The following is a 58570-nucleotide window of genomic DNA, read 5'->3' as shown; positions in this document are numbered from 1 at the left end:
ATGAGACAATGTCCTGTTAGGGCCCCGACTAAGGTCCTGATTTGAAGTCTACTCAGTTTTATAATACTCTTGGACAGACGTAAGTTTAGTCTTGGCGATGTTTGCCTAGCAATTTCACAGGTGTTAACGCTAATCCATCTTCGATTTGCAGAACTGATTAGTGTGTCCTTAATGAGAAGCTTACAAGTTGCGAGAGGTATCTCCATAAAATACTTATGTCTGGCATACAGGTACCTTCTCTTGCAAGTTGGTCTACCCTACAGTTCCCTGGTATACCTCTGTGGCCTAGGACCCAGCATAAGATTATACGATATTGCTTGGCCATCTCATTTAGAGATTGACGGCAACGTAAGACACGCCTCGATGTTGTTTGGAATGCATCCAGGGCTCGTAGGGCAGCTAGGCTGTCCGATAGAATGCAGATATCCATTGATGATATTCTGTTTATCTTCAACCATTATAAGGCTTCATGAATAACGTTTATTTCCGCTTGAAAAACACTACAGTAATCCGATAGTTTAAAAGATTCACTAATAGAAAGCTCTTCTCAAAATAACCCTGATCCTACACCGGTGTCCATTTTAGATCCGTCCGTGTAGATCTTAACGGGTGTGTTGGGTGTTGATCTTCTTCAAGCCATTCCAGTCTAGAAGGGATTTTCATTAAGAAATTCCTTTCGAAGCAAAGAATGGGAGGGTGATAATCACAGTCACTGGGTATATCCGTGTAGGAGTCTAAGATAGTTGAATGTCCCTGTGTGACAGTCTTCCATTGTGAGCTCGCTTTGAGCCTTACAGCGGAGCAGGCCGCTAAGTATTTGCAGAAAAGATCTAGGTGTGGCAGATGTAACATGATGTCCAAAGCCATGAATGGCGTGGTTTTCATGACGCCACATATTGCTAATTCCGCTGATCTCTGCACCTTTTTCAATAAATTAGAATAGGTTTTTTTCTGCATAGCACACCACCAGACAACATTCCCCTATAGAATAAAGGGGTGTGATGACAGCAGTGTAAAGCCAATGTGCAACCTTAGGTTTAATTCCCAAGGTCTTACCTAAAGCTCTCTTACAGGCATAAAAAGCTAGGTTAACTTTGCTAACTCTTTCTAAGATGTTTGACTTCTAAGTCAGTTTCCTATCGATGTTTAGTCCCAAATACTTGGTTTCTTCCAAAACTGTTGTTAATCCGCTAAATCTGTTGTTTATTATGCAAATGTCAAATCTTGAATATGAACGAATTATGGATATAATTCATTGGCGTAAATTTTCTTGAAAATTTACGACAATGTCCAAAATACTTGGATTACTTGACATGCCATTGACGTCTTATAAATTATAGGAGGAATCAATAAACTTTTAGAAGTTGATATGCAAAAAAAAAATAAACAGCTTTCAATATGATCGGAAAAAATAGTTCTCCCGGAGTTTAGTTCGCTTCATGTGTGGTGGATATGAAAAATTTTACATATACACAATACACAAAATCTTATTTTTTGAACTGTTTTCTTACAATTTAAAACATAGTTCGAAAAAAAATGTATTTTATTATTTTGTGAAAAGTGTTAAGTTTATACTTAACCAGCAAAAATTACATAAATAGCATTAAAATAGCAATACGTTCGAAATTCCCAGGGCATAATTTTGTGTATGGCTGGTCAACTAAATTATTGGCAGTTAAAAAGTACACAAAATTCAAAGCGCGACTTAAAAGTGTTGGTTCCGTAATTAGCTTCTTAAGTTTTGCAAACAGCCGCGTCACATCACTCCAATACAAATCACTAACGAGTTGAACATTTTCCAATTAATATTACGTCTATCCAAGAAAAATCAGAAAAAATGATTAAAAGGTAAAAACAACACAAACTAAATGGTCAATGTCTATGTGCATAAATCCGTTATGAAAAAATAATCAAACAGCAACACCCACCAAGAGTAAAAAGCAACGCTCTGCATGAAAACCACTTCGAAAAACAAAAAAGTATAATAATAACAATAATGAATTTGAAAAAATGAGATTTCTTGCCCAAATGCTTGCACATGCGCACCGCCAATGCACTCCGCGCCATCGATATACAACTACAAGCGCATCTCAACTCATCTACAATTATATCACTGAAAAGTACTTGTAATAACTTGTAAGTTAATGCAATAAAACGATCGCATTGCCAATTCACATAAATTACTTGTGTGTAGATTATTCAGCGATTGCTGGTGAGCAGAAGAGACGGCGCTGTGAGTGTATATATGTATGTGTATGTAGATGACACTCCAATAGCTGCCACTGCCACTGCCGCCGCATTGCCTCGCCTTGCCATTCATTCGGTTGGTTGGTGGGCTGCAGCCGCTGGCGCTGATAATGCTAATAAAGCTGCTGGTGTACGACCATGCCGCTTCGTCTACTGCGGCAGTTGCTGTGCGATGATGCTTCGGTTGACGTTGGCTGCATGCCACTTGTTCTTGCCAGAGTATCGAACAAGTAGTTTTTATTTTCACAGCGGAACTGCTTCGTTCAGTGCGCGTGCATGTATGTATGTACGTGGGTATGTGCTTGTTTAACAGCACGACTGCATTCTGCATAAAACACACACACAACTGCAACTCACCTGAGAGGTGTGTTGCTATTTTTATTATCATGTTGCTGTTTTGTTTTTCCATATACATACATACATTTCTTATTGATGGGCGCATGCGCAACGCCCATTTGCATTTCCATAATGAAATGTTGCGCATACGACACGCTGCACCAAAGCGATGCCTCCTCGGTCGCCGGTACACCGAACGTAGCGCTGCGCTGCAAACGCAGCCCCACACACAACTAGTCCACAGAATTTACTCTTTCTGCATTCTCTCGCTATTAACAATAACAATGTAACCAGCAGCAACTGTAATAGCGTGGCAGTTTTAGCTTCAATCTGGATGCTGTTTATACCTCTCGTTATTTTTATTATTGCTCGCATCACTATTGCTGTTGCGGATGCTCTTAGCGGCTCTAGCACATTTATGCATTCCGCTGCATTTATCTTTGTAGCTGTTCTGTTTTTTTTTTTCTGCTGAGTGTTTGTTGTGATAGGTTGACTTGCCGCTGTTCATCTCTCACCATTGCCGGTATTGTTTGTATTGTTGTTTCGTTTAGCACAGCGCAGTTTGCTGCAAATGCAATTGACAATTGGCAAGTAGTGTTGCTCCAATCGCACGCTACAACAGTATAAAAGCATATGATTTTATTTGGTTAGTCGCAAAAGTTTTTTGACGAGCCATCAAGCGAAGACGATCTCAAGTTTTAAGCGCGAGTAAGTGACGGATACGGTTTGAAAAGCAAATTTGCTACAGTATAAAATCTTTAGAACGCTCCTTGAAGTAATTCATGTTTATATATTTTAAAATATTTATGTGATTTTTAAATTTACTGTGAATATGCTTTGTGTTGTTTGCTTAGTGAAGCTGTTAATGAGAAAAAAGGATTTGTGTTTCTTGGATTTTTGGTTCATAAAAATGATAAGAAAAAATAGTGTAATGTAATCTAACACAGATTGCTTATTTTGTGTATATGAATCCAAAATTGTAGTTCCAGAAGATTTTTAAAAATTATACATACATACATACATGCATATATACATACATTCCACTGGACTGATTAACTATTGTTTTGCTGAAATTATGTGTGGTTAAAATCGTTCCTATCCTAGGTGGCCACCACAATCGAGTGGTTTTGTGCATGAAACCCATTCGGTAGGGCCCGAGCTTGATACCCCCATTAAGCATGTAACACCAAATGAGCACGCAATGGCAAATCTCCGAGTGCATATCTGTCATGAAAAAGCTTTTCGTAAAAATCCATGTGCCATTCAAGGCGGCATAAATCTGTGGGGAGACGGAGCTCAGCTAAATACCTCACAAAGGATGGGCGCGCCAATTATAACCTTATGAATATACATAACATATATGAGTTCCTTAAAAGGAGATCAAAAAATATAAAAAAATGTGAACCTCTTACTTTTAGAACTGCACCTAGACCACTGAAAATTTGGATCATGCAAACTAACTTCATTTATGCACACAAATTTGTTACTTTTAGATTTTTTTGTTTTTTTACAGTAGTTCTTGTTTTCTCATAAACTTTCAAGTCACTCCCTACTAAGAACATCTTTCACTAAGAACTAAATATTTCACAAATATGTATGTAAGGTTCATATCTATCACCTAATTATCAAAGTTCCCTCATCTGAGATCACCTCATTTGCAACACAGGATGCCACATTTTAAAAACAGTGCGAAAAAACCGCGCTGTAAAACTGTGAAAAGAGCATTAACAGAAAACATAAAAAAATTAATATTCAGTGGCAATAACCTGGCTCATGGTTTGAGTAATTACCATGGCAGTACAACAACAAAAAGTATACATTTGCGATCACAATTTGTGTATGCCATGAGGCTAGTCCATTAGGACTTAACACATAAATGGCTTAATTAAAAAAATGATGGTACTTTTCGTTTTTACAAAATTTCTCAAAAACTGGAGGATAAACTTGAATTAAATATAAGACATAAGATGTCAGGTAACCTGCATGTTGTCGCTAAAATCAAGATGCGTATATAGAAACATCGTTTTGGTCCAGTCTGGTCCATATTCAGAATATTTATTATTTATTATTATTATTTATTGTCCGACTTTTTTTTTTTTAAATACGCATTACATTTCATTTTTAATCATTAACATTAGAACGTACAACAGTGACACTAGGTCGTTTGTAGAAAAAAAAAACAAAATCTTACATTTTACATATCGCACCCTAAATACAAAAGGGTCACAACTCAAAATGTACTTCTGCTCAAATATGAACGAGACGTTATCAATAAAACGGTCCGCGGATGACATATGGCAAAAATAAATTTTTTGTTTTTTGGTAGGACTGTTATAAGCTTACATGGCAAATTTCAGCGTGATATGTCACATAGTTTGTTTTCTGTGCTACTGTAAACAAGTCAAGCTCGAGTGTGGAAAATTTTGAGTTGTGCCCCTTTTGTATTTAAGGTGCGATATGTTACTATGGTACTATGTATTGAATTCGTTTAAAATTAATTTTCTATATTCTATAGCACTAGTGATGAACTTAAATAAGTTATTATATCCAGCAGGGCCAATACCATTTAAAATTTCTATGATTTCATCTCGGTTTAAACTATATTTTTCAAAAAATTTTTGACGAATTCTTTTAAGTATCGGGCATTTTTCTAAGAAATGTGTGATGTCTTCTAATTCATTTAAGTTACATAAAGTGCAATTTAAATCCCTTTGGCTTCCCAAGTATATTAAATCACATCTGGCTTTCATAATCCACATAATTTTATAGATTCTAGTATTATCGTTTAAATAGCTTCTGGTGTTGTTATGGTCGAATTTCTTATATAATCGGATGCTTTGGTGTGCCCTTTCCCATAAAGTTCGAATATTCGAATCATGAAGATTTTCTATTATTGGAATTATATTTCTATTCCACTCTCTTTTATTTGAAGCGCCCCAGTTACTTGCTATATTTAACTTTTGTGCTAGATTACTAATTTCTTCAACCCAAAATATCTGTTTTTCTAAAATCTTTTTTGATAGTAATGAGGCAATCTATTATCATCATATTCAAATAACGTTTTGAATATATATTTTAAGTGAAGCTGCAGTGTATACAAATGAAAACTTGGAACATTTGTCTCCAAGAGAATGCAATAAGATGACGTATTACTCGGGAGATGAAGTACCCTTTTTAAAAAATAAAGTTGAATTTTGTCTACTTCTTCAAACAATTAGTTTCCCCATACCTGAGCAACATAACTCGGGATTGCTCTAGTCACCGCTAAAAACAGTTTCCATTTTGCCGACAACTTAATTTTATTTTTACTAAGAAATATGCGCCAAGTTGCATTAATGCTATTTTTCGCTAGAACATTTCTATTTTCTATATGTTGCTTCAAACTGATTTTTGATGTTAGCTTTACACCCAAGTAATTATATTATTTCGTTATTGGTATAACTTCGCCGTGAAAAAACCACTTTTCTTTTTCTGCTATTCTACCGCCTCTCCGAAAAATCATTATAGCTGACTTAGATAAGTTTACTTACATATTCCACTTTTCGCAGTATTTTTCTAAGTTGCTTATCATTTTTTGAAGAGCACTAACCTCATCTGCGAATATGACGATATCGTCAGCATATAATAGCAAACGGATATTTAACTCATCTATAAAGAGTCCCCCCTCCAAGCAGTCGTGCAGGTCATTCAAGTAAAGAGCAAAGAGCAAAGGTGAAAGCAGGCACCCTTGCTTTACTCCTGACGATATTTTGAATTTTTCACTCATTTCATCTCCTACTTTTACTATCGAACATGTATTTCTGTAATAACTTTCAATAAAGTTTGCCATTTTGGTGGAGATTCCTATTTCACGAAGCTTGTATAGCAATAGTTGTCTAGGGACAGTATCAAAAGCGGCTTTAAAGTCCACAAAGAACGCGTACATTCTTGCCTTCTCCCTAAACTTAATATGGACTATTGCTGCTAGGTTATACATGTTATCTACGGTTGAATGTCGCTTTCTGAAACCTGCTTGAAATTCTGTTATAATATTTTTATTTTCTACCCAGCTCGTGAGTCGCTCATTTAAAATGTCCATCATTATCTTTGCAACACAATTCATGAATGAGATACCTCTATAATTGGAGGGAGATTTCCTATACCTTTTTTAAAGCGCGGATATATTAGACTTGTTTGGAAACATTCAGATACTTGGCCCATATTATATAGCCTATTAAAAACGTTTGCCAACTCAACAAGAAGCCGGTCATCGGCATATTCAGAATATTTAGTGGTTAAATGAAAATGAATGAAGATTAGTGGACCCCAGTGTATGCAAATAAAATTATAGCTAATGTATGATAGTATGACATGCAGACCGAGTTTTGAGCAGCAGTTAGTGATTAATATAATTCAAATAAATAAAGTTTGATCGGAAAATTTAGATTTCATTCATTCACATGTCGTCGTCATTCTATTTTACTTCTAGAACAAAACAAAAAAATCAATTACAACGCAAGTTTTTAATTGTTTATGGCTTCAAATCTCGAATATGAATCTGTATTTGAAAATGACATTCGTAGCTGATGAGTGATTTGGGCAATTACCGTTTACCAAACAAGATTCTGAGGATGTTCGCGAACCAATAAGATATTCATAAATATAACGCCAGTTGTTTCACAAAAGCCCAATAAACTTATTAAAAATAAATGAAAAATCAGTAAGTGTATCGATAAAATTTCAATTCGGTACTCGGTCGGTAAGTCGGTAAACTTCTACCAATATTTTCAATACCAGTGCATTGCCCATTACTCATTGAAGAAAGCGCCACTAAGAAAGGCAATCCAACCTTCAAACTGTGTAAAATATTTATAAAAATTCAGAACAGTTTTGTAAAGTGTTACACATTTGCTCGATAGAAAATAAAATGTCATGCATTCGTTATATGGAAAAAATGCACAACTTCGTCAAAAATTTCGAAAAAATTATCGAAAATCAACGAGAAATTTGAATTCAAACTCAAATTAGAACTGTACATACCGATTTTTTTTTGTATTCTGATTCAAAAGTTGCAAATTTTGATGAAGATTTGACGAATTTGTACAAATATTGTAATATGGTCTTTGTTATATGCAAAAGTATCTAGGGAATACTGGTCAGACATTTTTGGCTTCTTACAATACAAACATCTTTTTATTACTTATATAATACTAATACAGTGCATTCTCTTCTAACGGACTCCTATCTTAAGCGGTTGTCTTGAGCAGACAACCCTCGCTTAACATATTATTAACATTTTTTACAATTTTCTCATAAGCACGAACCTCCCATGAGCTGATAAAGTTTTCAGTCCCGTAGGAGATTTATGCATATTTAGGAACTTAACATAAATACTAAAGGGTTTTTCAATTGGCGCGGGTCGATTTTGGCGCCATGTGGCAGCCATTTTGTTTTGGTGACATCTGTCAAATCTTTTGTTTATTATTCAGTTGTTTATGCCAAATCATCATAGCAAGTTACACGATTTAACAGCTCGTTCAAATGGTAAAACTTTATTATCAAAATGAGTATTCATTAACGCAAACAGTGCACGCATTGCGCCCATCCAATTTCTTATGGCCCATATTGAACGATATGGACTTAGACGACATGTGGTTCCAGCAGGATGGCGCTACGTGCCACACAGAAAACGCCATTTTATTCCATTTCAATATCTACCCGCCCTTATTGAAAAACCCTTTAGAAAATTTATCCATTTTTGCATACCGTACTTTTCTACGACTTACTAAAAATGAGCATTACCTCAGTATTTGGTAATTATTGTATAAATAATGCATTTTCACGCAATAAATATGTTAAATTATTTTCCAAATTGCTGTTCCAAGCACGCTTCAGGCAATCAATATGCCAACACACGCCCACGGCTAAATCACACTACACTCGTTTAACCCTGCTGACAGCCATATCCGCACATACCTGTACATATGTACAAGCGGTTGCGTGGTAAGCAACAACTTGCTATTCGTAGATATCGCAAAAATTCGTGCAAAACCCAAAATGCACGAAAATGCAAAAGAATTCAAAAGCACTATAAATTATTTTAACAGCGTTACCAGTACTTGCAAATAGGCAAATTATAGGCACAAATTAAATAATTTATAGTTTCTATTTGCATATACACTCGTATACACACTTACAGGTATTTTACCCCCTTTTCAGATCATGAAGGCATCATTTCTGTTATTAGCTGCTGCAGTTGTGGCCACGCTCTCTTGCATTGGTGGCGTGGATGCGCAACGTGGCCTGCCGCCTCAAGCGCGCGGTTATGAGGCAAACGCAGTGATATTAAAGCAGGGCTTCGATCTGAATCCAGATGGTTCGTACACATACAAGTAAGTAAGTCATTAAAGAGCTAGTAAATGTGTAATGAAAAAGTCATTAAGTAACTAATGAATACTCGATCAACGTAAAAGTGCTTCGGAATAATTAATTTAAATTTACTATCGAACGTTAGGACATTTCAATTGATATTGTTGCTGCAAATGATTTTCAGCATCTAGAAAAAATACTTTTTTTTCAAAAGCTTTTTTTAATAGATATTTGACTATTCAGCTTGGTATTTATACTTCTTTCTGCATTGCAGCTATGAAACCAGCAATGGCATACGCGCCGATGAAGCGGGCTACTTGAAGAATCCGGGTACACAAGTGGAGGCGCAGGTGAGTTATTGTAGTATTGATTAACTTTTTAATTTGCATAATAAAGCTATAAATTGGTGGCGGATGCGCAGTAAATACTTAAGCAGTGACTTAACTAAATGTAGTGTAGAGATTTTTTTCGGCTTTTAGGCGTGTTACTCCTGGTTATGGAGGTTTGTAGGTGGCGAGAAGATTATGTTGGACGGGGGGTATACATTTAGGCGCACGATGAAATAAGTCTATGGTAGAGTTTATTTTTACAAGAATTATTACTTTCACATATTTTTGACATTTGATGACATAACAAATACATGCCTAGAGAATTCTGCGAAAAATTTGTATGTAAAAGCGACAATAATTTAGCGCTGATCAAACGACTTAGACAAGAGATCTACTTAGGAAATATAAGAATGGGCATTTTTAACAACAACAGTTTGAGCGACATATGGTGAAGAGCAGGACGCTTTTCTTATGATGCGATCGAACCATTTCGCATACTTTCAGGCGGGACCTAGTCACATGCAGCGTTGGATCCAAGGAACCTTTTGGTTTCAGTCACTACTCGCTAGGCGTTAGTGCATCGAAAGTAGTAAAATAGCACTTTTTTAATGACAAAAACTCTTTTAGTCTTTAAGCGATAACTTCTCAGGACATATGCAACAATTGATTTCTATAATAATTCCAGAAATTAGATTTAAATATGAGTTAATTTTAACATTCTTCAACAAAAAAAAACCACAAACAAAAAACGACTGCGCCCAAAATTCTTATGACAACCACGACTTGGTACTATTTCCCTCAAGAACTCTCTTTCTTCAACTTCGTTTTCATTTTCTAGCTTAGTTAGTTAGTAGAAGTCGTTAGCAATTTTTGTAGAAAGAATCGGGTCCGCTTTCTAGTCGGAGTGAACTGTATTTCTGAAAAGCACTCCGCGTTAACCGAAACAAATGAAAATAAGAAGGCGCCAATGCCACAAAACTTCCCAAAATGGAGAAAATGAGGCCGAGCTGTTATGTTGGAAATAAGGTACTCGCTATTAGAAAACAGAAAACATATACATACATACATGTATTTAACTCCTTGAGGCCGTCAATAAACAGAAAAATGAAAACCTAATCCATTAAGTAAATTTTGAACAGACTTCTTTCATAGAAAAAAGACATATTTAGTTCAGAACATCTAATTTTTTTTATCTGGGTCAAAGAGGTAAAAGTGTATAAGTCGATGTATGAGAGAAATAATATTCTCCATTAACGGAGATCATTTTCTGGACTAATTTAACCTCCTATCTTACTTTTTACGAACCAAATTGATCCGCTTTTTCACCGACAGTCAAGCGGCCGTTCGAACATTCAGCTCCTCTTATACCCACTCAGATGTGGTTCGATCCTGTCTCTTATCTCTTAACGAGATAAGTGTTCAGAATTCTGTCCAAGTTATCTGGATACCGGGTCACAGTGGATTCGAAGGTAACTGCAAAGCTGATGAGCTCGCAAGAGCTGGAGCTGCGCAATCAAATGTTAGTAACTTACCCACAATCCACATTCCGCTCTCAACATGTAAAATGCTCATGGATCGAGAAATTCACAGTATTGCTGATTGGAGGTGGCGAGTGGAAACTACTTGCGTTACGACCAGACAAATCTGGCCATTCTAAAATCTGAAACAAACAAAAACCCTTATAAGTCTTTCGAAATACGAACTAAGGCATATAATATCTCTTATCACCGGCCACTTCCTCTTGGGCACTCACGCACGTCGTCTCGGGGTTCCTCAAAACGACCTGTGCAGATACTGCGAGGACGAAGATGAGGAAGTATCGAGTAGACATTTGCTGTGCAGTTGTCCCGGTCTAGCCAGAAGTCGACTCGCTCTTCTAGGCTCTCCAACAATTGACAATCTTTCAGTACTCTCGAACCTGAAAATCGAATCTCTCAGCAAATTCTCGAAACGAATTAATATCTTTGACCAAAATCTACAATAAAAATCTCGGTTAGGTGGGGAAATCATATAACATAATGAGCTCTAGGGCAACACAACGGACCCAACTTGCGGTCTATGTGGCACTCCGATGCGGGGTCACCCTTAAACCAACCAACCAACCAAATTGACCCCTTGTTAATATAAATCAAAAATGAGGACTAAAATGTTCTACGAAAATATTTTTCCAAAAATTTTATTGGGAGTTACCGAAGACACAAAAGCCGTTAATATAAAGAGAAATAAACGAGTTGAGTTAATCAGGTAAGGGGCCGTTTATAAACCTCGTGATGCGCTGGGGGGAGGGGTTTCGGTTATATCACGAATTATCACGTGTCTTTCAGGAGTTGTGTAAAGATTTGTCACAGAGAGTCACAAGGGGGGAGGGGGGCAAATTTTTTCTGAAATTCGGGACACGAGGTTTATGAACGGCCCCTAAACAGAAATCTCATCTTGTTGTCAAAGTTCCCGTTTGTCAATTCAATTATGTATATTTATTTAGCTTTTGACTTTGCACCTGGTACTAGCTAGTTAAGTACTTCCGCAATGAGAAAAACTTGCAAAACCCATCAAGAAATTGGTATTCTTCTTCTTCTTCAAATGCTTCTACATTTTCGAATGCGCTATGGTACAGAGTTATATACACTGTAGAATCTTTACTTTAAAATAAATAATAAATTATTGTCATACCTTTAAAAATACAATAACTTGCTTGTTATGTATTTTATATTGTATCTATGTTTGTAATAAAAAAAAAAAACAAAAAAAAAAAAAAAAAAAAAAAAAAAAAAAACTTGCTTGTGTACGCCAGCAAATTTTTAAAATAACACCATTTTGCTACCTTTTACAAAAAATTAGATTTATTATTTATTATTGCTGGTGCATATATTCATCTACTTGCACTATTTTTTGGTTTTTGTTTTTTAGCAAATCTTCCTCGTATTATTGATTAATTTTTCTCTCATCCACATTAAGAGGTTTCCTGTTGTCTTCCTTTTTCAGGTCATGCAAGGCTCTTACTCTTACACTGGGCCCGATGGTGTTCTCTATACAATCACTTATGTTGCCGATGAAAACGGATATCGTGCCGAAGGCGCTCATATACCAACTCCGCCACCAGCACGCGCTGGAGGACCTGGCAGGTTCTTCAAATAAGATCCAAAATTAGAACCAACTAATAACACCTTTTCATTATTACATACATACGAGTTTCATACAAGTAAAACGTGATCAATGCTAATTAACGTGATATTTTGCAACAACCACAAAACATACAAACTAAAAAAAAACAAAAAACAAAAAACAAGAACAATGATACAACTAACAGCTATTTGCGTATAATTCAAATTAGAAGCAACAACAACACAACGTACATACATATGAAAATCGAAACGGAAATGAGCTACATTCGAGGCTAAACAAACATACTTACATGCATACATATTCATTACATATAATAGGACTTTCAAATGCTAGCCTGCACACTTTCTACTTTTCAACACATACACACACTTATCCAAATGCATCCTCATACATACCTATACCTGTATAGGAATATGTATCAATGCTCACCATGCCATTTTCCATTTTCTTCACTGGTTTATGATTATTACTCTAATGACTAACAGGCGTCTATTTGAGATTACGTCTTCTTGCTTCTACTTTCAAGTTTTTCTATTCTATTCTCTCGAAGTTTTCTTTTCTCAAAACACAAAAAAACACCTTGTCCACATTTCGTCCTTTCGCGCGCTACCAACTTCCGTTGCATCAGCATTGTTGGGGATTTTCCACTTTTCCACTATTTTCTCACTAACAAACATATTCTCCCTCCACTCAAGCAACGGTGCTGTTGCTTCTGTATAGTTAAAAATACATATGTACCTTATTTCTACTTTAATTACAGTTATTTACACCTACATACATAAATATATGATTTGTAATTTAAAATGCTATTTTATACACATTTACATATATATATTTCGTTGTATGTAGTAGCTAAGCAATTTATGTATTTTGAATATTTACGAATATTTGCTAAAATGTGAGTGATTACAAAAGATTTTAGATTTCTTGTAAGTACAGCAATCAGGCAATAAATAATTGCGTAAAAACTCATTAACTTGATCTTTTACTGCCTGCAGCATTTTCTCTGACTATTGACATACACACAATACGTAAACACCTGTCACTCGCATTCCAGCATACCATACACACACACACACAAATGTACACACTCGCGTGGAAACTGTTCGCCAGCTACCCACATGTTTTACAGCTACTTCTTCATTATCACACTTGAGGCAAGTCGGGTGAGGTTACGCGGTATTTGCGTTGGTTGCCGTGGACTGGGCGCTTTAATTTTGGGCGGACTGCTGGAGCGTGAGACACTGCGACGCATTGATAGCCTACTAGAGCTTTTCTTCTTGGTTATAACTGGTAACGCCAGTGGTGGTGCAGTTTTTGTCGGACTTGGTCGGCGTCGCCGTAGCAGATCTTCATAGACAGGATCTTCTTCAAATATCACCATCAAATGTAGTTTGCGCGAATAGTTGTTCGTGAAACGCATCATCTTCGCTATTGTCTCAGTTTTATATTCAGGTTTCACTTTGGAGTTCAACTCTTGCAGACGATACAACCGTCCGGTACAATGTCCCGTGCTGCTCACAAGGCCGTCTATGAAATTCAGCTTTGATGAAACTTTCATGACAAGTGTCGTAGTGCCATCAGGTGAAATCAACTCCTCGGGTTGTATGATATGTTGCACATGCAACCGTTGAAGCTCATACTTGAGCACACGCATATTACGATTCATAAAGGCGGCAGCACACTTCTCGGGCACAAAGGCCGCTGCGAGTGGATCAAGCGATTTCTCCAGTGATTGTTCATATCTACGATAGGCGAATATTGTAGTGACCAATAAGGTGCCTAATGCCATAATCCCCATCAGGGAATAGAGTATTTGCCAGAGTAAAGCATTAGTGGCTGCTTCGGTGGCATAGCGGGGGGCACGCGCCACATAATCGTTAACGATGTCCAGGAAGAGCGCATGGCAATCGCTTACGGATAACCGATTCGGATGTATGCTGATTGGAATCTTTTGGTTAAGTAATGATGTTTGAAGATTGGGAAAGAGGAAATTTTTAAGTGTCGTCCAGAAAGCCGTACCGCGCTTCTTTTGCAAAATCAATTCGGTACAGTGTTCAGTGGCTTGACGAAACCAGCTGACACACGTTGAGCTCAGATCCAAGTCCGGATGTAGTGCTCTGCAAAAGTGTTCCATTAATGAGATTGGCGACAACTGTGGATTCGTGGGGAGGTAAAAGTAGTGTGAAACGTATGAACCAAATATAGTTATTTATCAGTCAGCACCTGACCATCTGTATTTATGTACTTACTTTTTCGTTATGATGATTTATGTTTGTTTTTCTATGCATTGCCCATTTGACAAGTTTTTAAAAAATACAATATTACTGAATGCCACTTTAGACTCAACTTAGAGACAAACGAGTCTTCAGTTGCCACAAAAATTATTTCTCGAATTTAAACAAGTTGTATTTTTTCATCATAAAATATAAAAAGAAATTTATACATGAATGAAATCAGAATTTCATATTAAGTGTGCGTTATTTGAGCGCTATACTAAGCTATTGGATTATTTTGTAAAGGAGACTAATATAAAGGGGTTTTCAATTGGCGCGGATCGATTTTGGCTCCATGTGGCAGCCATTTTGTTTTGATGACATCTGTCAAATCTTTTGTTTATTATTCAGTTGTTTATGCCAAATCATCATGGCAAGATACACGATTGAACAGCACGTTCAAATGATAAAACTTTATTCTCAAAATGAGTGTTCATTAACGCAAACGTTGCGCGCATTGCGCCCATTTTTCGGTAGACGTGGTGGCCCTTCCAATTTCTTATGGCCCTTCCAATTTCTTATGGCCCATATTGAACCATATGGACCTAGACGACATGTGGTTCCAGCAGGACGGCGCTACGTGCCACACAGCAAACGCCATTTTATTCCATTTCAACATCTACCCGCCCTTATTGAAAAACCCTAGGGACCTACAGTTTCAAGCTGATTCCGATCGGCAGATATTTTTATGAGGAGCTTTTTCATGGCAGAAATACACTCGGAGGTTTGCCATTGCCTGCCGAGAGGCGACCGCTATTAGAAAAAACTTTTCCTGCAATTTGGTCTTTCACCGAGATTCGAACCAACGTTCTCTCTCTGAAATCCGAATGGTAGTCACACACCAACTCATTCGGCTACGGCGGCCGCCGTAGACTTAGCCATTTTAATTATATTGGCTTGTGAAAATCTATCTGCGCTGGAATATTTTACTAGAGACAATGCGCTTCTATTCACAATAGTACCAGCTGTATAGCGAACGAAATATCTCACGAAGATGTGAGGTCATAAGGCCGCCGAGATCTTGCGATTTCACACCATTGGACTTCTTTCTCTGGGGCTGAATAACAAAATCAAACGCGTTATAAATAAAATGTAGTCCGAACTTTGCCAAAAAATCATGAAAATTTTGACGTGCGCGTATATTGTGTTTCATACATATCGTCCCCTTAGTATAACAATAGCCTATGTGCTCATAGGCTATTATTTTTTTTTTTGAATTTTTGGATTCTCCATCGTCGATTTTATATGTGGTCAAAATTTTGTCAAATTCTAGTTCCACAAGGTGGGTCAAAACGTCAGTCAAAAAATAATAAATATTTACAGACATAACGAGATTTGAGTGAGAGCTATTTTCGACAAAAAGTTTGAAATTCATTTTCTCAAAACATCAAAAAATTTATATGCTATTTTAATGCTAAGGGGACGAGATGAAAAAAAAAAACAAATGACAAAGTCAGCGGTTTTATCCAATCACCCTGCATTACAAGTAGAAACAAGAGCATAGAGTTCTGGACTAGAGTAAGCCGAAAATACTTCTACACTAGTAGATTACGGCCGTCGTTTTCCCCGATAGTACCGAAATACAGATATAATTTAAGAAAAATGGAAATGGAAAAATGTATATATATCAATGGAGATTTGACAAAAATACTTTGCTTAAAAAATTCTGATTCGGCATTAAATTTTTTTAATTTATTGAACTTTTATTAAGATAATTACTTAAGCTATGGCTGTGAATGATTGATTGACAAAAAATTTCGAGGGAAGTTAGCACTTTAGTACATCGCCGAAAAAGGACTTAGTCGATTTAAGTTGCTTTAGCGCAAACAAAACACATCCATACATTTATGTTGATTAAGTGAGATATTTAGAACTACCTAGAGAAACGCAAGCACTCTCTCTCTATTATTAAAAACTTGGCAATATTTGTTTCTTTATTTAATTTCAGATATTCGAGGAGCAAATATTTTTTATATTATTTTTTAAGTTATTCTACAATATATAAAACTAATATCAGACAGCAACACTATAAATTTCCGTATTAGTATGAACGATTTTCATTGTATTTAAAAAACAAAATTTTAAACTCAAAAAGCAATAGTCTTGCTTTTCAATGTGAACAAATCGCACGCTTATCTTAAATTTTCTTGCAGCTTTAGTCTTCACCGATTCTCATTTACAATATCTTCAAATTCAAATATAAGTAAAATTAAAATTTACAGCATCTCAACCCAACAGCCCCAATAGACTCGCCAGCCCACCCGCACCACCAGCGCCACTGGCTCCGCTAGCGCCACCGCCGGCCGCTAGTAATGGACGTAAACTAGCGCCCAACGCTTGTCCAAGCTGATTGGCGAGTTGCGCTTGACTAGTTGTTGAGGCCGCACCCGCACCGCTGCCTAATGTTGATCCTATTCCGCCTGATGGTGAAGATGGTCTCAAACCATTTAGCCCACCACCATATGAGCCATAAGATGGACGTTGATAACCCGCATAGGGATTGTAGCCACCATAGAGAGGGTAATATGGGGGTGGACGGTAGGCAAATGGACCGTAACCGCCAAAAATGCCTGGATAACCGCCATAAATTGGGGTCCCACCATAACCGCCATAAATACCACCGTAACTGGGGTAGCCACCATCGTAGAGAGGATCTGACTGCAGCGCGCCACTGCCAAGGCTGCCAAGTGGTAGCGGACGTCCACGAACTAAACCACCGATAAGTGGCCTAATTAAACCTAAGGTCCTTCCTTGACCGACATCACTGGCTGCTGTTGTGCGACTTCGGCCTCTATTCGCGATGTTATTCTGGCGTGTCGACTGACACGAGGTGAATGTAAGAAAGGAAGCCACCAGTACGGCTTTGTATAAAATGCGCATTTTATCGTTTCTTATTTAATTTAATTTTAATTTATTTCTCAGTTTGTTGACTTAAGTTCAGAACATCCCAAGAAACTATTGTATTTTAAACTCAATCAGTCTTATTCAATTCTATAGTGTTTCGTTGAAATAAGCTTATAGTTTTTTACTTTTTAAATATCACAATATAAAAAATTTTACAAAAATTTCGTTTAAACGCACATTTTACGGAAATAAATTTATTGGTTCACACAGCGCTGGTTGTTATCAAACTAAAGTTATAAGCGCAGCTGCACAAGTATATTTTAACATAAAACATTTTTAGAGCCTTCAAATAGTGGAGTAGAATAGCATGTAGTTGAAACTATAAATATTTGTTTGCAAATTTAAATTTAGTCGGAAATATGAGAAATTTCCATAATTGCAAGTTGCAGGCCTTCACGCTGTTTGGATAGCATTTTTGACGAGACAAAAGTGATATGGAAGTAGCAGCTAAAGAATGAAAAACAAAATATACTAGCATGCGAAAACCAAATACAAAAAAGCTATTGGAGCCACGTTTAGATGGTCACTACAACCGCAACTGATCGCCATTACGTCATCAACTAGTTTCATCACCGGCAGACAACTCAGTCAACACAGTCACCCAATCTGGCACCCGTACCTTTGAGACGAGTTTATGGTAAAGCCAAATTGTATATACACATATGTACATATGTATGTAACTACACATATTCGTATATAAACACATACATACGTATATACAAAATAAACCCTGCAGGGAAAGCCTGAATTACTGAAATATTTCTGGTATTGCCTGATTTGCTTCGGAAATCGTTGAACGTAATTTAGAACGTATAATGTATACTTCAGAATAATCAACTGTGAAAATATAAAGTGCGCCTCAACGGTGCTGCAGAAATTTTAAAAATCGATTTTAGTTTTTTGGTTTTTCCTTATAAACTGTAATACCGAAAAATGCAAACTTAAAAGATTGCGAGAGGACAACTATTTTACGAGGGGTGCCTTTTATGTGTCGGGATTTGGCAACCCTGGTGTTGCAATCTGGCAACTGACAGCTGTATCGCAAAGTTTGACATTCTATGGCTTTTACGCACTCAGAATGTTTTGAAATACCAGCGCTATTTGTGTTGTTTACAGTAACTTAAGGGGTTATACGCAGTTATGACTTTCAAAAAAATCGATTTTTTTTTATTGCATTTTTGTAACGTACATATATTCAAAAGTATACGCACGAATTTTTAAGTAGATCTAAGCAATACTTTCGGAGTTATACCTAAATATGTAGAGATGCCGCGGCACGTTTTAAGGTAGGTATTGAAACTTTCAACGTGTTTTTTTCAAAACGGCATTTTTCAAGTCGGTGTACACGATATCTCGAAAACGGCTTGTTTGATCGGTCAACCGTTTTAACTCAATCTTTAAAGATACATTTTCTAGTAATTAATCGTTCCTTTTGTAAATCTGATACTTATTTTCTATTTTATAATCAATTTACGGCCAAATTTTAACGTAAAAATCGAAATCATTTCTTTTAATAGCTGCCATTTTGTGAAAATTCACTATTTTGATTAGCCGAACGATTAATTACTAGATAATCTAACATATTAACAAAATTTGTTTGGTTTTTTGATTTCAGATAATCCAATCCTGAGTTACGATGTTCACCGTAAATCGTCTTTTTTTAAAGGAGGTTCCAGAAATCGCCTGCAGCGCGCTCTATAATCAACATTTTCATAAATAAAAAATTTTGTTCCGTTCTTGAAGGATGCTTTTCAAATTAAAATATTCTGAAGTTTCTTCAGGATAAATCCTTGACAACCCGTCTTTTATTTGCTTCATAACGGCGTATAACCCCTTAAAAGATTCATCTCGGTCCAAAAATGGAATTAAATCGTGAACATTTTCGTGCGATTATTTTTTACAACTTTCGACGTGGATTAACTCAGCAACATTGCATGGATGAACTTAATTCATTTTTTGGCGATGAAGCTCCATCAAGGACCAGTGTTTATCGATGGTATGGTGAATTCAATCGTGGTCGTAGTTCACTCCAAGACGAATTTCGTGAAGGTCGTCCAAAATCAGTTGTTATTCCGAAAACCATTGATGCTGTGCGCGAACTGATATTGCAAGATCGTCATGTGACCTATCGTGAGATTGAGACAATCTTAGGCATTAGTGGGACCAGCATAAATTCAATATTGCATAAACATTTGACTGTCAAAAAAATTTGTTCGCGTTGGATCCCACACAATTTGTCAATCGCAGAAAAAAAAGGCTCGTGTCGATTGGTCGAAGGAAATGCTCAAAAAAAACGATCGCGGGGCTTCGAAACACGTCTATGACATCGCGACAGGTGATGAATCATGGATTTGGCATATGAGCCCGAAAGTAAACAGCAGTCGACTGTATGGGTGTTTCAAGATGAGCCAAATCCAACAAAAGTTGTTCGCGCACGAAGCACATCCAAGCAAATGGTCGCCTGTTTTTTCGGAAAAACTGGTCATGTCGCAACCGTACCACTAGAACAATGCAGAATAATAAATTCTAAGTGGTACACAACCATTTGTTTGCCAGTTGTCTTCCAAGAAATTAGGAAAACCAGTCGCCAAAACGGATCACTCTTCACCAGGACAATGCGAATGATTTCTTTTTATTCCCGTACGTAAAACACAAACTGAGAGGTCAACGTTTTTTGACACCTGAAGAAGTGGGTGCGGCATTCAGAATGCATGTTTTGGAGGTACCTCATTCAGAGTGGCAAGTGTTTCGGCAATTCATTCAAACGCATGCAAAAGTGTATAGATCTTCATGAAGAATATTTTGAAAAACAATAAAGTGATTTTCGATGATTAAAATTTGTTTTTGTTCTCTAATCCCGACATATAAAAGGCGCCCTTCGTAATACTTCTATGTTGTACTTATAAATAACTAAACATCCAACTTCGTTTTTGAATAACTGTTTTACTAAATAAAAACGAAATGATTTCGAGTGATGAGAATATTTGTTTTGATGTTTAATCGCTTCATTATTTGCCTGTTTATATAGTTTACAGGTGTCAAATATGACTAATTGTTTCGTTCCAGTGGATATTCCAGCAGGGTACGTACTCGATATTTTCCCATGCACGCTTGCACACTCTTGACGTGACTCTGGTGAGACCAGCGCTTCGTCAGTGCTGTTGCCACTGACATTGACATTGCCATACATAGCAAAACGACATTTAATATACAGTTAGTAGTTGATTTAGAGATTCGCAAAAATCTGTATTAAAGGGTTTTAGTTTTAATCAATATTACAAATTTGTATGGATTTTAATTGCTGTCTACTTCCGCGGTTTGCCAAATTTACCACTCACAATTCGTGGGTGTGGGCCGCGGTTTTCGCGATTTTTTATAAAAATCAAAATGTTTTAATTTTTGTTTTTGCTGTCGCAGTCCATTTCCACGTCGTAGGAGAACATTTGAGTTGATAATTTATTATTTGTTTTTCTGTATTCTTGATTGGGTTATTGACCCTAACTAACACTTACAAAAATATCAAAAAATGTCAGGTGATGGGCTTCGCTTGAACTTATGCTTGAGTGAATATTTTTAATTAACAATTCTAATTTATGGTCATGTCTATTGTTATATACTTAAATACATTGGGCCAAAATAACAAAGATTTTGTTGACAATGTGCTAGACGTGGCCTTCATTGATATTGTGCACATGTTGGTATACACATACATATATTTGTACATCTACATATACATATAAACTTTCCTGCTAACCCGTTGCGGGTATTAGATTACTCACCTTTGTTTATTTCGAAGCAAATAAAGGTGTATGCTAATTATACTTCTTGTTTCTACTTCACTTATATTTTAGCTTAAATTTAATAAACATATTTGTCCGATTACAAAACAATCAAATTTTTAATTCAAATGATCTGATTATTGGTTAAGTAGGTGATCTGACTATTAAAACAGTTATTTCGGAAATACCCTGCATTTTTTATAAAAACTGAAACTCAACAGCAAATAAAACGACAAATCTATGCTTTTATAATCACTAAATTTTAGATATTTTCTCCCGAAAACTCGATACGAAACAGAATTTTTCTTAAAAATAGTTTTCTAAGAAAGTTGATAGATATTTATATTTTTATACCTACTTTATACCGATAACAATGTCATTTCAGTGTCTTGAAATCCTACGTAGAATCTCTCTTGTCAACAAGTGCTACTTTGGACTAATTGAGTAGTAAATTCCTCTCTCGACGAACAAAACTAACACTCTACAAGACTCTCATCATGCCCGTCCTAACGTATGGCGCAGAAGCTTGGACGATGACAACATACGATGAAGCGACACTTGGAGTGTTTGAGAGAAAGATTCTGCTTAAGATTTTTGGACCTCTGCACGTTGCCAACGGCGAATATCGCAGGTGGTGGAACGATGAGCTGTATGAGCTTTACGACGACATAGACATAGCACAGCGAATAAAGATCCAGCGGCTACGTTGGCTGGGTCATGTCGTCCGAATGGATATAAACGCTCCGCTGGTGGTAGCAGAAGAAGAGGAAGGCCTCCTCTGCGTTGGAAAGATCAGGTGGAGATGGACTTGGCTTCACTTGGTGTGTCCAATTTGCGCCGGTTAGCACGAGAAAGAAACGACTGGCGCGCCTTGTTAAACTCGGCCAAAATCGCGTAAGCGGTTATCGCGCCAATTAAGAAGAAGAAGATTTATACCCACTTTTTCTCAAATGTTAGTTCCGGGGTCACATTTTTTTCTGGTTTTAGTTAAAGGGTATGCCAATTAATAAAATCTGAAACAACCCATGACAGTTAAATACGGCCGCTCGATAAAGCTTTTAACGTAGTAACGAGGGTTACTATATGGTGCGAAGGCATTTTTAACCCAACCTCCCTCGAAAAAAAAAAAATTTAATTTTTTTATGGAAACTATTCTGCAAATTATTTAAAAACGTGTAGTTCTTTCAAACAATTTCAGAAGGTATAATATTCTAAGAATAGACGCAAAAGGTAGTCCAACATAAAGAAACCATAGATTACAATGCCCGTTTCGAACCTGGCATAATTTAGACAATATCCAAGAGTTGTGCGAACCAATTTAGATTTCTCATTGAAACAGAACGGTTCTAGGTGAAAGTGACATTTTTTGGGAACAAAGTTGTTATATATAGGGCGTCTTACCAATATTCTTCCGTCAAGTTTCTATAATAGAATTTCACGACGATAAATAAAGAAATATTTATTTCCACGCTAGACAAATAAACATAAATTCTAACTTGAAGTAAATACAGTATTTTTTTTTTTTCCATTATACTATACTCCCGATAGAAAATTATATATGGATATGCTAGTATCAGGTCAGTCCATAAGTTTGCTCGTTTTTTAAAAGTGGTTTTAAAATTAATAAAAAAGATGTTTAAAGTATTTAATAATCAATAATATATTTTCCTTCATTATTTACAATGCCTTCCCAACGTTTAGGCGAATTTTTAATTCCCTGCTCAAAAAATTGTTTGCCCTTGGAGCCAAAATACGCTTCGATATCCCTTTTTATAGCTTCTTTTGAGGAGTAGTTGTTGTTACTCATATGGGATTGAAGTCCACGGAAAAGGTGATAATCACAAGGTGCAATATCCGGAGAGTATGATGGATGCGGCATTAGTTCCCATACGAGCTCGTTCAGTTTGCGTAATGTTTGCCAGTGTAATTATAAATTTCAAATTAATCAGTTTTTGGCAAGTTGCTCACCTTTCGAATGATTTAGCAAAATTAAAGCATACGTTAACCACAACGTTAAAATCCCCAAAAACAAATTCATTGCCTAAATGTTTATATGTAAATGAACATATTTGCTTATATATTAATGCATAGATACATATGTATGTATACGACGGTTTTAAGAAATAATAATAACCCAACAACCAAACGAAGTCAATGCTACATACCACCTCAAAATAGCAATAATAACAAAAGCACAAATCATCGCTACAAATACCGCAAAACAAATTCTCACTGACAAAAAAAAAAAACACCAGTTAAAATAAAATGCAAAACAAAACCGCGAAATATTCTTCACAGTATAAACAAGACGGCTATGTCGAGCCAAGACTCATTTAAGTATAATACCAGAAAAAAAAGGAATTAGCGTACCATACCTACATGGTAAACCTGATCTAGTAACGCTATGCACCAAAATGGTCTCTGCATGGGTTCGGTCAGCCTGTATAACCTAACCTAACTATGCCTACATGTAGTGCATGCACATCTACATACATAGTATATTTTTTTATTAAATTGCATCTCCCCCCCCGCCCAACAAAAAAATATGTTTTCAAATTTAAATATCGAGTTAAACCTCAACCCATTCTAATACATACTTACTAAAATACTAAATACTATCATTTTGCAGGAGCCGTAGCCGAATGTAAAAGTTTATTCTGAGAGAGGTGACCTCTCGCCAGAAAATGACGAGTGTATTTCTGCCATGAAAAAGCTCCTCTTGCCATTCGGGGCGGCATAAAACTGTAGGTCTCGCCATTTGTGGAACAATTTCAAAACCCACCCCACCAAAACAAGAATCAGCTCAACCAAAACAACCATCAATGGATATAAGCGTCAGTTACATATTTAAACATCATTTTGCACTAATTTATTCATTATTATTCATTTATTCTTTGCGGCACAGTTGTATAGTGCGATAATATAGGTTTATTAGAAGATCAAAGTAAATACCTGTAAAGTTTTCACGTCCAGGTCTTTACAATAAACTTTGGTTTTAGCTGAAAATAATCTGTAGTCTTTTTCAGAGAATCGAAGAGTATAAATCTGTAGTCATTTCGAAGAATCAAAGTATATAAGTCGCTTTCAGATGAGAAATAGGAATGAGAGCATTTAACTATTAACCAAACAAAACGCATGTACAAAATAAAAATTTCTAGTATCAGGTCAGTCCATAAATTCGAGCGTATTTTACAAATAATCTACTTCTGTACGATTTTTTCAAACAAAAAATGATTCGTGGAATATAACGGATTATATTTTCTTTGATATATTGTGCATTCAATAAGTGATTTTAATCGCGGATAGAAGGACGTGTTGATAAAAAATAAAATGGAATCTTCGAACGCGTATAAGAGGCATATTTTTTTATAAAAGTGGTAAAAATGCAACAACTACCGCTGCAGAAATAAACAATGTTCACGAAGAGAATACCGTGAGTATAAGGACTGCGCAAAAGTGGTTTTCAAAATTCCGAAGTGGTAACTGCGACGTGGAGGATGCCCCGCGCGCTGGCCGTCCTGAAGTCTCTAACTCCGACGCCTTGCTCGAACTTGTGGAAGCTGAGCCAAATTTGACAATCGATATGGTAGCTCAGAGGTTAAATTCATAGCATGGAACAGTTAACAGGCACCTGGTTGAGTTGGGAAAGATTTCAAAGCTTGGAAAATGGGTTCCGCATAGACTTTCCGTCGCCAACCTTCAGCAGAGAGTGAATGTGTGCTCTCAGCTGCAGCAACGGCTTGAAAATGAAAGTTTTTTGAACCATATCGTTACTGGTAATAAAAAATGGGTCCTTTACAATAATCCTGTTCGGAAACGCCAATGGTTAGATAAAGATTAAGCACCATAATCGACCCCTAGAGGTGGCCTTCCCCCCAAGAAAATTCTTCTGTCTATTTAGTGGGATATGGCCGGTATTGTTTATTATGAACCTCTGGAACCAAACCAGATAATAACTGCTGATTATTATTCCCATCAGCTATCAAACCTGAATGAGGCACTTAAAAAAAATCGGAGCTAATACCGCATCCACCATACTGTCCGGATATTGCACCTTGTGATTACCACCTTTTCCGTGGACTTCAATCCCATATGAGTAACAAGAACTGCTCCTCAAAAGAAGCTATAAAAAGGGATATCGAAGAGCATTTGGGCTCCAAGGACAAACAATTTTTGAGCGGGGAATTATGAATAAGTTCGTGCGGTTTTTTTCGAAATTTGAAACTTTATTGACGTAAAATGGTTACAAATTTAATATTCAAAATATTGTCCATCGCTTACTACTACTTTTTCCCATCTTTCTGGCAATTCACGGATTCCCTTTGTGAAAAATTCGGTCGGTTTTGCCGCAATCCACGAATCGATCCATTTTTTGACTTCATCGTAATTACGGAAGTGCTGGTCAGCCAGGCCATGTTGCATCGATCGGAAGAGATAGTAATCGGATGGCGCAAGGTCTGGACTATACAGCGGGTGGGGTAGGACATCCCATTTGAGCGTTTCTAAGTATGTTTTGACCACTTGTGCAACATGTGGCCGAGCATTGTCATGTTGCAAAATAACTTTGTCGTGTCTATCGGCGTATTGCGGCCGTTTTTCTCGCAGTGCTCGGCTCAAACGCATCAATTGTCGTCGGTAGACATCCCCCGTAATCGTTTCATTCGGTTTCAGTAGCTCATAATACACAACACCCAGCTGGTCCCACCAGATACACAGCATAACCTTCAGGCCATGAATATTCTGCGCCGACGTCGATGTTGAAGCATGGCCAGGGTATCCATACGTTGCCCGACGTTTTGGATTGTCGTAATGGACCCACTTTTCATCGCCAGTCACAATTCGATGCAAAAAACCCTTTCTTTTGTGCCGTTGAAGCAGTTGTTCGCATGCCATAAAACGGCGTTCAACGTCTCTTGGCTTCAATTCATACGGCACCCAATGGCCTACCTTTCGGATCATTCCCATGGCTTTTAAACGTTTGGAAATGGTTGATTGATCAACTCCCAAAGTTTTTGCAACCTCTTCTTGCGTTTGAGCCGGATCTTGATCGAGCAATTCCTCCAATTCGGTATCCATGAACTTTGGCGGCGCACCCTCGCGTTCTTCGTCTTCCAAGCCAAAATCACCACTTTTAAAGCGTGCAAACCACTTCTGGCACGTTCGCTCAGATAGAGCATGCTCACCATAAACTTCCACCAAGATACGATGACTTTCGGCTGCTTTTTTCTTCATATTAAAATAATGAAGAAGAATTCCCCGCAAAAACACATTATTTGGCACGAAATTCGACATTTTCAAGTGTGGTAAAAATATTGTTGTTTACGCTTCAAATAAAAAACTTATACTGACGTTTGTGCCTTACGACAGTAGCTCTCCAATGAATGTTTGGAAATGTGGTTCGATGGAATAATAATCAAGTTACGCCATCTGTTGTAAAACCGAAACGAACTTATTCATAGTCCTATTACAAATTTGCCTAAACGTTGGAAAGACATTGTAAATAATGAAGGAAAATGTATTATTGATTAATAAATACTTTAAACATCTTTTTTATTAATTTTAAAACCACCTTTAAAAAACGCACGAACTTATGGACTGACCTGATATTTTGGATTCTTTATTATCTACAACGAGAATGAGATTTTTTAAGAGCTTCAAAATTTTGTTACATTTGACCAATACTATCCCAACGCCGCTCCCTTGCTCAGGCTCATATTAAATTTTTTTTAAATATTGTAGAATAGCAAAAATAAAAAAACAAAAATACATTTCATACATTTACTACACTACGTAGTAATGAAACGATTAATAATAATTAAGTGATAATAAAGATGTATATTTAAACAATAAAACCGGATAGTGAAGCAAAACCACTTATTACATGTCGCTTTAACGAACAAGCCCAGAGGCAGCTTACGCTTTGACCCATCATTACTTTTGCTTATTTCGTTAAAAAATTATAGAGGTTCATTGGCAATAAAACTCAAAACAGAGATGTCAAAATGCGCGTAAAAATTAGTAAAAAAAATATCTGAAAATCTCAGTATGAATAACTTGAAATGAAAGTTGAAGAAATTCTATTCAAATTAAATTAGCAAAGCAATGAAATCACGACAATTTTAAATTCGTAATATAAATAATAAGTCGCAGTAATTCGATAACGATTTGCAAGACAATGTCGGTTTATCGAATTTGTTGGGGTATGAATTTCTGCGGTATAGAACTTTTGAAAGGCAATCTCTTGTAATCGGCCAAAATTTGAAAAGAAAGGTTAGAAATGATTTAAAATTAAATATGTCCGTGTGTATGTAATTGGCATTTCAGACTGTAAGTTCGGATTACTGGGATTCCACTGTTATTGCTAGTTGAAATTACGGCGGCTGCCGCAGCCGAATGGGTTGATGCGTTACTACCATTCGGATAACGTAGGTTAGAATCTACGTGAAACACCAAAATGAAGAAAACGTTCTTTCTAATAGCGGTCGCCCCAGGTTCTCATAAAAATATCTACCCTTCGGAGTAGGGTTAAACCTGTAGGTTTCTTTTTTTGTGGAACAACATCAAGACGCACGCAACAAATAGAAGGAAGAGCTCGGCCAAGCACACAAACAGGGTGTAAGCGCCAATTAAATAAATATATTGGGTTGGAGAATAAGTTCATAGCATTTTTATATTTTCTTTTATTTTATAAAGATTTGTTTGCTGTTTGGCACATAGTGAGCATTCAAATCACTTTTTAGGACAACTGTCATCAAACGAGTTGTAATTTGGCGGAAAAAATTAACTGCGAGCATAAAGGTACCCCACGAGCTCAAAGAAAAACACGAAAATCGCATTCAAGTAGCTTCTCAGCATCCCGCCAGCAAGCATGGTGCAACACGCGGTCATAAACAACGTTTTCTTAACCGAATCGTCACGGAAGATGAGAAATGATGCCTATTCGACTGAAAAGTCCTGGTCGACATGGTCAAACCACATTCCTTCACGACAACGCCAGCCCCCATGTTGCAGAACTCGTCAAAGCCGCACTTCAAGAGCTCGAATGGCAGGTCCTTCAGCCGCCGTATTCTCCGGGCCTTGCACCGACCGATTACCATCTTTTCCGCTCCCTGTCAAACCATATGAAGGGCGTTACCTTCGATAACAAAGAGGTCCTTACAAACTGACTCAACCACTTCTTTAACACCAGGCCAGGCGATTTTTGGCGGAACGGCATCAACAAATTGGTCTAGAGGTGGGAAGAGGATGTAAAAAAACGGCAAATATATAATTGACTAACTTATTGATATAATTATTGTTTTTTGTTTAAATAAAAATCTTCGGTATAAACGCTACGAACTTATTCCCCAACCTAATATATATATTGTATATATACATCATTTGAACAACACATAAAACCAACTATTGAAAACAAGTCATGTTTCCATATTAAATTAAGATTTGTAACATTTCATTATTACACTCCACAGAATTTATTGAGAAAAGTGACTGAAATTTATTTGAAAATCATTGTTGCAGGATTTATATTTACTTCTATTAGCGAATTGAAAGTATAATAATAAAAAATATTCAATCGAGGAAAAAAGAAATCACCGAAAACCTGATTTCATTTATACGGCGAATATAATATTTCTGAAATACAAACACACATATCTATACAAATGTGTATGAAATATAATATGTTAAAAAACTGGCATCGCTAATCCGTATACCAACATACATATGCATATGTGTGTGGAATAAGACTGGCTGTTGTTTGATTTATGCTTTCATACCAGTTACGAGTAAATGTAAATCAGATACATATAAATAAATTAACAATACTGATTACACTTGTCTACAAGGAAAAGTATCCGAAATAATTTAAACTAATATCTGCTTCTCTGTCCATGCAAAATTCCGATTGATAACTAAAATTAATTTATTAGTTTGAGTTTTCGAGATATCCTAACCTAAAAGTGCAAAAACCCCATTTTTGCCCATATTTGAGGTTATGTAGCCTTGCAGATGTTTTCTTTCACCAAAATTAAAGGATGGCATCTTTAAATACAATCCTTCTTTTTTCAAATGGCGTTTTGTTTGCTCAAATATCATTTTTTTTCGACTATATCATGTCTATGTTATCTTAATCGATTTTCAGGTGTAGGAAAATTTCGAAACATGAAAATTTCAAAATGCGATATCTCTGCGAAAAAAAATGATATTTGAGCAAACAAAACGCCATTTCAAAAAAGAAGGATTGTGTTTAAAGATGCCATCCTTTAATTTTGGTGAAAGAAAACATCTGCAAGGCTACATAACCTCAAATATGGGCAAAAATGGGGTTTTTTGCACTTTTAGGTTAGGATATCTCGAAAACTCAAACTAATAGAGCAATTCTGAGGCCAGATTTGGATTCAGCGCATCATAAACCTTCGGAAATATATAGTCTGGTTTCTGGGTCTGAATGTTGGTTAAATTTTGTCGGCCTGTGTTATTAAATAAAGAAAGCAACAAAAGTGGCATGGTATTTGTTTACGAATTTGAGCAAAGCGCAGACAAGTTTAAAAATGCCGGCAAAAATATTTTAAATCGTATATATTTACTGATATACATATTTTATAAAGCATATAAATAAAAATATAACAAAAAATTGTTGCTTTATAGCCAGTCGTCTAGCCATTCCCAGTTGAAGTGAATCCCCTAATCGAAATAGGTACTTGGCATACCACCAAGCGGCATTAAATACTTCCCTGTAAGAAAATCTTTTAGATATGAACTGGTGCGCTTCAAATGAATTTAAAACCATGATTAATTTTTGTTTCTTCTCCCTCAAAATTATAATACCCAAAAATTTGTGGGCTCAAACTGAATGGGGTTTACCCACTTCAGATGGATATTTTTTTAGCACATCTTATTATTCATTCCCAAGCTATCCGAAAATACTTGAGGAGAACAAGAATACAGACTTTTGGTGCTCTACCGCTACATATATATTTTGAGACAAAGTGGAACCAATAGGGAATTTGGTAAAGGATATTTAGTAGGTGGTAACTCCTCATTCTATTTTCGGTAAAGAAATGGGTAATAAATTGCAGTCATATCTGACTTCAAACTTAAATATTCTTATGTCGCATCTGGCAAACTGAAAAGCATTCTGAAATTTAATATATATTTTGTATCTTCAATAAAGCAACTTATTAGCTACTAGTTGCTTGCATTTGAATATAAGCTCAATAATATTTTTACAATAAAAAAGTGCAAACACGGCAAGGCTCCCAACCAGGAATGCAAGGATTGCTTCTTAAATTTTGCGATATTGCAACACCATTGTGAATATATCAAATCTGGCATTATCATTATAAAATATAGAGTGTTTTGTGGAAATCGCATTCAGATATGTTTTTCATGCGAGTGTTATTGGTGTTGTTTTTAGGTGCTTGAAATATTCAATTTAGTCACAAAAAAGAAAACGGAATTAAATCTTGAACATTGTCACGCGATATTTTTCTATGACGAAGAACTAAACCAATAAAAGAGCTTAAACTTTTAGGGATGAAGCACAATTTCAATCTATTACACTGTGCGACAGTGATATTGTACTTTTATGGAGACCTAGTACAACTTGTAGGTATAGTAAAACTAAACAAAATGGTATGGGAGAAATTTCCAATACACCCCCAAAATCTCATTTTATGGCCATAAAACCGTTTTTCAGTAGGTTGAAGTGAACAATCATTCCTAACTTTGCCAATTTCCATCCGATTTCGAATTTGTCTTTTTAGTTCGAAAGAACAAAAACAAGCCTTTTTGATAGTGTGTTGACAATTTTTCTGAAATGACAACTGACGATACTGTAGGCGGAACTATTTGGATTTTTTTTATTTTTTCTCTATTTTTTCAACTTTGACATAATTTTTACGATATTATCCGATATTGAGGATTTTTTTTAGTACACTACTGTTATAGTAAATTTAATTTTGCGTCGAATGAGCTATATTTGACTGTAATTAAATTAAAATTAATAGAGTTATGTGGATTTTAAGAATTTATTTTTTTTTACTAATTTGGTATGTAGGTACAACTTACGCATTTTTTTTAGTTTTTCTATAGCCACAAGTTGTGCTAGGTCTCCATTAAAGTATATTTAATTTTTTTTTTTGTCACACAGTGTTATCTATTGCAGTTCTTCATGAAACCGAATATGAATGAAAGTTTACACCTTCCCCAACCAAATCTCAAAATAATATCTTACGAATATTATTTTTTTGGGGTCGAAGAATTCATTTTTGGGGCCTATTTTTACTTAAAACTTACGCTGTCATATAATTATATGCAAAAAAAATTATTTTTATTGTTTTGAAGGCTAAGAAATCCATTTCTGTTTATATCGTATTATAAAACGTGTGTCAGATGATGGTAAGAAGATCATTTTATTTTGTTTGATGTAAAAAGAAATGGCATTATCATTAGAAAAATTTTTTATGTCACATGTTTTTTGAGAAAAAATATGATTTTTATGAAGAAGACGACTTTTTATTTAAAAACTAAAACTTTTTTTGCGAAATATTTTTTTTAATTATCTAAAAAAAACATGATACTGTGGTATATGGAGTGAAACGCAGAAATTTGTTTCACTATTTCAAAATTTCCCTGCAAGGTATTCTTTTGAATTAGAGCTAATGCCAGAGCTGGCATATAGCCTATCACCAAACTGGCTCTCTAACGTCAATACAGCATTTGCCATTTTCAGAAGCGGGAACGAGCGAGACGTAAATTTATTTAATTATTAGCTAAATGTGCCAGCTGATGAATTGCGACAAAAAACTAAATTCATAGGCATAATGATTGGGTAAACGTACTTTGGTATTGAGAAAGTATTGTAAAAAACCGAAGATGAATTAAAAAATATGTTTTGAAAAAAATCATAAAAGAGTATTTTGTAAAAAACTGATTTGCACAAAATATTTATACCCGCGCACTTGTGCACAAGGTTATTATGATTTTGTTCACATGACGGTTGTATGTAATAGCATGAAGTAATCAAAACAGTTATAGATATACCTTCTGCTCAAATATGAACGAGACTTTATCAATAAAACGGTCCGCGGATGACATATGGCAAAAATAAATTTTTTGTTTTGTGGTAGAACTGTTATAAGCTTACATGGCAAATTTCAGCGTTATATGTCACATAGTTTGTTTTCTGTGCTACTGTAAAAAAGTCAAGCTCGAGTGTGTTCTTCGAATTTAACGATGGAAATTCAAGTTGAACAAAGAATTTGTTTGAAATTTTGTTATTCCAACAAAATTTCGGCTTCAGACGCCTTAAAAATGTTGCAGACAACCTATGGGGACTCTGCTCTATCGCGTGCACGTGTTTCCAGTGGTACAAATCGTTCAAAGAGGGCCGTACATCGGTTGAAAACTTGACTCATGAACGTCGTCCAGCAACATCAGTAAACGACGAAAACATCGGAAAAGTAAAGGAAATTGTGCTTGAAAATCGCCGTGTGACCGCCGATCGGTTAACGCTGAATATTATTTAGACGTTTTAAAGCGTTTGCGCGAGAACATTCGTCTTAAAAGGAAGGAATTGTGGGACAACAAGTCATGGTTCTTGCATTACGATAATGCACCAGCTCACACATCACGTCTTGTTCGCGATTATTTGAACAGAAATAATGTTAATATCGTTCCGCAAGCACCGTATTCGCCTGATATGGCTCCATGTGACTTTTTCCTGTTTCCCAAGCTCAAGTTGCCGCTCCGTGGAAAACATTTTGAGACAATTGAAGTCATAAAAGAGAATTCGAAGAAGGAACTGAAATCCATACCGAAATCGGCCTTCCAGAAATGCTATGAAGATTTGGAAAAAACGTTGGCATATGTGTATCGCCTCCAATGGTGATTACTTTGAAGGAGATAAAATAAAAATGGTACAATAATTAACCGCTTGTGTTTTATTAAATCAGTCTCGTTCATATTTGAGCAGAAGGTATACACATTTAGCACAATGCTCAGGACGTCAGTCCATGAAACACATATCACTTTTTGGTGAAAGTTGGTGTTAAAAGTGGGCTATTGGTCGAAAAAGAGTGAAAAAGAGGCATGTCTATTGGAAATGCAGCAAAATTATTCACTTTATTTATTGGTAAAGTGATAAGCTCAAAAAAGAAATGCGATGAGAGAAAAATTTTAGAAAATATCGCAAACTTAGTATACGTATGTACCCCTTTTCTGTGAATAGGACATAAATTTTATGGAGTGGGGATATAACCACGTCCACTTTACATGTACAAACTGGTAGATCTATAATTGGCGCTTACGCACTTTGTTGGGAGTTTGACCGAGCTCTTCCTCCTGCTGGTTGTCAGACAGTTTTTTATGAAGAGCTTTTTTGTGGCAGAAATGCACTCGGAAGTTTACCATTTCATTACGTGAATTTGTTAGATTCCCAAAGTTAGCAGTCACCCCAATTTTATTTCTACTAAATTGTGCGCGGTTGCCCGGACTGAATTTAGCACTTTCTATAAATTTTTGCAATATGTTGAACATTTAAAAGCGCGTAATTTTGGTAGATTCCTTGTAATAATAAAAATGTTATTTTCAAAAACTACTCAACATCAAACTAATACAAGCTATTTTGGAGCTCTTCTAAAACTTAGCTTTCAAAAAACTGCTGCATTTTTTGCACGGATCTAACAAACTCTGCAAACAGTGTGAATATTTTTCAGATCCCACTGCAGAGCAAATGACAGTGATTGGGTGCAAGAAACACCACGCAAATAAAAACTTCTTCTTGAAAAAAGGGGAAAACATCAGAATTCAATATTCATTGGTACAAATGTCTGCAAGGGTTGCATATGAAGATATTTCTGACTGTAGTACCACAGAAAAGGATAATAAAATTCAATCAACACGATGTAAAAATCCAGGATGTAAGGAAGGATGTATTTTATGTACGGTTGTGAAGAAAAATGTTTCGTGTTTTCATAAAGTATTATATAAACATAGATTTTCTTTAGAAGAATATTTGTAATAAGGAAAGACGACTTTGTCATTTTTGTTATTGTAACAGTACAAATATTCCTCATAAGTATTTGTGGAATGCTGCCGGAGTGATATTCCTTGGTCGGATATAAGCCCGGGTCGTTCCGACAACGTAGAACCGACTGTCATGGGAACGCTAGTAAGTCTTGGTAGACTTGGTACTTACAAGGAAACATTTTTGTCTTTATAAATTTTGATTTTAGCCCGAAATAGTTAACTTGTTCTACTTTAACTACTAATCCAATCCCATTACTGAATTCTTTTTTCTCTGTAATAAAACAATGTTGTGCCGCGCTTCTTCCAATGGCTCTGGTAACGAAAGAGAAAACATATGGTGGCACAAATATTTTTATTGACGAAGATTTCAGTAATAAACTACTGAAATCTAATGACGTCCATGGAAATATAAGAAGTAAGAATTATTAACTTAACTTCATAATACAGGCATATACATACATACATCAAGTTTTGTCTGACCTAGAGTATACATCATTCTTTTATTCATACTGAAGTACATATTACACAAGTCTACAAATTTATTATTTTGTTTTCTGCATTTAATGATTAATCGGGATTTTCGTTATGAAAAGTAACAAACATTTTCTTTCTTTATTTATCACAATCCAGTAAATATTACATATAATTAATTCCAGTTTATGATAAAAACCAGATGATGGTTTTGAGCTAGTGCTGTGATTTTTTCTGATATAATATATTTTGTATATTCCTGTGCTTAAATTAAAACATGATTCTGATTCTGATTCCTTTATTTATAGAGTTTTACTTTATTTTCTTTTCTTGTTGCTTTTTTTGTCTACTTGAATTGACTAACTTTTTAGTTAATTATTTGTCTAAAATAAATTTCCGACTGTAAAGCTGCTATTAAATCTCTGAAATTAAACAATACTTCTTCGTAGGTAACAATAACTAAACTCTTCCTCTTCTACTTCCTTACATTTCTTTTTCTTATCTTTGTTTTCCCCCAATAAATAAGTCAAATTCTATGTAATCAAAAATACTCGAGAGTAGCAATTGAATATGGAACGAGTTAGCCATGATATGCATGTGCCGTTGTTTGGGTTCATGGCTCATGGGCTATATCTGGTAAACTGAGCTGAGGACCAAACATGTTTAAAGACCCTTTGGCAACAAACTTTTGACGAAACCAGGTAAATCAGGCTTATCACTGATATTCTTATCCCTTAAAGTATCTCGAAGTTAAATTCTTGCGATGATTGGAGTAATAACTGAACGAACATTGTCTATAGGGGATACATATAAGGAGAGTGGATTTTGCATAATGATTTTTGATGCTACTATAGAGACGAGACGGAAGTGTGGGCTATAGAACACTACCATTGTCACTGTCCTGCTCTAGGCAAGATGCGACACAGTTGGCTGCACAATTACCTTCTCGAATGCCTAGCGGACTTGAGCTTGGCATTTTTCGCTTCATTACGCCCACTCAGTTGCTCAATTGTATATTAAGGTACAGAGAGAGTCCAATTCGAAGTTAAATGTGAGGAAGGACCCTGCTACATGACTGTGCAAAAAGAAATAAAATGTTATACGAGTATATAGCATCCTGGAGCAAAATTTTCGTTGGCCAGTGTCGGCATTGGCTTGTAATGAGTTTGCTTAATTTTCTATTAAAAATTCAACTATTGTTTTTAATTTTTTAATTCTCAAACATAGCAGTCTGGGTGTTGAACAAAACTTTCGGGGATCTTTTAATATGTACATATGCATGTAGCTCCTCTTCACATCCCCGCAAAATCTGTTGAGCAATTTTTGAAGTATACTTACCATTAATTATAACTCAATTCAATAGCATACACACTCACAAATCAACAAACACATTCACTTACGCTTTTGTATGAGTTAGCAATCTTTTTCGAATGATTAATTGCTCGCCCAGGGGAATCTATGAGCTAAAAGTTCTATGAGCATCATGGAAGAAATTAGTATAAATTCGAAGATGTGCAACTTAGAGGGATCAAAGTAGATTTGTATTTGCTTCGTCTACAACTAAGAAATTTTCGCATATCACCGTTATTGAAATTCATTACCAAGAATGAAGTTGGTTCTAGCAATCCTTTTGGCATTCTTTGCTTTGGCTTATGCCTATCCCAGTCCAGGTGCTGATAAGCCACAGCAAGAAACGTTAGATACGGTGAACGTGCCATCGCTTGCGGATGCGGACTCCGATCATTTACGAGAAGCGCGTGGTTATGGTCCTGGTTGTTGTGGTGGCGGCGGTCGTGGTGGAGGTGGTTACGGAGGTTATAATGGTGGTGGTGGCAACAGAGGCTATAATGGCGGTGGCGGTGGCGGTGGCGGCTATGGCGGTTATTCCAGTGCTAGTGCTAGTGCCAGCGCCCAAGCTTCAGCCAGTTCTGGTGGCTACAACAAATACGGCAAATAAAGTGTATAAAAGTGATGAGCTGCTTTCAAGATATAAGTAATGTTATGTTTTATATTACGACAAAAAAATTATGATGTAACAAGCATGGAATTGATCGGTATGTGTGCATTGGAATGTATAAAAGAAAACTGAATTGTACAAAGTAAATTTATTGAGCGGATTTTAATAATATATTTCAAACGCATTGGGTACAATTTTATTTGTTGTTGACATTTTAATGAGAGAAATTAGTGCTCAGACTACGTTTTTTCTGAAAGCGCCGTTATCTGAACATTTTTTAATTCTGCACTTATTTGCAAATCATATATGCACGAGTGCGTACGGTATTCGAGGACATTTGAGAGTAGTACATCCTTTTTGGGTGTTTGGTCGAGTTCCTTCTCCAATTTGTGGCGTGCGCCTGGATGTTCCTCTACAAATGGAGGAACCTACAGTTTTAAGTCGACTCTGAAAGGAGGATCCTTTTTATGAGGAGCTTTTTCATGGCAGAAACACACTCGGAGGTTTGCCATTGCCTGCCGAGGGCAACCACTATTAGAAAAAGCTTTTTCTTCATTTTGGTGTTTCACGGAGATTCGAACCAACGATCTCCGAATTCCGAATGGTAGTCACGGACCAACCCATTCGGCTACGGCGGCCGCCCGGAGTAGGTTTACCAGCTTTTATTTTGAACTGAATTTAATGAAATTTGAATTTAATGAAAATTCACGAATTTTGTACACAACATTAACTTATTATATATCTATAAAATCATTTAATAAAATATCTACAATACTAGCTGCATTGACGTCCTCGAGCCGTGCCCGAATCAAATTCTCTTAATCATATTATTAATAACGGTATTAATTGAAGCCTTCAGAGAAGAAATGGTATTATGAGGGAGCTTATTGGTTTTACGCTAATTACGTCTCATACGTAGTAATCTATGGGATTAAGGACCGGGGTGTTAGGCGGCCAAAAGTTCGGTAATTTTGTTCGAAGCCGATTTGATATTTTGATCACATAGGTCTCTGTTTGCTCCGACATGAGCTGTCTTCTGCGCACAACGTAGGATTTCAGATCAGAAACATTAAGCTCATTCGCAAGGGCCCTAATTGATTTTGAAGGGTCCGCGTCAATGATCACTTGCACTTGTTGAATAAATTCTGTAGATAGGACAGTGTCAAAGAACGACATAACTACTTATTAATACATTAACAGGGAGGGTTATTATTTACATATTTTACTATTACTTTGTTGGATATTTGGCCGAGCTCATCCTCCGATTTGTGATATGTGTCTTCCATTTTATGAGGAACTTTTCCAAATTAGCCATTGCCTACCCAGTTGCGGACACCATTCTGGTGTTCTATGTACACAATAAGTTTCGGATTTGGACCCAAGCAGTACAAGGTTTGAATTTCTGTACGTTGTCCACGCACCACTACGAAACGACAACACCAAATGACGTAAAAATTTTTATACATTCATATTTTCACCCAATGAAGGTTATAGGCATGTTTTTATGATGGAACTGCCTTCTCACAGCCCCCAGGCCGCACCATCACTCTCATTCGTCACTAATAATCGAATATTTGTTTAAATTTAATCTAAAAAATCTTAGTTTTTCCTATTTCCCACTATTTATAGTACACTCTAGACTTCATAATCCGCATAAGCTATTCAAATAAAGGGTGGTTAAGTTAAGGGGTGGTTAAGTTAAGTGATTTTGAATATAATACAATTTTTTTAGGAAATTATTGTCATTTCTCTTTATTACGCTAATACTGGTATAGCTCAATTATACATGGAACAAAATATCGGCCAAATGGCTGCCGCGGCACACCTCCATCCGATGGTCCAAATTTTCGATGACGCTGAGGCATAATTGAGGTTCTAGCCGTTAATGTGCCGAATTATCTCATCCTTTAGCTCTTGAATTATTTCTGGCTTATCGACGTACACCTTTTCATTCAAATAACCACAAAGAAAGAAGTCCAACGGTGTCAAATCACATGATCTTGGCGGCCAATTGACATCGCCGCGACGTGAGATTATTCGGCCATCAAATTTTTCGCGCATAAGAGCCATTGCTTCGTTAGCTGTGTGACAAGTGGCAGCGTCCTGTTGAAACCACATATCGTCCACATCCGTATCTTCCAATTCGGGCCATAAAAAGTTCGATAGCGATCATCTTACGATAGCGAACACTATTCACAGCAATTGCCTGACCGGCCTCATTTTGGAAAAAATACGGCCCAATGATGCCGCCGGCCCATATACCGCACCAAACAGTCACTCTTTGTGGGTGCATTGGTTTTTCGGCAATCACTCTTGGATTATCATTCGCCCAAATGCGGCAATTCTGCTTATTGACGAATCCACTGAGGTGAAAATGTGCCTCATCACTGAAGATGATTTTCTTCGAAAATTGGTCATTCACTGTTGCCATTTCCTGCCACTATTATGATCATTGACGACGCTTGAAGAGAGGTCAAAAGGCTTTAGTTCTTGAGTCAATTGCACTTTGTAAGCGTGTCAATGCAAGTCTTTGTATAAATGTTCACCAACGACGAGCGTGAGAGGTGCAATTGTTGGGCACGACGCCGAGTTGAGGTGGACGGCTCTTCAACCACCTTATCGCGAACAGTTTGAAAATTATAACTTCTTAGAAACACCTTCTATCTTTTAAAAAGCAAGGCTTCCCAAACAATGTCTACGCGTGATTTTTCTATTCACAAATAATGTATAAGCATTTTATAAATTAAAACCTGCATTGTTCTCTTAATACGTTTGAGTGTTGTGCAATATTTTAAAATCTGTAATGAGTTACGCCATAAAAACAGTGCTACGCATTGACCACATTGAGCTGCTACAAAAAAGTGAAAGCGTAATTATACCAGTTTGAAAAAACAATAGCTTTAATTTAAAATAATTATTTTTTTTTAATTCAAAATTCAATACGAGTAATTAATACAACTTAACATTTCGAATTTTCTGGAATAAATTTTCCCAGGGCTGCAATAAGTATATAATTGACTGTCGGCGCACTTACAGCAGCAGAATTATTTTACAAGTTTTTCACTGCAGAACTTCGTAAACAAGCCGTATTAAGCCAATAATTAACGCAGAGAAGCACTTACAAACTTCATTATTTTATTAGTTGGGAAAAAAACACAACAAACCAAATGAACATCCTGATCTTCGTATTCTTTCTGGCACTCATCGCTTCGATGCAATGCTATCCATATCCAACACTCGAGCACATAGAAGAGATCACTGTGAATCCTTTGCGTTTAATGTCGGAGGACATGGCCGAGCTCCTGCGTCATAAACGTGATTATGGAGCAGGCGCTACTGCATCCGCATCTTCGTTATCTAACGCGTATGCTGGGGACAGAGGAGGTTACCCTCAATATGGATGTCGATATTAAAATCCTGTTTCAAAAACTGATTATGAATTATATAACAAAAGAAAAAATAACTTCACAGAATCACTAACTTTGAAATTTTCTTTGTTCTCAATCTGAGCTAGCAAGGGATGGGGCCGATTCCTCTCGATGGAAAATCCAATAGCAAATCGGTTATGGAACACACTTGCGAAGTAACCAGACAAAATCGAAAACACTACCCCTGAATCTACCTCCTTTAAATTTGAAAATTGATTTTATTATGAAAATATGTGAATATATTTCGAATATACTAGCTTTAGTTTGATCCCAATCCAGTACAGAAGGTAACGACTCCAGTCATAATCATTACAAAGAAAGGTATTATATAAGTTGATTTAGTTTATTGGTTGATTTATCTTTTGATACACTGGGGGCTTCTAACCGATGCTTGCTGCTGGAGTAATTTCACAACTTCAATTGTTGGCTGCTTGAATCTTACAAAATTTTATTCAAATTTTATTCAAATTTTATTTTGACGCTAGCCTTTTCAGATTTGCTTAAAACTAGGAGTACAATAAATGCTTGCTTAATTCTAGGAATACAATATTATTTTCTTAATTCTAGGAACTTAGATGCAGCTGCACTAGCAGCCATAGCTGCTGCTGTCATTGCTTAACTCTAATGTAAAGCAATATAGCGTGGGAGTCAAGTGTTGACTGCATGGGAGTCATGTGTTAACTTATATAGCTCTTATTTGCTGAAAGAATGTCATAATCCAAAAACGACAGTGCCTCCCTAAGTAAAGTAAAGACATGTTTTATTCTAGTGAGTTACTGATAATATGTAGATGTCGCCATGTATTACTTGAAGGACAATGGAGACTCTTATACATTGCGATTAATTGCATTGACAGTGCTGTAAGGGGCGCAATTCTACCAGATTTGCTGTGTGTTTAGCTATTTCTACTTTGTTTCAAGAAATCTTTATGTTTTAAAATTAAAAAATTAAAATGTGTTTCGAGTTTCCTGTCTCACATATTAATTAATACCGGAATACCTATAAAGTCCTATTTTTTTTTTTTTTTTTTTTTGTATTAACGCATCTTAAAGTATTAGCAGAATAACGTTTAGAAATTACAACTAGTACAACGAAATAAAGATACGAGCAATTTTTATTGAACATATATATTAAAAAAGGAAAAAGATCCTCAATACTCATAAATTCATTATGAATGTATAAATATATATGGTACAGCTGCTACTGGGTGCCCACGTGGCACCGCCGCCGACGATGAGTATTTGGCTGAAGCAAAGCCATGCTTCAGCGTTGACATGTGTACTTAAACGTTGTCTGTGAGCCATGACGTACTTTTTCGCCACGTCAGTGATGGGTAAGATCCCAAGATCACGATGGAGGTCGAGATTTCTCACATAGTATAGAGCATTGACGATGTTACGCAACACTTTATTTTGGAATCGTTGGATAATAGTCATGCAAGATTCGCTTGAGCATCCCCATAGCTGAATGCCTTACGTCCAGACCGGTTTGAGTATTTGATTATATAGCAGTAGTTTGTTGTTCGTTGACAGAATAGAGTGTCTGCCAATAAGATAAAGAAGGTTTTTTGTTTTTAAAGTCCTAATGATCACCTACATTTTACCACGCTTATATCGAGTCGTTTTCCTGTTTATCCGAGATTTCCATAGGAACTTTGCAGTCGATTTTTTAGCAACTTACCGATGAGTAAATAAGAAATTAAAACGTTGCGTATAGTTCTAGAATATGGAAAAATAAACTTATATTATGGCGATTCTCTAAGTCTTGCTTAATTGCCGAATATGCACTTATTTTGCAGAATTGTAGTAATCTTAAAATAAACAGCAATAAAAAGTTAGGACAGAGTCGCATTTGACTTCTTGTACGCGTCGTTGCATGGAAAGATATGTAGGTACAGGGGAAGGAATTTTTGAATGTATTGGAATTTTTGTTTTTGAAAACTTTACAATTTTTACACTGTGCAAGGATTATGCAAGAAATTGACAATCTCCCTATGTATTCTAAGGCGTTCGAATTAAATACTTGCCCTTAACCCTTAAAGGGTAACGTTATTTTACATGTCTTGAAATAAAGCCAGTATCATATCTGAATGATATGGGTCCCTTTACGCTTGGAAAACATTACAAACTTATTGAAAAATTGTTGTATTTATATAATTATTTCTGTTTTGTTAAAAAACAAAACTATATACCTCTAAAATCACCCTTTTTATATATCTCTTATTTACAATAAATATATTAATATATAATGAATTAGTCACTTTTTGTAGCAGCGAAAATCCCCTATCGCAAGTATCTTGAATGACATTTTTCACATTTGAATCGTTGCATAGCTACTGTGGTTTTTATCATAAAAAAAAAATTTGATAATTTTTAATTTGAATATGATAATTTCAACCAAAATATATGTATAAACAAATACTTATAATATCTGGAACAATAATAAACGACTGAACAAAAGCCAGTCGTAACAGAGCATATCCAGAAAGATGCTACTCAACCTGTTAAACAGTACATCACATACACACACACACACACACACATCCAAACCCGAATTGTTTTCACGCATCATCAGCCATTCGTACACTTTTCTCGAAATCGCATCTATAAAATATTCAGAAATTTGCAGTGGCTAAGCAGAAATCGAGTAACTTTCTAACAGCAAACAGTCGGCGTGAAAAATACGATCCGAGAATGAAATTCAACACGTTCTGCTTGGTGCTTTCTCTGCTAATGGTTATTTGCTATAGCTTACCTGTTGAACGCGAAACGCTGCTGAGTATTGAGCAGGTTCAACCAGGAGCTGTGTCCTTGGAGCAGCAACCACAGCAACTGAGACGTATGGTGCGCGAATACGGTTTTCCTAACTTTGGTTATGGAGGCTACCCTGGTGGCGGCGGTTATGGTGGACACCCTTCCTATGGTGGTTATGGGGGCTTCCCTAGCTATGGTGGCGGTGGAACTTCGTACGCTAGTAGTAGTGCAGGTGCCAGTGCCGGCTCTTCTTACCCCCAATTTTTTTGAGAGAAAAGTATTAAATGAATAAAGTGTTAATTATTCTATCTTATTTAAGTCAAAATAAAAAATAAATTAAAAGTAAGGAATATTTTTAAGTGTTAATTGAAAGGCTTGAAATATTTTAAACAATATACACGTATGTGTATGACAGATTCAAAATTAAGTACAAAATTGGGGTTTCTTCTTTACTCAAAGATCATAGCTAAAGTTGGGAGTTGTTTATAATACAAAAAAACAAAAATAAAGTAAGTAGATAAAATTTGCTCAAGTCTTTCGTTTAGTCACTGGAAACTTGACTCATTATTCCGAACTGGCATTATTTTTGTTTTCCTTTTATAAAGTAAGAAATTTTGCAAGCACAGAGCCAATATTGCTCATTGAAAGAAAGGGAGAGACGGAAAAATTTATTGCTTCTCCACAAACAAGCAGTTGGTTAAGTGGCTCGTCCATTTTCAATATATCCCAGCTATAAATATATGCTCTATATCTAGCGAAGGCCAGACAGCGGCAATGAAAATATTCTGTGCTATTCTCCTCCTCCATCAAGATGTACACAGAGGACTATCGATGTTATCTATGGTGACCGTATGTCGCCCCATGGTTTGTGCGCCATCATTAATCGTTAGGATTATCGTTAGGGTTCACTTCACTCCTTCCCTGACTGAGAAGAAATTTTGTTGCCATATTGTCAGCTTCCTGAAACACTTCGTTATTCTGCTTGGTTCTAAAATTGTGCACAGTATCCCGTCTAAAGTCGTAGTGTTACTGTCACTGAAGACCTTGAATTTATGTCCTTGCCACTTTTCGCTAATTATCCAGTCTGCAATTATAATGCCCGGTTTCATAAATCCATTTAAAATCTATCAGGCTGTTGAAATTTAGTGTTGAGCAATTTCAATACGATGCTTTACTGTTTTTAAATGTGTGAAGTTACTGCCTAAATGCCATTCCACTTCAACACAATTTTCAGTCTTGGAGCCGTCGGTGTAGAAAATTCTTACGGAGCTCCCCAAAAGGGTATCTGGATCTATCCATTGTTTGCCAACCGTTTCAGCAACTCTCTGTGTCCGGCACATGTATCGGTGCCTCAACCAAAAAAAGTGCAGTCGGCACATCGTTTTCATTGTCTTCTCTCGGATCGCTAAGTCAACTTTCCCAAAGCGTCTGCAATATCTATGCATATCCTCCATTGCCATCCGTTTAACATAAAACTCGTACTTGTTACCATGATTCTATGCCGCCATGCTACCGCAGAATATGTGACAAAGGGCCCAAACCACGATTTAAAAAAAAAAAAGTTTATTCTGGTAACATTTATTTTTCTGTAGTTTTATTTTATTGAATTTTTGTTTTCTTTTCTATTTTTAAGGCGTACTGTCGTACTATTCTCGCTGGGCAATCAAGCTCAGGCATTTTGGCTCTCACTTTTTTCTTACACCTGCGGACAGTTGTACGAAACGGTTAAAACACCGTTTGGTCTCTCTACCCTAACTCAATCATACCTTTTCAGAAGCATTTACTTCATGTCAGCATGATCAAGTCAGGATGGACAAGCCGCTCTTAAAGACAACGTTAAATGTTTCATTCGATCTCGGCATTATTTATCGTGAATATGTTACTGCCGAGCAGACAAGACCCAATTTTAAGCACATTTCGATTGTTTGAGCTCCAATTTCATGAATGGCAACTTCGATTTCGTGTTTTTAAGCATCAATCGTCTCTGGATGGTTCGCATAGCATTTGTCCTTAACGGCTCCCCACAAAAAATAGTCCAACGGGCTTAAATCACAGCTTCAAGGCAGCCAATTGATATCGGAATTCAAAAACGGTAGTTAAAAGTTCGAGTGTAACTTTGGCAGTGTGACAAGTTGCACCGTCCTGTTGAAACCAAATGTCGTCCATATCATCCTCTTCAATTTTTGGAAACAAAAACTCGTTGAGCATGTCACGGTAACGCTCGCCATTTACTGTAACCGCGGAAAAAGAAGAAGACTCACCACTTTGGAAATAGGTTTTCAATATTTCCCAATTTTGTTCAAGAGTATAGCGTCCCATTTCGTAAATGTCAAACCTTTAAGTAAATTATGAACATATTTGAGATGTCATTTGTGTTACCATTCTCAAAAAAATAGGTGGTTCAAAAGCAAACGCTATATGGCCCACCCTGTACTAGACAGTTCCACTTTGATGTTCTAGAGCGATTGGCTTGTGTTTTTTTGAAGGAGCTCTGCCTGACAACGTGGTACCTCAGGCCCCTGCACTTGCTGATTGATGATATCTACGTCGATAACTGATGAGCAAACCAGCCGAAGCTGCCACAATAATTCAAATTAACAACTTTTTTCTCCAACATGTCAAAGTTTTTCTAAACTTAGAATGGATGTTATATTAGTTAGTGTTATTAACAGTATTGAAAACATTACTGGTGTATTCACTGTAAGGTAACATTGCTCAAGTACCCCTTAAATGCAGCAACTCTGATATCAGTAACAAGTGAATATCTTAACGTTATTGACACTATAGCGTTATTCCCTCGCATTGATCAATTCGCAGAAACTCTATAATATATTGTATTTGTGAAAGTCGCCAGTTTTCCGAGAGATTCATTCATTAACAGGCATTAATTCAATAATAACAACTAAAAATTGTGTTGTTGACCTGCACAGTTAGCGATGATGAATTATTCACCAAGCAAACGCATCCGATTTTGTTAACACCCACTCGCACGATTATGCGGTAGAACACGCCTTAATCACCCTCTCGTCATTCATGTGGACGGACAGTGGTTTAAACGTTGTTTCAATTGTTGTTACATGACAAGGCATTCTAGATAGGCACTTGTTGTTCTTCATTTTAAGTAATGCGCGACATATTTATGACTGATTATTTTAATTACGTTACTATCTAACATTACTTACATCTATTGCTTATATATTTACATGCGCACGCCGTTTTGGACTATATAAGCAATGAAACTTCTTCATTCCAATCATATCGTTTGTAACTCTAAACGGGCCACTATCGCTGAAACAAACAAAGCTTCTCCTTCGAAAAGGATAACTATCGAAATGAAATTTCTCACTTTGTGCTTGGTGTTCGTGCTGTTTGTAGCACTTTTCGTTGATACTTATGGTAGTCCTGATGAGTTGGGAAGCATCGCCAATTTAGAAGTGGTTGAGGAGCCTCTATCGTTGTTGGATGTCGTTGAGCAGGGACATGAAAATGAAGGCGATCGTTTGACGCGTGGATATCGAGGTGACTATCGTGGTGGATATCGTGGCGGATACCATGGGGGCTATCATCATGGGCATCGCGGTGGTCATCGTGGTCATTACTATCACTAAATTGCTGAAAGGATTATCTAAAAACGGAGTCTCTAGCTAGTGAAATATCTGTTAATAGCTTCTGATTGAATTGTGAAAATTGTAAGCGAGTGACTTTTATGGAATACTTAAAGATATTAATAAATACACGGAGTGGATTTTAAAACCAAGATTTCAGTTCCTTATTTTAGATTCACCCATTAAAAAGTGCAATAGTTCTCCAGAAATAAAATTTAATTATTGTTCAACACTTGTTTCAGAATCAGTGAATCAGATCTAACATAAATTAAGGTGGCAGACCACGGCGATGGTATCAACATCAGATAGTTATATTATTTATTTATTTATTCGTGACGAAACTATTGGACGTAGGCTTTTTCCACATCAGCTTAAAAAACATAAATCTTACAAAAAACAGAAACTTTTTAAATCGTGGCTCCGTTTCACGGCTCCCAGTGAGGAACTTTTTCTAGGACATGATGGGCGTGATAGGCACCGGAATTTTTTAATGGAATCTGAAACCAGTAAATGAATTAAAATCATCTGCAAACTGACGAAGCCGAAGCCGAATGGGTTGGTGTGTGACTACCATTCGGAAGTGTGCAAGTTTGAATCTCCGGGCATGAAACACCAAACAATAAAAAAAGTTTCTTCTAATAGTTGTCGGCCCTCAGTTGACAAAAACGTTCCTCTGAGTGTAATTCTTCCACGAGAAAGCTTCTCATGCAAAAGAAAAATCATCTGCCATCCAAAGTTAGCTTAAAACTGTAGATCCTTTCATCGAGACGCGCACCACAAATTGGTAGAGGAACTCACCCGAGCTCAACAATTATATAAGTATGTTTATATAATTATATAAATATAAATATAAAAATTACGCTGATAAATAAATAGAAAAATTACGCTAAAGGAGCACTTTAATGTTTCTTTTCAACAAGAGTTAGTTAAAAAAATTTTAAACATTTTAAAAATTAACCAATTAAAAAATCTTACATCAGCCTGTGTAAATTACATTTAAGAAGATGTGTACCACTCAATTGGCTCAAAAATATTAAAGTTATCGTGCCCACCATTTTGAAGCATGTGGTTTCGAGCAAAAAGTAAGGGAAGATAAAAGAAGTTCTCTGCGATCTCCTGCACCAATGCTTTCGAGTAATCATAACTTCCCTAATTAATTAGATTTCATGTCGTTAAATGCTAATAGGCTCATCGCTGTAACTGTGCCACCTATTTTTTTTTATTCAAGCGCACATCGGTTAATTAAGTATTACATTTGTATGGAACTAAATGCACACTTATGAATTTCCTTTACTTAAACTAAATTTATTCAATTTTTATTCGTGGAAAAGTATTGTAGTTTAGGGCTAATAAGCAAGGATTGGTTCATGTTGCATGTACAATAGTAAACAAGGGTTTGGATATCGCTTGGGTAACATACATATATATATAAAATTCAGGTTTGTAATTGAAAAAGGAAAAATAAAACTATATATACAATAAGAAGAACATTGCATCGAAAATGGTGACAGTGAAGCGTTTACCTCCTTTTTTCTTTTCATCAGCCTCCATTTAATTTTTTTCATTCAAAATAGAGAACTTTAATTAATGCAGAAGATGCAAGAACGACTGACCGTATGAGCTCTTAAATGCTATCAAATGCTATCGGCTAAGAAATTTTCCCGACTCTAACATAACTGAAAAAAGTTAACATTTCTAAGCACAGTGAAGAGATATTAAAGATGGCGTATGCTAAGTTTCTAATGAATGTCTGTAAACGATTGTTTGTGAAAAATGATACTGTATTACTAAATTATACTACGAGTACAAAGTGCAGCTTATGGTTTAAAATGTGGACGGAGACAGGTAATTTATATAAAAGTAAATAATGCCTATAAATGCTAAAATGCAAATTTATTTCACCTCGAAACGAAAACTAAATGAAATGTAATTAAACAGTTTTGTTATTTATACCTGGCAGAATATAGAAACGCGTATTGGTGCAAAAAACTGGAATAGAAATAGAGGCCTGGGCTCAATAAAATAATTTTGTACCATAAATATCGAAATGAACAAACCGAAACGAATTTAACCTTTTTTATTATAACTTGAATAGATATTATTATAATACAGTAAATATTTTGAAATGGTTAGGATATTTTATAGTTGCAGAGAAATGTTGTAAACTGTTTTAGTGGCCTCCATATATTAAAGTTCAAAGTCGAATTAACAATGAAACAACAAATGATTTATTGCTTTTATTTATTTGCTCTATATTTATTTGTCGACATTTCAACCTCAATTAGAAGTCTTTTTCAGGACTGGAAAATATAAATACATATTGTCTCGTTAATAATTTCAATCATGAATAGATAATAGTAGGGAAATATTAGATGTTGATTTTTGAACTAGCAATAGATATAGGATTGTTCCACTTTAAGACATAAATATTTTTGATATATTACCAAACCCGACGCTTAGCTGCGCCTAAATCATGTATGAAATTAATGGAAAAGGTAGTAAAATAATTCTAGTATATAATTTCACCCTCATTCCTTATATTTCTTCAACCGTCTCTCAAGAACGTATTCTTGCGATATCAGCTTTTGTGGTTAAGCTAAATGAATAATAGCCTTTCCAACTTTATTTTGCGTATACATCAACGATTTATTGATGAAAATGCTGATGACATTGCAGAATATAGTTGTCTACATTGCCACGTACCACAATTCTATAGAAATAGTTCATTAATGCGAATTGTTTACCTGTATCACCTGGGCCGAGGCCACCTGAAACGAGGTCAATGGAATTTTTGAAAATCCCAATTAAAGTATTATTGACATGTATTATACCATGTTCTGTAATGACTTGTATGTCTTGTTACTTCTATAGAGACTTCACAGCATACATTTAATTGCTCTTTTCCACCTTCGATGAAGTATCGGGTGTACAACTAATTAATTTCGTGTTTGTTACTAACCTCATATCTATTTATGTAGTCAATATTTTGACATTACCAGCTCTTCTAAGTTAAAGCACGCCAAAAAATTAAATACATTTGATATGTTACAGTGTATATTAGTAAACACACAAATTTTTTTATTACAACATTTGCGGGTAGGTTTGCTTTTGTTCTTCAATTTAAAGAAAAGTGCAACAGAAGCACATCTTTTACTCTTAGAAGCTTATCTTGAATATGCTCCAGAGGTAGAGTATGTCAGCAGTGGTTTGCATGATTTAAAAGTGGTGATTTTGACACAGAAGACAAAGAGCGATCAGGTCCATCAAAAAAGTTTGAAGACGAAGAATTGGAGGCATTACTCGATCAAGATCTATGTCAAACTCAAGAAGAGCTTGGAAAAACATTGGAAGTCACTCAACAAGCCATTTCTAAACGTTTAAAAGCAGCCGGATACTTTCACAAACAAGGAAATTGGGTGCCACACGAATTGAAGCCGAGAGACGTTGAGAGGCGATTTTGCATGTCTGAAATGCTGCTTAATCGCCACAAAAATAAATCGTTTTTGCATCGTATTGTCCCTGATGATGAAAAGTGGATTCATTACGACAACCCAAAGCGTAAAAGATCATATGTGAAGCCAGGCCAACCAGCCAAATCGACACCAAAGCCGAAAATTCATGGTAATGCTCTGTATTTGGTGGGATTAGAAGGGTGTGCTGTACTATGAGCTATTAAAATCGGGCCATACGATCACATGAGAGCCACACAGGCAACAATTGATATGTTTGAAGCAAGCAATAACCGAAAAACGGCCAGAATGGGCGTCCAGACACGAGTAATTGATTATCCATCGTGACAATGCTCGTACCACCTGTTGCAGTACCGGTCAAAAATTATTTGGAAAATGCCGGATGGGAAATTCTACTTCACCCACCTTATAGCCCAGACGTAGCTCCTTCTGATTACCACTTGCTTCGGTCGATGCAGAATCACCTTTCTGGAATACGATTCTCCAATGTTGAAAGTATTAAAAAATGGCTTGATGACTTTCTCGGCGCAAAAGATGAGAAGTTTTTTTGGGATGGAGTCCATAAATTGCCTGAAAGATGGAAAAAAGTTGCCGCTTCCGATGGACAATATTTTGAATAAAATATGTTTTCACTTTTGTACTTAAATATTTTTTTTTTTTTTAAATACGAAATTAATTAGGTGTACGGCCAATAGACTAGGAGAAATGCATGATAATTATCAGGAACAGAAGTGTAAACTTGCCCCTGAATTTTAAAAATCTATTCAATGGCACTTTTATCTGATCAAGCTCAGGTAGCCCAACTATTTCTTCCGCACAACGCATTCCCTGGGTTTCTATTTTAAATTTCTTTACTTTGCAGTGCTGGCACGTTTCTTTCCCTCTTCGGATTCTAACAACTTTACATGTGCTACTATATGAAACGTATAGATCGTACGAAAAAGCAATTCCGAGGTATTAAGCTCGGTTATTTAGATATCGCAACTACAAAAAACTTCGCCGCTGATCCAATTGTTGTAGGGGTTGTGTTTTTCTTTGTTTCCTTGATTCAAGTAGTAAGACTTTAAGTCTTTCTTGAGATCGCCTTTGAGAAGTGCTGACTCTTACAGGTTCATTACAGTTCAAGCGTTCTTCGTTAGTTCAATTTTAATCGTTACTGGGTTCTTGCTCTTGATTTTCGAGAACCTTGATAAAAATTTGACCAGAGTGAGTAGTTACACTGTACAGCACTCAGCTGGGTATTACATGCCTATACTTATATATATACAGGGCCATCGAGGTAAATCCGGAAAACATTTCGAAAGCTCTGGAGCAGTTGCGTTAAGTCTAAAACCGCTGATAAAGGAACATATTTTTACATTGATATTGGAGTACCGGAGTAAGTGCTAGTGAAACGATGTGTCGAGAGCAGGACAGAAGAGCTACGATACTAGAGTCACTTCGCGCCAGAAAAAGCCCTAAAGAGATAATTGAGTGGTTTGGCTACAAAAAAACGCAACCCTGGATGGACCGCGTGGCTGCTGGAAGAGAATATGTGTTTCAGCAGGACTCCGCACTTGGCCGCAAGGCAAAGAAGACTCAGGCTTGGCTCCAGAACAACCTACCCAACCACTCGTCACCAGATTTTTGGCTACCTTCAAGCCCAGACAGCAATCCTCTTGATTATTACGTGTGGGGCACAGTTGAAGCAAAAGTTAACGCGAAGCCTTATAGTACTAAGAACGCTCTGAAGACAACCATCGAGGAAGTGATGACCACAATGGACAAAGAAGAGGTAGCTCGCGCATGGTGGCGCTTCAGGTCCTGGCTGGAGCAGGTAATTGCACGAGATGGAGGTTACATTGAATAATTTTCAATTATGATATGTGTACTCATATTATACAAAGTTAAGTGCAAACAAAATTATTTTTGAGTAAATATCCAATAGTTTTGTTTTTAAGTTCAACATTCCGGATTTACCTCAACGGCCCTGTATATATATATATATTGCCCGAGGTTCATTGAAGGACCAAAGGGCCTCAACTAAAAAAATTTTGTTACTCGTTTTGACAATCGCCCAATTATATCGATTGGTTTTAGAGCCAATATCATATTTAAAGATTTATAGTTAGATCTAAAATAAAACAATGTTAAGCAAATGTACAAAAAGTATACATGAGGCTATTACAACAACATAAACAAGTTGTACTTTCTTAGAACTATTATTTAATGGGAAAGTGCTGCACTCAGCTAGTCGGAAATGTGGACCAACTCACAAGGTAATATCTGTCAATACAAATTGTTTTCGTTTTGTCAAGCAGGTTGCAAGCTGCGAGTCGAACAGCAAACCAAGAATCCAAATTTTGGTGACGTGGTTGTCTCATATTTCAATTTTGAGATCAAAAATGTGGCCTCGTGTAGCCAATATAGTAGTAGTAGTAGTATTAATTGCAAATAAAAGTAAAATATACAAAATTTGATAATTACTTATTCTAGTATTAAGAAAAAAAAATATTTACAATAATTTAGCGACAATGTTTTGAGTTTGAAATACGATTTAGAGCTATCTCGACTAAAGCGCCACCTATCGAAATATCTTGAAATTTTCTTGGAATAGAGACTGGTGAAACGAAAGACTGAAGAAACAAACCCGCAAACCTAACAAACCAAATTACAACCGAATTTAAATATAACTAGCAGATTACAGAACAGTATGCCGCCGTAGCCGAATGGGTTTATGGGTAACTAACTTCTGGGTAGGGTCCAGGCCTAAGCCCGGCTGAAAGAAGTTCAGTTATAGCAAATTGGACACTAAAAATTAGTAAGGCAATGAGTATAGGCAATTAGATACATAATTCAGTTTACTGGGCGTTGAGTACATGAGTACTAAAATCATCGATTAGGCTGACGAAAATTATACGACAAATGAAATGTTTGTGTTTTCCAGACGTAGAGGCAGAGTTTTGCCAATTAAACGGCGATTCTATCTTTGCACGCTATTGCAATAAATTTTCAATAAAAATATTTTTTTACACTTAAAACATACATCTTTCAAGTAATCATAAAGATATAAGGAGGTATATACAGCTATGGTCAAACGTTTAGCGCACTTAAAAAGAGTTCAATATAATGCTCGATTAAATGATATGAAACCAAATTAAGTCCAGTTTTTTTAACTAAATATATTTAACACTTTATTATAAGACAAAATAACTGAAAGTAGACAGTTTTCCCTAGTAAAAATATGATAAAATAGAAGTAATTCTTATTTGGTCATAGTGGGATTTGGACAAAGACTTAGCGCAGTTTTGATTTCTGTAAAAAATATGAAATATTTGTAAGAATTGAGAAAAGATTGTTGACTATTATTATTTATCATATCAATATTTGGTACAATAGCCGTTATTCTGTATAACTGCTTCACACCTGCGTGGTAAACTCTCTATTAACTTTTGGCACCTGTCCAAAGGAATAGAGTTCCATGCTTCCTGTACACCTTCCCAAAGTTCATCAATATTTTTAAATTTTTTTTGTCGAACCATCGTCTTCACACCATTCCACAAGTTTTCGATTGGATATAAATTCGGACTTTGTGCTGGCCAATCGAGCTGGGTAATATTTTCCTGCGAAAGCCAGTTTTTGACCACTCCCGCAGTATGTTTGGGATCGTTGTCGTGCATAAATATCCAATTTACTGGCATCAACTCAAAAGAATATGACTCCATATTATTTCTAAGTATATTCAGATACATTTGCTTATCCATATTTCCTTCTATCTTGACCATCGGCCCAACCCCGCGCCACGAAAATGGCCCCCAAACTTTTAAATTCCCACCGCCATGCTTCACCATTTTTTTTGTGTACCGTGGATTGGTTTCCTGAACTAAGCCTAATTATGCCCTTACTTCAGCCGCTTCGAGAAGACATAAAAGGATCCGATCGACTTTTCCTTACAATTATTTGATCCTCACGGGGGAACTTTTACGTGGCGGAGCTTTACGAATTTTTTTTGTTTTAATAAATCCGTTTTTTTGTTTTTTTGCTTTAAATAATGCCGACTTGACATCTCTGATGGCATTGTATACCATTTTTCTTGAACAATGCACTATTCTGGAAATCTTCACTTGATTGGTCCCCATTTGGTAAAGGTTCCATATTATTTTTCTTTGTTAAACTGAACAACACTTTCCGAACCGATCGCATGTAACAGAAAAACACGTGCGCTAAATAGTTCTCCAACGTAATTGAGACAGAACTCAAGAAAAAATAAGCAATAACAAATACGAAAGAATAATAACGGTTATTTTTTGGGCATTTGAAGAGACCCATAAATAAATCTTATCATGCTGAAAACAAAATTAGGGAAATTTGCACTCTCTTAGAAGTAACTGCATTATTTATCAGTATAATATAAAGTGCGCTAAATGTCTGACCATAGCTGTATATATTTAATTTTACCTCGTATAAATGTATGTATGTAAGAACAATTAGTTCTTATTAGTTGAATTAGTTCTCAAACCCAAATTAAATGGGATGTAAACCTCTATGTATGCAGATAAATTCTTTTGAATTCCGTTTGATATACATATATGGATTTCGTTATACAATGACCTACACTTTTATAAAGAATTGACCATGAAAAATATTGCTGACTGCAAAAATACTGCTTACTACAAATAAAAATAAACCCATGTAACTGAATTATGTATAAATAAGGTGTACAAACACAGAATTAACAGCAATCTGTGCTACGTTTGTGGGCGGAAGTTCGCTTTAATCATTCTGTTTCTAACGCCAAGCATACTTTTCGGCGGACTTGATAAAGGAGCAACAAATGTGGGTATTTTTTGTGAGGCTTTAAGAGTATGTGAAAATGTACAAATAATTATTCGTAAATATATGTATATGAATATATAAGTCCATACAGAGGTGGCATGACTAAAAGGCAGACAACAACCAAACGTAGTGACTCAATTAAAAGTTTCTTTAGGCAGTTAAAAAGCTCTTCGAAATCCCTGCTTAGTCTTGCCATAATCTTGCCCTACCGTTTAGAATGCGAACGGCAAGAACAAATTCGCAGAAAAAAGCTCCGTTATTTTTGGTTTTGCTCGTATGCATTATCTAGTCATAAATTATACTCAGTTTCGTGGCAAATGTCGCTTGTTAACAATGGAGCGGATATAAGAAGCTTAAGGCCGGCGGGCCAATTAAAAGATCAAAAAAATCGAATTTTTTTTTTTTTTCTGAAATCAATAGCTTAGATATTCAAGAACATGAGACACACATTTTCAGAGTTAAATTCCAAGTATTTGCAGAGCTACAGAGCCGAGCGTAGTGCGGCGTCGAGCAACCGTGCGCTTATTGTTGTAGTGCTCCGCCCATTGACCATTGACTTTGAAGCGCGTTTTCTCGGCTTTTCATTTTCACGATTTTACCTAATTTATCTACACGATTGCAAAAAAACTGAACGAGCTATCCATTTCATTCAAAATGCGTTATCTTCAGTATTGTTTTCTCTTCTATGTGAACTAAAAGAAACATCCAAAAACATTTTTTTAAGCGACTTTTTTACCCAGTTGAAGAGTTTTTTCCCTTGAAAAACCACTTGTTTTTTCTACCTTCCCCAAAAATTCGAATTTTACGTGTTTCTTAGTTCACATCGAAGATAATTACATCAAAATTAATAATATTTTTTTTTTGTATTCAGATGAAAATTGCAAGTTGTATCTTGTACAGAAGTTGGATACAGGCGCTCTGGGAATCTATTGATAACTCGGCTTACAATATATTGTTGGAGATTGTACAAATTTTTTTTTTTAGTTCAAATATATATTAAACTATCCCCAAAACTTCATTTGGCTAATTGTTTTTTTTCTCATCCTACAACGCTTCGCGAAAACTACTGAATTTAGGACATCTAATTGGCCCGCCGGCCTTAAGAAATCGCATTGCAGTGATTGCATTACAAAAGTGTGGTAAAAGTGCAAATTAGATTTACGAATTGCTGAAAAAACTTAATATTCGAGAATTTTTGTTTACCGCATGATCAATCGTTTGTTCCAAACGTCCAAAGTGACGGACAGAAAAAGAAGTGGTCGTGCTCGCGTGGTTCGCACCAGTGCAGCTATAAAAGCCGCTCGAAAAAGAATTAGACTCAACAGATGCAAGCAGTTTCTTCAGCGGCACATTATCATCGGCCATGAAAAGTCTATGCAAAAACTTCAATGGCTAAAAAACAATATTCCTGGGTTCATAGCCTCAGGAAATTGTTCGTCTGGGAGTCCGGATCTGAATCCATTGCACTACAGTTTGGGGTCAGAATAGGAGAGCATGGCGCAGCGACGTGAATGTCCATGGAAATCGTTCGTGATGCTGAATGGCCTAATCGTTGGAAGTCTTTTGTAAAAGCACATGGTGGCAATTTAGAATTAACCTTAAATTTGATTAATTAACATTATTAAAAAAGTATTATAATTTATTTAGGCATTTATTCAATGAATAGTCTAAAAATACAGTTTTTCTTATATACTATAAAAAACAGAATAATACTAAGCAATTCAATCAAAAATAAATTAAACCTATAATTTACTAGTTTCATCGTAATGAATGAAAGAAAATATTTATAATTTACAGAGAAAGATTATTAGATAACACTAAGAATTTAGTTCAACAATTTATTTAGATACAATCGGAAGTGGTTCTTTGTTAAAGAACAATCTAGACCAATATGATTTGAAAGCGAATTAAATTCTCCCAAAGTTCTAGAAATCGGAGCATTGGAAGCATAATTCGTTCTTACCTTCCGTAACCAGAAAAAATCATGATTCCGTTTGCTTCACTCAGGAATATTGAAATGAATTTTCTCGTGTAGCAATGGGGAGTCAATGACCCCACTTATCAAATCAAAAAGAAAACTGATGGAGAGAACAGTCCTTCTAATATCTAGTGTTTTTATATTAATGAGCAAGCACCGAATTTTATAGGTTAGAATTGGATCAGTGAAGGACATAGAAAGCTGATTCACATGATTTTCCACTCTGGTAAGCGTGTTGATTTCTACTAAGTGCACTTCTCCGCAATACCTCCACTCGAATATGTTTCCCCATCCGATTTGGAAATAATTAATCAATCACCGAAAACCTTCATTTCTATCTGTTGTCATAGCTCTTGATTTTTAAACTGTTTTCGTTGTTCACTGTTTATTTCATTTTAAACTCGAAAACGGCCTAGCATAAAAACCAAAAGGGAAGTTGAAAAAAATAAATAAACTTACAACAAAGCTATTTTGTCTATTAAGAAGAAGTTGGCATAACAAAAATTGAATTGTGTTAAAATCATGTTTGCAGGTTTTTAGTTCTTACAAAATTTCATTACCCTCCAAAAATGTTTAATATAAGCAAAATGTTTCTTATAAACTAAATTTTTGACAAATGTGTCGAAATAAGTCAAGCAACCATAACAAAAAAATTTACATTTCTTAAGAATGGCGTATTATGTGAATGCCTACTATTCAAGCAAATTTGAAGTTTGTAGAATATCAAATGTGAAAAATGTATTACTGTTCAAATGACTATTAGCATAATAACTGCTCAATTTAGATAGATAATTAAACTCTTTTTCTTTTTTTTTGTTATAAATAATACATGGAAAGCTCTGCGTAATTTTAGGGCCCCTCGAACAGTATTCATCAGAATGTTTACTTTACTGAATTTAGGTTTTTAGCAAGCGAAAACTTTATTTCAACTAAATTATTTATTAAATTGAATTAAACCTTTGAAATAGGTGGTAACCAATTTAATTTTTTAAACATGTGGCAACCCTATTAAAAAATATTTTCGAAACTAAACTTTCTTCAGCCTTTTTATTTAACACCTGTATTACAATATTTTACTGAATTTAATAATATAATTTAGTTGAACTTTTTTAACAGGTGGCATCTCTCTCAATCCAAGTCATGGACTATCTGCGTTTCTGCATGATTGAGTCACAAATATTCAAACTTTCAAATTTATAACATTCGTACGAATAATAATAATTCATAATAAATTTATCTTTACATAATAATAATAATTCGCTCATTCTGGGCATACTTTGTGTTTGAAAGGCTAACAGCAAGTAAATCATTATAAAGTAGGGATTTTATCGGAAGATTGATTTTTATGCAATATAAATGGCCCCATTTAGCACTTCCTGTAGAATACCAATCCTGATATCAAAGGATGGCAAAAGTATGTAAACCGATCAAACCGCACCTTGAAATATAATATGTTATTGACATATCAAACTTAATTCGTAATTACGAAAGCAATAAATTTGAAGAGAGTAATAAAAATAAGTTCTTCTGTAAAAGGATCCTTGAAAAGGATTTTTTATCTTTATCGAGCTCTATCGTTTATTTATTTAATAACCTAGTATTAGAGAAAAATACTCCGACACTGTAGACCCAAATTGACTGTTTACCCTGACGGATAGCTTATGGTAGTTAATTCTCTTACAATTCCACAGAATATTCGGCAAAAGCTTCTCAGCCGTTAAT

At 35.9% G+C, this 58570-nt stretch overlaps 6 protein-coding genes across 7 annotated transcripts; 4 read left to right on the top strand and 2 right to left on the bottom strand.

Annotated features, from left to right (window-relative positions):
* Positions 1–3182: 3182 nt before the first annotated feature.
* LOC128867725 (endocuticle structural glycoprotein SgAbd-2) lies at positions 3183–13355 on the top strand. 2 transcript variants are annotated; one of them, XM_054109177.1, is made up of 4 exons: positions 3183–3291; positions 8782–8954; positions 9206–9281; positions 12243–13355. In XM_054109177.1, exons 2-4 carry the CDS (start codon positions 8785–8787, stop codon positions 12393–12395), a joined length of 399 nt encoding a protein of 132 aa, XP_053965152.1. In that variant the 5' UTR covers positions 3183–3291; positions 8782–8784; the 3' UTR covers positions 12396–13355. The 2 variants fall into 2 exon arrangements, with proteins under 2 accessions (XP_053965152.1, XP_053965151.1); XM_054109176.1 differs by having other exon boundaries at positions 3235–3358.
* A 160-nt stretch (positions 13356–13515) lies between these two features.
* On the bottom strand, positions 13516–14721 carry LOC128867724 (uncharacterized). Its single transcript, XM_054109175.1, has 2 exons — positions 14636–14721; positions 13516–14538 (listed from the first exon to the last, which is right to left on the bottom strand). Exons 1-2 carry the CDS (start codon positions 14672–14674, stop codon positions 13516–13518), a joined length of 1062 nt encoding a protein of 353 aa, XP_053965150.1. The 5' UTR covers positions 14675–14721.
* Positions 14722–16885: 2164 nt separating this feature from the next.
* Positions 16886–17539, bottom strand: LOC128867110 (prisilkin-39). The gene has a single exon (XM_054108209.1). It carries the CDS (start codon positions 17537–17539, stop codon positions 16886–16888), a length of 654 nt encoding a protein of 217 aa, XP_053964184.1.
* An 18909-nt stretch (positions 17540–36448) lies between these two features.
* LOC128867108 (uncharacterized) lies at positions 36449–36799 on the top strand. Its single transcript, XM_054108208.1, has one exon. The coding sequence runs from the start codon at positions 36449–36451 to the stop codon at positions 36797–36799; it is 351 nt and encodes a 116-aa protein (XP_053964183.1).
* Positions 36800–42877: 6078 nt separating this feature from the next.
* On the top strand, positions 42878–43506 carry LOC128867871 (keratin, type I cytoskeletal 10-like). Its single transcript, XM_054109440.1, has one exon. The coding sequence runs from the start codon at positions 42921–42923 to the stop codon at positions 43248–43250; it is 330 nt and encodes a 109-aa protein (XP_053965415.1). The 5' UTR covers positions 42878–42920; the 3' UTR covers positions 43251–43506.
* A 2719-nt stretch (positions 43507–46225) lies between these two features.
* LOC128866645 (transcriptional repressor protein YY1-like) lies at positions 46226–46737 on the top strand. Its single transcript, XM_054107541.1, has one exon. It carries the CDS (start codon positions 46313–46315, stop codon positions 46586–46588), a length of 276 nt encoding a protein of 91 aa, XP_053963516.1. The 5' UTR covers positions 46226–46312; the 3' UTR covers positions 46589–46737.
* The last annotated feature ends 11833 nt before the right edge of the window (positions 46738–58570 follow it).

The sequence above is a fragment of the Anastrepha ludens genome, chromosome 6, assembly GCF_028408465.1.
Source record: "Anastrepha ludens isolate Willacy chromosome 6, idAnaLude1.1, whole genome shotgun sequence".
In the NCBI taxonomy this organism is placed as follows: Eukaryota; Metazoa; Arthropoda; class Insecta; order Diptera; family Tephritidae; genus Anastrepha; species Anastrepha ludens.
The sequence above is the reverse complement of the archived record's forward strand: the minus strand, read 5'-3'. Positions and strand labels throughout refer to the sequence as shown.

What these genes read in the sequence shown, in the direction of transcription:
- LOC128867725 (XM_054109177.1), top strand. Translation starts at nt 8,785, where the DNA reads ATGAAGGCATCATTTCTGTTATTAGCTGCTGCAGTTGTGGCCACGCTC. An exon ending in GATGGTTCGTACACATACAA is followed by an intron (nt 8,955 to 9,205) that starts GTAAGTAAGTCA and finishes TCTGCATTGCAG; the next exon opens with CTATGAAACCAGCAATGGCA. An exon ending in GTACACAAGTGGAGGCGCAG is followed by an intron (nt 9,282 to 12,242) that starts GTGAGTTATTGT and finishes TTCCTTTTTCAG; the next exon opens with GTCATGCAAGGCTCTTACTC.
- LOC128867871 (XM_054109440.1), top strand. Translation starts at nt 42,921, where the DNA reads ATGAAATTCAACACGTTCTGCTTGGTGCTTTCTCTGCTAATGGTTATT.
- LOC128867108 (XM_054108208.1), top strand. Translation starts at nt 36,449, where the DNA reads ATGAAGTTGGTTCTAGCAATCCTTTTGGCATTCTTTGCTTTGGCTTAT.
- LOC128867724 (XM_054109175.1), bottom strand. Translation starts at nt 14,674, where the DNA reads ATGCATAGAAAAACAAACATAAATCATCATAACGAAAAA. An exon ending in TAAATCATCATAACGAAAAA is followed by an intron (nt 14,539 to 14,635) that starts GTAAGTACATAA and finishes ACGAATCCACAG; the next exon opens with TTGTCGCCAATCTCATTAAT.
- LOC128867110 (XM_054108209.1), bottom strand. Translation starts at nt 17,539, where the DNA reads ATGCGCATTTTATACAAAGCCGTACTGGTGGCTTCCTTTCTTACATTC.
- LOC128866645 (XM_054107541.1), top strand. Translation starts at nt 46,313, where the DNA reads ATGAAATTTCTCACTTTGTGCTTGGTGTTCGTGCTGTTTGTAGCACTT.